At 35.6% G+C, this 72,089-nt stretch overlaps 1 protein-coding gene and 1 pseudogene across 2 annotated transcripts; one reads left to right on the top strand and one right to left on the bottom strand.

Moving 5' to 3' along the window:
- Positions 1-27,348: 27,348 nt before the first annotated feature.
- On the bottom strand, positions 27,349-28,367 carry LOC114260695 (uncharacterized; annotated as a pseudogene).
- Positions 28,368-29,533: 1,166 nt separating this feature from the next.
- LOC114310022 (terpene synthase 10) lies at positions 29,534-54,619 on the top strand. Of its 2 annotated transcripts, XM_082898768.1 has the most exons (7): positions 29,534-29,873; positions 29,973-30,228; positions 50,693-51,071; positions 52,136-52,354; positions 52,798-52,936; positions 53,421-53,669; positions 54,193-54,619. In XM_082898768.1, the coding sequence occupies exons 1-7, from the start codon at positions 29,628-29,630 to the stop codon at positions 54,490-54,492; spliced, it is 1,788 nt and encodes a 595-aa protein (XP_082754894.1). In that variant the 5' UTR covers positions 29,534-29,627; the 3' UTR covers positions 54,493-54,619. The 2 variants fall into 2 exon arrangements, with proteins under 2 accessions (XP_082754894.1, XP_082754895.1); XM_082898769.1 differs by lacking the exons at positions 50,693-51,071; positions 52,136-52,354; positions 52,798-52,936; positions 53,421-53,669; positions 54,193-54,619 and adding exons at positions 32,439-33,494; positions 33,647-33,988 and having other exon boundaries at positions 29,577-29,873.
- Positions 54,620-72,089: the final 17,470 nt, after the last annotated feature.

A 72,089-nucleotide genomic window follows, 5' to 3' on the forward strand; every position in this document is an offset into this window, starting at 1 on the left:
ACCAGGAGGTCACATCTTTTACAACCCCAAGAGGACTATACTGCTACAAGGTCATGCCCTTTGGCCTAAAGAACGCAGGGGCAACATTCCAACGGATGGTCACCAAGATGTTTGAACCATTGTTAGGCAGAACAATGGAGGCCTACATCGACGACATGGTGGTCAAAAGCAAGGATGAGAATGACCATCTCAAGGACTTAGGAGAGATGTTTGAAGTCTTGAAAAAACACAAGTTGCGCCTCAATGCATCCAAGTGCGCATTCGGTGTAGGATCTGACAAATTCTTGGGCTTCCTTGTGACCAACCGGGGTATAGAAGCAGACCCCTCCCAGATCAAAGCAATCCAGGAGTTGGAGAGACCAAACTCAGTCAGAGAAGTGCAGCATCTCACCGGCATGGCAGCTGCGCTCAACCGGTTCATAAGCAAATCGTCAGACAGACTACGACCATTCTTTCAGGCCCTAAAGGCCAAGTTTGAGTGGGATGAAGAATGCGACCAAGCTCTGGAAAGCTTAAAGGAATATATGTCTTCCCCACCACTGCTTGTTACCCCAGTACCTGGTGAAGAACTCTTCTTGTACCTGGTAGTCTCCCAACACGCAGTTAGCGCAGTATTGGTTCATGCAGAAGGAATCCGACACCTACCCATCTATTATGTCAGCAAGACATTACTGGGCGGCGAAACAAGGTACTTGCCACTGGAAAAACTGGCATTGGCCTTGATGATGGCCTCAAGGAAGCTCCCCCACTACTTTCACGCCCACACCATAGTCGTCCTCACAGCCTTTCCACTTAAAGCTTTGTTTGAAAGGGCAAACTTTTCTGGGCGAATCTTGAAATGGGCAGTAGAGTTGGGACAATTCGACATCAAATTCCAACCTAGAACCTCAATAAAGGCCCAGTCTTTGGCAGACTTTGTCGCAGAATTTACTCCTGGAAGTCATCATATCTGCCCAGTCGACCTAACTGACACAACCGAACTAGGGATGGAAGTTGACGCCGGAAAAGCGCAACCCCTAGTAGAAGGCACTCAGTCAGACTCCAAGGCAGACCAGACTAAAGACAGCAAGGTAGAAACTACACCAAACCAGGGCCCCCCTACAAATAAAGACTTGGCACAATCAGATGGCGAGGGGCAGACGGCAAGCATGGACCTTGAAGAAAACACTAGTAACACCCTTGACCCCACGACGTCATCTGACCCCTCCACTTGCTGGAAGCTGTTCGTTGGAGAGATGTGGAAGCTCTTTGTGGATGGAGCATCCAACCGGCATGGGGCAGGACTTGGCATAGTCCTCATCTCACCAGACGGCCTGGTTGTAGAGCAAGCAATCAACCTTGGCTTCCCAACATCAAACAACGAGGCGGAGTATGAGGTGCTTCTCGCAGGACTCAAATCAGCGTACTACATGAAGGCCACCGAACTAATGGTATACAACGACTCACAGTTGGTGGTAAACCAAATTTCTGGCGACTATGAAGCAAAGGATGATAAGATGGCTAAATACCAAGAGTTGGTCAGAACAGAGATCAAGAAGTTTGATGTAGTCAGAATAGAACAAATCGGCAGGGAGGAAAACAGCAGAGCAGACGAGCTAGCAGGCTTCGCCTCAATGGCAGATACATCCATCCCTCATCCATTGCTCATCGACTACTTACCAAGACCAAGCATAGAAGACCCCGAAGCAGAAGAGGTATGTTGCGTAGAACTAGGCCCCTCTTGGATGGATCCCATCATCCTGTTCTTAAAAGACGGCATCCTACCAGAAGAGAAGAAAGAAACCAACAGAATAAGAGCGAAGTCGCAACGATTTTGGCTATCTCCTTCCTTGGCATTATACAAGAAGTCATTCTCAGGGCCTTACCTAAAGTGTGTCCATCCCAGCAAAGTGGAAGCCTTCTTGTTCGAAATACACGAAGGAGTGTGCGGCAGCCATCAAGGAGGAAGATCACTAGCTTACAGGGCCATTTCGCAAGGATACTGGTGGCCATACATGCAGGCAGACTCCGAGAAGTATGTGAAGAAGTGTGAGAAATGCCAAAAATTCGCGCACCAAATACATCAACCAGCAAGAGAACTCCTACCATTAACTAGCCCATGGCCTTTCGCAATGTGGGGCTTGGACATAGTAGGACCACTTCCAACAGCACCTGGTGGCAGGAAGTTTTTTCTCGCAGCAACAGACTACTTCACAAAGTGGGTGGAAGCAGAAGCATTGGCATCAATCAAAGAAAAAGATGTGAAGAAATTCGTCTGGCAGAACATCATCACTCGGTTTGGCATACCAAAAGCCTTAATCTCAGACAATGGCACTCAATTCGATGGCAGAATCTTCAGAGGCTTTTGTGAAGAATACAAGATAGAGTTCTATAATTCTACACCGGCATATCCTCAAGCAAATGGCCAAGCAGAAGCATCAAATAAAGTCGTCTTGGATGGACTGAAGAAAAGGTTAGAAAAGGCAAAAGGCAAATGGGCGGACGAACTTCCTCATGTTTTATGGGCATACCGCACCACGCCTCGACGATCAACAGGAGAAACACCATTCTCCTTAGCCTACGGCATGGAAGCAGTAATCCCACTAGAAGTTGGCCTCCCCACAATTCGAAGCGAAAATTTTGATCCAGACTTGAATGGAGAAGCCATAGCTTTGGAACTCGACCTTGCAGAAGAAAGAAGAGAAAGAGCACTGGTTCACATTGCCACATACCAACGAGAGCTAATCAGAAAATACAGCAAAAAGGTGCATCCAAGACAATTCAAGATCGGAGATTGGGTACTGCGCAAAGTGATGGGAAACACCTCAATACCAGGAGATGGCAAGTTAGGGCCAAACTGGGAAGGTCCTTACAAAGTGGTTGGATTAGCAGGTAAAGGGGCGTACCACCTAGAAGACAAGGACGACAAAGCAATCCCCAGGCCATAGAACACGGCCAATCTCAAGTTATTTTATTTTTAGTTTTTCTTTTTCAAATATATGTAATTTTTTTTTTCTTCCCTCAATAAAACAAACAAATTCTTTTCAGCATGAGTTATTCTCTGTAAAAATTAGCTTTAGCGAAGATTAGGTACATTGCACACACATTATTCTAGGTTGGCTGGAAAAACTAACTTAGAGGTTGGCTGGAATAAACCAACACCCTTCCTAAGCCCAGGATAAGGATCCAGGCTGCAGGACGTTTGGTCGGAATAACCAAACATTTTTTCTAAGTTAGCTGGAAAAACTAACTTAGAGGTTGGCTGGAATAAACCAACACCCTTCCTAAGCCCAGGATAAGAATCCAGGCTGCAAGACGTTTGGTCGGAATAACCAAACATTTTTTCTAAGTTAGCTGGAAAAACTAACTTAGAGGTTGGCTGGAATAAACCAACACCCTTCTTAAGCTCAGGATAAGGATCCAGGCTGCAGGACGTTTGGCCGGAATAACCAAACATTTTTTTCTAAGTTAGCTGGAAAAACTAACTTAGAGGTTGGCTGGAATAAACCAACACCCTTTCTAAGCCCAGGATAAGGATCCAGGCTGCAGGACGTTTGGTCGGAATAACCAAAAATTTTTATTCTAAGTTAGCTGGAAAAACTAACTTAGGGGTTGGCTGGAATGAACCGACTCTTCATACTCTTCAGCCGAAGTAAGGATATGGCTGAAGTGGTTGGCTGGATTAAACCAACTTTTGTTACTCTTCAGCCGAAGTAAGGGTATGGCTGAAGCGTGGTTGGCTGGATTAAACCAACTCCCTATACTCTTCAGCCAAAGTAAGGGTATGGCTGAAGAGTGGTTGGCTGGATTAAACCAACTCCCTATACTCTTCAGCCAAAGTAAGGGTATGGCTGAAGAGTAAGTTGGGTGGATTAAACCAACTCCTTGTACTCTTCAGCCGAAGTAAGGGTATGACTGAAGAGTATGTCGGCTGGATTAAACCAGCTTTTTGTACACTTCAGCCGAAGTATGGGTAAGGCTGAACAATGGTTGGCTGGATTAAAACCAACCCTTTATGCTCTTCAGCCGAAGTAAATTATGTCGGCCAAAGAGTGGTTGGCTGGATTAAACCAACTCTGAGTACTCCTCAGCCGAAGTAGATTATGTCGGCCAAAGAGTGGTTGGCTGGATTAAACCAACTCTGAGTACTCCTCAGCCGAAGTAGATTATGTCGGTTAAGGAGTGGTTGGCTGGTAAGCATAGTTAGTTTAACCATTCTAAACCGGAATAGCAGTTGGAATAATAAAAGACATTACAAGTGCAAGCATACAAATCAAAATCGGAATAAGAGTTTAAGCAAAATTTTCATTCATTGAAAAGCCATTACAAAGAAGGGGCATAGCCCGATTACAAGAACAAAAAATAACGAAAGGAAAAAGTACAAAATCAAGAAAAGAGATCTTCAATTTCGGCGTCAAAGGCAGCATCGGCATCAACATGAAGACCGGCCTCAGGAGGGAGCTCATTTTCAATCACAAGAGTGGGTTCGGTCGGAACCACAGTTTCACCTGGTTGATCAATAGTTAGATCTTCCACTCTGGGCTCCAACCGAACTCCCTCATCTACATCAACGACCGGAGTATCCTCAGAGGCAGAGTCCTCATCAGACCGAGCTTCTCAACGGCTCCATTAGAGAGTTCGGTATAAAGTAGTCTGGAGGGTTGAAAACTTCGGTCTGTGGATCATGACCGAGCTTCTCAACGGCTCCCCTCCAGCCGCACTTGAAGAACAGTTCCTTGGCAGCCTCACACTGTTTGACATATACATCCTCTGCCTTCTTATAACCTTTCTTTTCGGCTCTTTTGGCGCTCTCTTTCAGCTGGTTTATCTCGGTGTCTTTCTTCTTTTCAAGCTTTACCAGCTCTCGCAGATACTTGTCCTTCAGAGCAATGGTAGCCTTCTGCTTTTCGGCTTCGGCCGAACTAACCAGTCCGGTTAGTCTGCCGATCTCACCTTGGAACTTGGCCATCTGCTTTCTGGCCTCCTCCAGCTCGGTCGCTTTTGCTTCGGCTTCCGCCACTGCTTGCCTTGTTGTCTTTCTAAGCTCCAGGACTTTCTTGTAAGTGATGTTGTTTTTCTGTAAGGCCTGACAAAACGAAGACTTCCCTTGAGCCGAAGTAAAAGTTGGAAAAATTAGACAGAAACGGACAGAACTACTTACCAAAATCATGGACTTCGATGAAGACCGGATGGACTTCAATTCGGTGTTTAATTGCTTTTTGTGGTGCTCCATATCCTTAGGGAGGCACACACCCTTGGCCAGGTTAAAGGCCAATTGGTGATCTTTGTCAGCAACGACCGAATCAGAATCTTGGATGTCTCGGTCGTTGAAGGTCAGCTTCGGAGCCCATGTGGAAGATCCTGCTTGGTCAGTTTGCTCCGGTTGAAGGGTAGGTTGAGGACTTCGAGTAATGGATTCAACCTCATCGACAAGTTGTTGTTCGGTCGACGTAGATCGGGCGCGTTTAGAAGGGCGAGATGAAGAAGGCTGTTGAGAAGGGAGGGCCACAACGGCAGGCTGTGTTTGGATTGACGGTGGTACTTCGGCCCTGGTTGTTGCGGTCAGAAGGGCCCTGACTCTGCTTTTCTTTGCCATCTCTTCTTCAGCGGTTAAGGGGACAAGTCTTATTTCGGGCAAGGTTGGGTCCGGTTCTGGTGCGTCTTCAAGAAGGAAATCGGTCACCCTGGCTTTTCGGCGACCGCTATATCTGTAGGTCGGCTCAAAGTTTAAAAGCTTAGCCCAACTCTTTTCTTTTAAACGTAATGCGGCACGGAGTGTGTTCAGATTTGGGTAACTATAATGGGAAGCGAGATGAGCTGAGTCTGCAAAAATGGATACAACTGTTAGATCGGTTATGACATCCGAAACCAAAGTAAAAATAAAAAAAAAATGCATAAAACCGAAGTAACTATACCAGGTTCTCCTTTGTTCCAGTTTATACTTCGGCCTGGGATTTGGGCTTGCTGATCTTCAAAATTGCCCGATACCCAGAAAAAGTCATCATCATTTACATCCTTATCCGGCGTATCTTTTATTATCTTTTCTCTACGGCGGCGTATCCTAAGGTAATAAACCCAGCCGTCGTCCTTAGAACCTATGGAGTACTGGTGGAAGATTTCGGCTAGACCGAGGTTCAGGCCTGCTTGGCGGTTTAGTTCGGCTATACCCATTATTATCCGGTATGTATTGGTGGATAGCTGGGTTGGGCATAGTCTTGTTTGCCTAAGAAACTCACAAATTAAAGGCTGGACTGGGAACCTTGGTCCGGTCTCTATAATTGAAAGCAGGGTAAAAGGTACAAAGCCTGCCTCGCCCCATGGTATGATATCCTGCTTGGCTAGGGTAAGGTGTACATCGTCTGGAATGCCATAATCCCTTCGGAATTCGGCCATGCCACCAGGGGTCTCTACCAAATACCTATACTTACCCATTTGTTGTATAATTTATGGATAAGTTATATTGGTACAAAACTTGTGCTCAGTAGCACGGTTGAGCGCAAGAAGAAGTGCCTGGGCAACCTAAGTCTGCAAAGTAGAAAACAAAGGGGTTAAGCACAGATCATTGGACCGTGCTACAAATTAAAAGCAAGGTATAAAAGCCCTACTTCGGCCTTGTGGACTGGTTCTACCTCGGTTCATCAAAAGGTTTGGAAGCTCGGTTTTGAGCAGGTTGCTTGTTAGACCGGTTCATCGTCTGGGGACAGCTTTTCTTAGTTCGGTCTAAAAAAACTAAGAAAGCTGGCTTAGCCCCAAGGCCTAAATCGGTTAGACTATGTGTTTTGTTACTTCGGTTGAGCCTTTAGGGGCAGCTTTCTGAGTTTGGTATAGAAACTAAGAAAGCTGGCTTAGCCCCAAAGGCTTGGCTCGGTTGAAGACTGAGGTTCCTAGTTTAATGTATTCAAACTTCGTTCGGTGATCTTATTTCGGCTTAGTTGAATCGGAAGGTTATTTTTTGAAGCTGCTGTCATCTCTACAAGTTCTAGCTCGGTTATTGTCTAAAGTGATCTACCTATAAAGGACAAACAGTGTCCTAGTTCGGTTGCTATAAGATTTTGGATCCAAGACTAGTTTTATACAGGATAATTCATACACGCATAAGTTCTGCTGGTTTTCTCATGAAAGTACAAACGCGAAGCAGGAATGGAAGAAAATGTTTTGCAAAAATACAGTAAACGAAAGGCGTAAAACAAATGCGAAAGCAAAAACAGGGAAAGGAAATGGATTTGCTTACCAGAGTGAAGAGAAGGGAGCTGGAGTTGGAGACAGTAGCAACAAATGGAGAGCACGAACTCAAGAGTGAAGAAATGGAGGCACAGAGAGAGAAGACGAAGAATAGTAGGGTAAATGATTCAACAATGAAGAGGTTTGTTTTGTGTAAAGGAAGGGGTGAAAGAAAAGCAAAAGGGCGGGACTGTTCAAAAATTTCGTGGTCTGAGGGCGGCGTGACAGCTGCCCCCAGCCTATCAGAACCCGCCACGTGTCATCGGAAAGGGAAGCGTTACAGTCGTGATTGAAGAGACGTTTTTGACCAGACAAAAACAGAGCCCGGAGTAAAATTAGCTCGGCTGGATAGGCTAATAGGTTTTTAGCTCGGCCGGAAAGGCTTGAAAAACTTCAGCTCGGCTGGAAGACTGTTAATCCCAATCATGCTATGCAGATGGAATTAAGGGGCAATTGAGAGGGTAATTTTTGATAAAAATTGGGCCGAGCTGCAAGATGAACTTTCTGGCCCAAAGTACGAAGGACTGGATAGAAAGGTCCAATTGAAATGTAAAAGTTACTCCGGCCCATGTGAGGTAAAGTTACTTCGGCCCATGATGATGTAAAGCTACTCCGGTCCGGGGACAACTTGGAGTTAGATCGGTCCCAGTGCTAGTCCGGTTGTGACGTATTGTGGTTAAAATTATCAAAACCCCTGCACTTAGTAGATTGGTCTTGGAATCATACCGGTTGCGATGTGTTAGTTCGGTCCAACCACACCATGGTTGAACAAGAGAAAACCGAGATAATGAGTAAAGGGAGAAAACCGAACTAAGGATAGTTCGGCCTACTCTGGCTCAGCATAGCCAATATTATTTTGGTCATTCGGTAGCTCGGTCATGGTGAAAACCATCCCACTTGGTTTAAGCAGTGGGGGGGTGTGTAAAAGGATAGGCATTATCCTGTAGGAGTATGAATCCTAGGAGAACTCTGCATGGAGGAATAAAAGTCCTACTAGGATTATGCTGCTTGAAACTTATAAAAGCTCACAAACATCACCTTGGGAGAGGTATCACATTATTTTGCTTTCTGAATATCCAGAGCTTTGTCTATTTGTCAAGTTTGCTGACTTAGGCATCGGAGAGGTTTCCGGCACACACCCGCCGGCCAGCTCACGTTTGTGTTTTCAGGTGATAAAGCGACGTCGTACGGAGGAGCGTAGACTTAGTCAACAGGATTATACGAGAAGGTATATTTCTTTCCCATACAATGATAAACAAATATGTTACCAAAATGATATAATTGTAATTGTAAATTATGACACTACAAGAAAACACATTTTTGCCGACCATTTTTGGCTACCAAAACAAATTTAGTCGCCAAAAGTGTGGGAATTGGCTACCAAAATTAATTTTAGTCAGCAAAAGTCAACCTTTTTAGCTACTAATTTTTTTTAGTATGGGAATGTTGATTATTGGCGACTAAAAAAAATTTAGTAGCTAAAAAAAATACAATTGGCCACTAAAAAAATTTTTAGTAGCTAAACATATCACAATTGGCGACTAAAAGAATTTTTAGTCGCCAAAGACTTACTTTTGGCTACTAAATAGTTTGGTAGCCGAATGAAAATAAAAAAATTATAAAATACCTTTGGCGACCAAAATTTTGGTCGCCAAAAAACAGGGGATTCACCGACTAAATTACTTTTTAGTCGCCAAAGACCTATTTTTGGCTACTAAATAGTTTGGTAGCCAATTGTTTAATAAAAAATCTTAATATTGGATGGGCATACGCTAGTTAAAATTTAATCCACAAATTATATCATCAAAATAAATTACCACTGTATTTTAATCTTAATATTATTTACATCGTGCCTTTAGGCACGGGCAATAAAAAATCTTAATATTGGATGGGCATACGCTAGTTAAAATTTAATCCACAAATTATATCATCAAAATAAATTACCACTGTATTTTAATCTTAATATTATTTACATCGTGCCTTTAGGCACGGGCATGCGCTAGTATATATATATATATTATCATTTTTAACTATACAAAACAAGAGGTGAGGTTGGGTTGGTGTCCATATTGCCAGTGAAGTCAAAAAGGAGACAAAACTACAAGCATGAGAGTTAGCTATCATTTACATCATTATCAGTCCCAATGTGACGTAAATCCAAATACACTTGGTTTCAATTACAAAATTTCTTGAAGCTTGTTCAATGCTTTTAATGTGATTCTGTCTTACCTTAGGAAGCAAACTGCAAATGCTAATTTGTTTGCCTTCTAAATAGAATATTTCTGGCCTTTACTATGTTCATCATTACCAGCTTGAATATTATGGGAGTGCAAATGTCGCTTGTTTCTCATATGTTAGTTATTTTTTTCCTCTTCACCCACCTGTATATAAATCTCCATTTTTATTTATGATTTTTGTGGGTTGTTGTTGTTGTAATGCTCTTCATTCATTAAACCCCTCAAACTGGGGTAAGTTGACTTTATCAGACTAATTTAGTGGATGTTGAACCTGTTTACTATTTTTATGCATAGAGATAGGCTAATTTAGTGGATGTCAAACTGGGGAGTGCAAATGTCCATTTTTATTTAGTGGAACTAGCTTCACTTGGTATTAATCTTATTAGTTTTTCATTTTATTTATATTATGTAGGATGTTTACATGTACTTCCGTGGCAGTGGCAAAGCAGCAGAGATGAAGCGTGAGGCTGCAAAACGGACAATGATGGCTGCGCTGCCATGATTCAGAAAGATTCTTTGGTTTGATAATGCTGAGAGAAATCGAAACATTCACTATTTTTTTGCACTTGTGCCTAGTCTAGTATTTATAAGCCTTCATAAAATCTGCTTAAAATATGTATGTAAAAGACAGATTCTGACAAACAAGTTTAAGTTAGGACATGTTGTGGTACATATGTCCTTTTTGGAAATTAATTTGGTTAGTCCTGTATTATGTATGAAATGAAATTATTGACGTTGGATTAGACTTGGTTCGTATGGAATTTGTATTATATATAGAATTGGACGTTTATTTTTAATGTTTTGGATGGTTGGAACTAGAATGTGTGCACGTTGTTGAATGCTTGATAATATATTTAGCGTTGATGGATTATATTGAATCCTGGGTTATGTACGTACATGTTGTATTAAACATGGATGTAGGTTGTTTAGAATTTTTTTGGAAAATAAAAAAAAAAACAGAAAATATTTGGCCACCAAATATTTTGGTAGCCAAATACATAGTTGGAATGTTTTGGCTACTAATAATTTAGTAGCAAAAACATTTGGCGACTAAAACATTTGGTAGCAAAAAGTAAGGAATAGTTGGTTAAAATTTTCATGTAGAACTTTTAGTAACTAAAAAATTAGTAGCCGAAATGTCACTATTGCCGACTAAGTATGGATTTGTAGCCAAATGTTAACTTTTAGTGACTAATTCTTTCGTAGCAAAAAAGTAACACATTCGCCGACCAAACGAATGTTAGTAGCCAAAAGTCACATTCGGCGACTAATACTTTAGTGGCGGAAACATACCTTTTGCCGACTAAACTAAGATTAGTAGCCAAATGTGTACACTTTCGGCGACCAAACAAATTTTAGTCGCCAATACTATCGCCGACAGGGTAAAGGCGACGAGCTTAGCGACAAAAAATTTTGGTCGCTAAATGGTTTCGGCGACCAAATTTTGAACTTTTGGCGACTAATATTTTGGTAGCCAAAAGCGACATTTCTTGTAGTGTGAAGACCTCCAAATTGGTATATGACAAAGTATAGGAAATGCTCCAAATGCTTGAAGAATAAATAATTAAAGGGCTAGATTTCCCTTCTACTATTTGGGAAAGGTATGAGATCAAGCGAGAGGCCGGAGTTCATTAAAATTCAATGAAAAAGATGGACATTTGTATCTCTGAAAAATAGGATAGGAATCTTGCAAGTTGAAGACATAACAATGTGATTTACATGATAACTAAAACCAAAGTGATTGGAATACCCACTAACAATTAATGGATCATACTTAGTAGAGATATCACTACATGTTTGTTTGTTGTATTTTAATTTCAATAATTCAAATTTATAAAAGATTTATTATCTTGTTGCAAGAACCTTAATTTATCTTTCATTTCTGTATATTTCAAATTCTAAGTTAAAATCTGCTATATGTCTATAAAAGAGTGTGAATTGCATTTGGTAAATGTAGTCTTATAGAGAGAAGAAATGAGCAAAAGTCGTCATCTTTATCTTTCTTGTAATCTTGCAAGTATTTTGTAATTTTTCAAGTATTCAATAAAGACGTGTGTGTGGGTTTTTTTTCTTTTAATTTTTTATTTTCGTAAACTTTTCTTTTTGTTGTTTTTAATATTCTAGAAGTTTGAGAGTAATGATAGAATTATTATTATTTGTTACCTATTTGCACGTTGAATTAGTGTATTGATAATTTGTTTATTGATAGATTTAGTGTGAGGGGTTATGTTTACTGTTTAGACTTTGAAAATTATTCGTGGAAGACAAAGAAGTTGGGTATGAAAAATAATTCGAATTTAAAGATGAGCTTCCTTATAAGTAAATTATAATTTTTGTAGTTTTATAAATATGCGATATTGGAAGTCCTTATTTGCAAATATAATACTTGTGGTCCAACAAGTAGATTGCCCAATAGTGTAATAATTATTTCAAGTAAACATTTACTTGCGTAAAATAGTAGAAAATGACGGTGATAATAATGGATCACTTTAGGTTGGTTTGCGATGCCTTAGTTTTTTGGATTTTTAATTTTTTGGTTATTTTAGTTTGGGGTTAAAAAATCTTATTAAGGATAGATTTTTTGATTTTTCTAATTTTTGTGAGAACAAAAATGAAATAATTATAATTTAGATGTAACATTTTGTCTTATTAATTTTTTAATTAATTTTATTTTTTGTAACTATTTTAGCCAAAAAACTTTGGTGGAGCTCTAGAAATGTGATTCCGTCATTGGTTTGAACATTGTGTTTAGTTTGAGCTCTAGAAATGTGATTCTAGTCATTGGTTTGAACATTGTGTTTAGTTTGAGCTCTGGAAACGTGGTTCTACACTCACTTTTGAAAGCACGTATACGCGGTCATCTTCCGGGATGTCCCCGGACGTCCGGTCGATTGACCGTAATAGTGTTGTTTTTATTTTTATTTTTATTTTTTTTGTAATTGGAACCCGTTATTTTTTTATATTGTAAATAAAAAATATTTTCGGAATTTCTTTTAAAAAAATTATGAGTTTTGAATAGAATTTTGAATTGTGTGTTTAGTTATAAGTTTGTAAGTTTTTGAATCAAATATCAAATGTCACATCAAAAATTTCAAACTCAATTCAAAACGTTTTTCAAAACTCATAACCAAACAAAATTTTCACAATCAAATCATAATTCCAAAACTCACAAACTCAAAATACAACTCTATTCTCAAATCATAATTTCAAAACTCTACCAAACGCTATTTAAATTTTTCCTTCTCAAGCGAGGGCTTAGTCTACTAATGGACCATTATAATAGTGGTTTATAGGGCGAATTACACTAATAATCCTTATAGTTTAAGGTTCATGTCACTTTGGTTCCTGATTTTTCAATTGTGATACATTTGACTCTGAATTTTAAATTTTGTTCCAAATAAGGACAATTGAAGATACTATTACTTAATTTCAAGGGCAAAATTGTCAATTTGATAAAATATACACTAATTTGACAAAATAAATGTCAAAAAAAATATTCTTAAATTTTTAAAAATTAGTTATACCCCCACCAAAGATAAAATTATGTAAAATTGATAAATCTTTTAGACTTTTTTTTTACTAAATTAATTTTTATTATGTATTTGGATGATGATCATGTAATGCGTGGTTGTTTTTATTTTCATTAAGTTAGTTTCTATTTTTTTAAAAGTCAAATATAGCGACAACTTTGATATCATTATTAGACCAATCCCTTAAATCAAAAAATCTAAAATTAAAAACATTTCATATATTAAATATATCGATCACACTTTAAAAGCTTAACAACTACTCATTATATGATTATCATTCAAACACATAATAAAAATTAATTTGGTAAAAAAATAAATAAATAAATGTCTAAAAGATTAATCAATTTTATATAATTTTATCTTTGGCAGATAGAAATAATTTTTAAAATTTTAAAAATAATTTTTTGACATTTTTTTTTTGTCAAATTAGTGTATATTTTATCAAATTGACTATTTTGCCATTGAAATTAAGCAATAGTATCTTCAATTGTCCTTATTTGGAATAAGATTCAAATTTTAAAGTCAAATATGTCACAATTGAAAAGTTAGGTATTAAAGTGACACGAATCTCAAACTATAGAAATTTTTTTGTTACAGTAAACTATAAGAATTGTTAGTATAATTTGTCTTAATTTATAAGTGAAAAGGTACTATTATTATGAAAATCCCAAAAAATCTAATAGTAGAAATGATGCTGATAATAATGGAATCACCTTAGTCTAATAACGGACCAGTGTAATATTAGTTTATAAGAGAAAAGGTTCCATTACAGTGTTAGTAGAAATAATAGTTTGTAAGTGAAAAGGTACTATTATTTTGAAAATCCCAAAAAATCTAATAGTAGAAATGATGGTGATAATAATAGAGAATCACTTTAGTCTAATAATGGACCAGTATAGTAATAGGTTATAAGAGAAAATTTACTATTACAATGTTGAGGGTCGGATGATTCGAAATTTTTTTTAATTTATTTATTGGATTGTATTGATTTTTTTTTTTTTTTTTTTTGGTGAGGTAGTTATGTGTAAAGATGTGCTAAAAAACAAGACATCTCGCATCCAGTTAGTTTACATGGTTTGATAAGGTGAGTAAGTTGGGTTGAACTAATTAGATTATAAAATGGATTGATCAATTAGAAATAAAAATATAACAGAGACTCGTACAAAATTATATGGAATTAATAAATTTTAATCAGCAACCTAATTGATCAGTCAATTTTATCACTCAATCAGTCCAACTCAGACTGAGTTGGTGCGAGATGTCCACTCTTCCAAAAAATAAAAAAATTTCAAGGCCCTAGCACTGCCGTATTATTTTTGATGGGAAGGAAAGATTTCAAATCCAAAAATGTTCTATTATAGTAGTTACAAAATAAAATAATGGAGCTCTATTATAAAAGGAAAGGATTTTTGATGGGAAGGAAACATTTCAAATCCAATAATGTTCTAATGTAGTATTTACAAAATAAAATAATGGAGCTTTATAATGGGTTATGAAAGGAAAGGTTGATGTTTGATACTCCCTTTGAAATTTCTTTTTAAAAATCAGGATTGGCTTAGTAGGTGTTTGGCATGTATTAAAAAATATATATATATTTTTTATATGTATGTATTTATTTGGATCATATCAATTAATATCTATCAACATTTATCAATATTTTCTCCATACTTTTCTATTCACGTTCTCTATTTTTCTACTTATTTTTTATTATAAAAAGTCAAAAAGTGTATTTATTTAAAATATCACAAATCGCTCCTTAATCAACTACATGTATATATTTTTTTGTATAGGAAAATATCAGTGGGTTTTAAAAAATAATTAAAAATTAGTGATTTGGATTTTTTATTGATAAATCATATTTAGAGGTGTTCTAACCCAATAAGTCTACCAAGAAAAATTATAACCTAATTAGTCTCATGTATTTATACTTTTATTTTATGAGGTCTTTTTTTTTTTTTCTTGATTTATATTGTTTGTTGGACTATTATATCCTTATGTCTATTGTTGATATGTATTACATAGAAAAAAGATATATACATTTCCTTTTTGTTACTATCTTTATTTTGGTAGTTACCATTATTCACATTTATGGTATTGTTTCATTGTGCTAGGGTTTCGAAACTCTCTATTTGGTAGGGTTTAGAAACTTTAGTTTACACATGGTGGTGAAATAATATTATGTTCCTCATTGTTGCGGTAAAACTTTGTGTTCCTTCATTGTCACTTTGTATTCAAAATTCTGTGGTCGTTCATTATTACTCTATGTTTGAAACTTTATGTTTCCATTGTTGTAAGTCGAAACTCTGTTCATGTCCAATCAATTTTGTTACAAACATATTCTTTCAAAGGTAAGTTTGATTTTGAAAAATCTAGTAATCCCCTAGACGTTGATTTGTGATAATGTATCAATTTTAAGCAGTAAATAATAATCTCAATCAAACAATCAAGATAAATCGACACAACGATTTTACGTGAAAAAATCACAATTGGAGCGCCTCCAATTGTGAAAACAAATCACGGGAAAAAGTCACAAAACAATCCACTAAAAAGACAAAAAAGAATTACACAAGTGTTTTCTCAATTACCTAGCAAATTCACGCCCGAATTGAACCGATCCCAATGTGTCTCTTCCACCACCATCTTCACTTCGAAATTATCTTGCCCAACATTGAATCCACAACGCCAATGTCGAATCACGACAATGAGCCACTCTAGAATCCACCAAAGTTTCAGGTTCGAATTCCCCGGAATCCACTGAAGAACAACACTCTTTTCGTATTGAATAAACAAACAATCCTTTGATGTATACTTCTTAAACCATGAGCAGAATACTCAATCAAATATCAAAGAAAACTAGCAAAATAGTCTCAGATATAAATCCTCATATCCAAGAAAAAGATCTGGAAACGTAATCCTAAAATCTGAATGAAACATATATTTATAGAAAACTATTCTGCGATCTCCGCTCGAGCGTAGGAATGGCTGCTCAAGCGGACCGACAGTCAAACATGGGAAATTCCGCTCGAGCGGGAAAAAATAACTTCCAGTATTTTTGCAGGCGATCAAACTTCTGGAACCAAGCATTCTCCACTCAAGCGCACAAACGACCACTAGAGCGGACAAGTAACTTCGAATGCATTTTTGCATTTTACTACGGGGACGCTGGCCCTCAATCCCGCCGTGGCACTACCCCAGACCCGCTAAGGGGCGCTACCCCCTAGACCCCCGTCATAGTCAGCGAAGTGACAAACATGAAAGAATTAACACCACAAACTTCTCTGCAAAACACAATTTGGGTTGAATTTGCATCTAAAACTTATAGCCTCACTGAAATAAAAAGATCGAATAATATTTTTAAAAATAAAAAGATCGAATAATATTTGATTTGAATTGGTAGAATGATGAAAATAATTTTTAAAAATAAAAACCTAACAGATTTGATTTGGCAATCCAAATAAAATAATATTTTTTTATTTTTAGAGTGGTCATTATCACTATCATTGACAATCTATGCAATTTCATCATTCTACCAATCCAAATCAAATCTATTAGGTTTTTATTCTTGGCAATCCCGTTTAACAAAATTCTTTTCAGTTGTAATTTTATTCAATCTTTTTATTTCAGTGAGGCTATGAGTTTTAGATGTGAATCCAACTCGAATTGTGCCTTGCAGAGAAGTTTGTGGTGTTAATTCTTTCATGTTTGCCACTTCGTTGACTATGACGGGGTCCCAGGGGGCAGCGCAACAGTGGAGTTGAGGGGCAGCGCCCCTATAGCAAAATGAAAAAATACATTCGAAGTTGCTTGTCCGCTCGAGTGGCTGTTTACGCGCTCGAGCGGAGAACACTTAGTTCCAGAAGTTTGATCGCCTGCAAAAATACTGGAAGTTGTTTTTTCCCGCTAGAGCAGAATTTCCCGCGCTCAAGCGTTGGTCCGCTCGAGCGGCCATCCCTGCGCTCGAGCGGAGATCGCAGAACAGTTTGCTATAAATATATGTTTCGGTCAGATTTTAGGGTTACGCTTCCAGATCTTCTTTTTGGATATTAGGGTTAATAGGAAAAGGCGGAACTTAGCTCAACACTAAGCAATCTAAGGAAAAGAAAGCTAACTACCATATACAAACTACCTAGGCCAGGAAGCTATCCTAGTTAGGTCTTCTTTCCTTTCAGTCTCTTAGTTATGAATATTCTTGTCCTATAGTAAGATCGATAAAGTCTTTACGTAGTTCCTTTTCTCACGCGCTTTTCCACGATTCGCCTGTGGTAAAGCAGCCCTCTAATATCCTTTCGAGTGAGGTTTCCACTTTATATCTGAGGCTATTTTTCTAGTTTTCTTTGATGTTTGATTGAGTATTCTACTCATGGTTTAAGAAGTATACATCAAAGGATTGTTTGTTTATTCAATACAAAAAGAGTGTTGTTCTTCGGTGGATTTCGGGGAATTCAAACCTGAAGCTTTAGTGGATTCTGGAGTGGCTCATCGTCGTGATTCGACATTGGCATTATGGATTCAACGTTGGGCAAGATAATTTCGAGGTGAAGACGGTGGTAGAAGAGACACATTGGGGTCGGTTCAATTCGAGCGCAGATTCGCTAGGTAATTGAGAGAACACTTGTGTAATTATTTTTTGTCTTTTTAGTGGATTGTTTTGTGACTTTTGTTCGTGGTTTTTTTTTTTCCTTCACAATAGGAGCGCGCTCCAATTGTGGTTTTTTCACGTAAAATTGTTGTGCCGATTTATCTTGATTGTTTGATTGAGATTGCTATTTACTGCTTAAAATTAATACATAATCACAAATCAACATCTAGGGAATTACTAGATTTTTCAAAATCAAACCTACCTTGAAGAATATGTTTGTAACAAAATTGATTGGACATGAACAGAGTTTCGACTTACAACAATAGAGAAATATAAAGTTTCAAACATAGAGTAATAATGAACGACCACAGAATTTTGAACACAAAGTGACAATGAAGGAACACAAAATTTCACCGCAACAATAAGGAACATAATATTATTTCACTACTATGTGCAAACTAGAGTTTCTAAGCCCTACCAAATAGAGAGTTTCAAAACCCTAGCACAATGAAACAATACCATAAATGTGAATGAAACTGATCAAAAAGAAAAACGTGAATAATGATAACTACCAAAATAAAGATAGTAACAAAAAGGAAATGTGTATATCTTTCTTCGGTGTAATACATATCAACAATAAACATAATGGTATAATAGTCCAACAAATAATATAAATCAGCAAAAAAAAAAAAAAGAAGACCACATGAAATAAAAGTATAAATATATGGGATTAATTAAGTTATAATTTTTCTTGGTAGACTTATTGGGCTAGAACACCTCTAAATATGATTTATCAATAAAAAATCCAAATCACTAATTTTTAATTATTTTTTAAAACCCACTAATTTGTTCCTATAAAAAAAAATATGTAGTTGACTAAGGAGTGATTTGCGATATTCTAAATAAATGTACTTTTTGATGTTTTATAAAAAAAAATAAGTAGAAAAATAGAGAAAGCGGGTAGAAACGTAAGGAGAAAATATTGATAAATGTTGATATATGTTAATTGATATGATCCAAATAAATACATGTATATAAAATATATATATATATATATATATATATGTTTTTAATACATGCCAAACACCTACTAAGCCAATCCTGATCTTTAAAAAGAAATTTCAAAGGAAGTATCAAACTTCAACCTTTCCTTTCATAACCTATTATAAAGCTCCATTATTTTACTTTGTAAATACTACAATAGAACATTATTGGATTTGAAATCTTTCCTTCCCATCAAAAATCCTTTCCTCTTATAATAAAACTCCATTATTTTATTTTGTAAATACTATAATAGAACATTTTTGGATTTGAAATCTTTCCTTCACATCAAAAATAATACCGCAGTGCTAGGGCCTCGGTTTTTTTTTTTTTTTTTTTTTTTGGAAGAGTGGACATCTCGTACCAACTCAGTTTAAGTTGGATTGATTGAGTGATAAAATTGACTGATCAGTTAGGCTGCTGATTAAAATTTATTAATTCCATATAATTTTGTATAAATCTTTGCTATATTTTTATTCCTAATTGATCAGTCAATTTTATAATCCAATTTGTTCAACCCAACTCACTCACCTTATCAAACCATATAGGCTAAATGGGTGCGAAATATCTAGTTTTTTTAACACATCTTTACACATAACTACCTTACCAAAAAAGAAAAAAACAACCAACACAGTCCAATAAATAAATTAAAAAAAAATATTCGAATCATTCGACCCTCAACATTATAATAGTACATTTTCTCTTATAACCTATTACTATACTGGTCCATTATTAGACTAAGTGATTCCATTATTATCATCATTATTATTTTATTTTTTTTGATTCAAATTATCACCGTCATTTCTACTAACACTATAATAGTTCCTTTTCTCTTATAAACTAATATTATACTGGTTCATTATTAGACTAGGAGTTATTTGGGGTATCTTAAATAAGTGTATTTTTTGTCTTTTTATATTAAAAAGTTGAGAAAAAAAAGATAGATGTTTGGGTTAACTTTTTATCTTTTTACGAAAAAATGTGTAATAAAAAATTATATAAATAAGTGTATAGGAGAAATAAGTGTAATAGGTTGTACAACACCTTTTCTAAGCGGAGGGTAGGAGATAAGGACATGATTGCCTCCTTCGCGGGCAATTATTTGTACTGTGTTGTTCGGCCTGAGGGGCCCACCATGAGTCCCATTTTGATAATCTGAACCGTTCAATATGTAGAACTCGTCGATTATTATATGCCAGTAAAAAATTACATTTATCGGATATCGAAATCACATTAATCGAATTAGTTTTTGTTCACCAATTAACTATAACACCATCCCTTTTTTTATTTTTATTTTATACAAAACTGATTTGATCATATAGTTAGCAATATCCGATCAATGTGATTTTTTATAAGCATATAGTACTCAACGAGTTCTACATATTGAACGGTTCAGATTATCAAAATGTGACCCGTGGTGGCCCCCACGAGCTGAACAACACAGTCTAAATGGTTGCCCATGAAGGAGGCAATCATTTATAGACCAGTATAGCAGACCAATCACGCGGACAACCCATCACTTCAGCAAAAAGTTGAGTTGTATTTTTTTGTGTAAATTTATTTTTTTTAATTTTTTTTATGAATAGTGATAACTTTTTAGGTTTTTAAATAACTTTTTGACTTTTTATCTTTTTCAAGTCATGCCAAACCAGGCCTAAAGTGACTCCATTATTATCACCATCATTTCTACTATTAGATTTTTTGGGATTTTCATAATAATAGTACCTTTTCACTTATAAACTAGGACAAATTACACTAACAATCCCTATAGTTTGAGATTCATGTCACTTTAGTTACTGACTTTTTAATTGTGACACATTTGACCTTAAAATTTGAATCTTGTTCTAAATAAGGATAATTGAAGATACCATTACTTAATTTCAAGGGCAAAATGGTCATTTTGATAAAATCTATACTAATTTGACTAAAAAAATATAAAAAAAATATTTTTAAATTTTTAAAAATTATTTCTATCTGCCAAAGATAAAATTATGTAAAATTAATAAATCTTTTACACTTATTTATTTATTTTTTTACCAAATTAATTTTTATTATGTGTTTGGATGATAATTATGTAATGAGTGGTTGTTAAGATTTTAAAGTGTAATTGATATATTTAATATATGAAATGTTTTTAATTTTAAATTTTTTGATTTAAGGGATTGGTTTAATAATGATATCAAAGTTGTCGCTATATTTGACTTTTGAAAAAATAAAAACTAATTTAATGAAAATAAAAACAACCACCCATTACATGATTATCATCCAAATACATAATAAAAATTAATTTGGTAAAAAAAAAATGTCTAAAAGATTTATCAATTTTACATAATTTTATCTTTGGTGGGTAGAAATAATTTTTAAAAATTTAAGAATACTTTTTTGACATTTATTTTGTCAAATTAGTGTATATTTTATCAAATTGACAATTTTTCCCTTAAAATTAAGTAATTGTATTTTCAATTGTCCTTATTTAGAACAAGATTCAAAATTCAGGATCAAATGTGTCACAATTGAAAAGTCAGGAACCAAAGTGACATGAACCTTAAACTATAAGGACTGTTAGTGTAATTCGCCCTATAAACTATTATTATAATGGTCCATTAGTAGACTAAGCCCTCGTTTGAGAAAGAAAAATTTAAGTAGCGTTTGGTAGAGTTTTGAAATTATGATTTGAGAATAGAGTTGTATTTTGAGTTTGTGTGTTTTGAAATTTATGATTTAATTGTGAAAAATTTATTTTGTTATGAGTTTGAATTGAGTTTGAAATTTTTGATGTGACATATGATATATGATTCAAAAACTTACAAATTCATAACTAAACACACAATTCAAAATTCTAATCAAAACTCGTAAAAAAAATTTAAAAAAATTCTGAAAATGTTTTTTATTTACAACATAAAAAACAACGGGTGCCAATTGCAAAAAAAAATTTAAAAAAAAATAAAAACAACACTGTTACGGTCAACCGATCGGACGTCCGGGGGACATCCCGAAAGATGACCGAATATACGTGTTTTCAAAAGTGGGTGTAGGATCACGTTTTCAGAGCTCAAACCAAACACAATGTTCAAACCAAGGACTGGAATCACATTTCTAGAGCTCCACCAAACACAACCTTAAAGTTTTTTGACTAAAATAGTTATAAAAAATAAAATTAATTAAAAAATTAATAAGACAAAATGTTACATCTAAATTATAATCATTTCATTTTTTCTCTCACAAAAGTTAAAAAAATAAAAAAATCTATCCTAAATAAGATTTTTTAACCCCAAACTAAAATAATCAAAAAAGTAAAAATCTAAAAAACCAACAGATCCCAAACCAACCTAAAGTGATTCCATTATTATCACCGTCATTTTCTACTATTTTACGCAAGTAAGTAAATGTTTACTTGAAATAATTATTAGGCAATCTACTTGTTGGACCACAAGTATTATATTTGCAAATAAGGACTTCCAATATCGCATCAACTTCTTTGTCTTCTACGAATAATTTTCGAAGTGTAAACAGTAAACATAACCCCTTACGCTAAATCTATCAACAAACAAATTATCAATACATTAATTCAACGTGCAAATAGTAAACAAATAATAATAATTCTATCATTACTCTCAATCTTCTAGAATATTAAAAACAACAAAAAGAAAAGTTTACGAAAATAAAAAATTAAAAAAACCCACACACACATTTTTATTGAATACTTGAAAATTACAAAATACTTGCAAGATTACAAGAAAGATAAAGATGACTACTTTTGCTCATTTCTTCTCTCTATAAGGCCATCTCCAATCGTTCACCAAATCCAACATCAAATTCAAATTTTATGAAAAAAAGATGCTTTTTGTGTTCCAACGGTTGCACCAAAACAGTATCAAATTGAGAAAATATCAAACGTTTCATCAAACTGAGGACGACTTGCCCCTTTCTCCAATTCACTGTACATAGCCGTTGAGTTGGACCCACCGGACGTCCGGCCGGATGTCTCACCGGATGACCTTTTTAAAGCAAAAATTTGTGAAAATTTTACACTAGGGGGTCGACCGGTCGACCACCTTAGCAAATTTTTTGAAGCAATAGAAATGAAGGCAAAAACTTCAAATTTGCTCTTACCGGTTGACCGGTCGGTCGACCCTCTAGACGACCCTCTCTGTTTGATGCACACTACAGTGAACGGTTGGAGCTGTTGGTATCAGAATGAAAAAATTGATTTTTTTTTACTCAAATTTGGTGAAAATTTTGTTCAATCGTTGAAGATGCTCTAAGACTACATTTACCAAACGCAATTCACACTCTTTTATAGACATATAGCAAATTTTAACTAAGAATTTGAAATATACAGAAATGAAAGATCAATTACGGTTCTTGCAACAAGATAATAAATCTTTTATAAATTTGAATTATTGAACTTAAAATACAACAAACAAACATATAGTGGTATCTCTACTAAGTATGATCCATTGTTAGTGGGTATTCCAATCACTTTGGTTTTAGTTATCATGTCAATCACATTGTTATGTCTTCAACTTGCAAGATTCCTATCCTATTTTTTACAGATACAAATGTCCATCTTTTTCATTGAATTTTAATGAATTCGGGCCCCTCGCTTGATCCCATACCGTTCCCAAATAGTAGAATAGAAATCTAGTACTTTAATTATTTATTCTTCAAGCATTTGGAGCATTTCCTATACTTTGTCATACACCAGTTTGGAGGTTTTCATAATTTACGATTACAATTATCTCATTTTGGTAGCATATTTTGTTTATCATGTTGAAGAATACTGTATAATATGTTATGAAAAATATGAGCCTATCAATTTTTTCAACGATTGGGTCATAAAATTTTCACTATTTTTCATTTTTCTTGGAGATTAAATTTGTACAAGATGAAGGATAGAGTAATTAAATTTGAGTAGGTTGACAAAATTAAATATAATATTTTCAGCTATAATAGACACAATTTGTGTCGTAATAATTCTTGGACTTACTCTCATAACTGCAGTAGCTTATTTGATTATTGCTAGAAATTTATTTAAGCTTCGAAAATCATCTTTGTCGATCTTCACAGTTTCAACAATTTCAAATTCAATCCATTGTATATTAATTTTATTCACTAATACCACAAGACTTGGCCATTGATGACCCCAATTTAGGGAATTGACTAAAAATGACATACAGACTTGGCAATCTTCATAAAATTTTCAATAAGATCTTTCGGTAAAAAAATATTTTTATTTATTTTTAATTATAAAAATTCTTTTTGAGAAAATTGTTGAAAAGTCAAATCTAACAATTGTCTAAGACATTAGGTTTAGTAGATATTTTTTGTTGGTGAGGGATTCACCCAGTTTGATGAGAAATCCATTTATTATTTTAGAAGACATTTTGTTTTCAATTTCACCCTTAATATATCTGTTGAATTTTTTAATTATCTGCTTAATTTTTTAATAGGGGATTTATTAGGAAATCTTTTTTCAAGCACTTATATTCCAATTAGTCTATAATATATTTTTGTATTCTAATAAGTCCTATTATTTGGACATTTGACCTACCAAATCCTAATTCGCATATTTAAGGTATATTATGGACAATTTTAACCTTACAAATATTTTTTGAATGCTTAGTAACTTGGTGATATAATCATTCATATTTGACAGTGTGAATGTTCACATCATGAAACATTTATACTGTCAATGTAAATATTATTAGGGATATTTTGGTAACTATGTCACCCATAGGACTTATTGGAACATAAGAAAATAATTTGGAGTAAGTGGAACATAAGTAGGTGAAGAGAGATTTATGAATAAATATCACTTTTAAATATTTGTTCAAATATTTTATCTGCTTAATTTTTTTGACTATCTGTCAAATTTGTATCATTATGTTGGAATGGTGAATCTGTTTTGTATTAATTATTCAGGGCGTGACATTTTTTTTTAAATAAAAAAAATTAGAAACTAGTTTGGAAAAAAAATTAACAAAATGTTTTTTTTTACAGAAGAGAGGGGATTGGAATTTGCGTTTGGATTTGAAATTTTGAGTTTTTGGTCCCAAAATTGGACATAAGATGGTTTAGGGAGTAAATTGAGAAAAATTACAAATGTTAAGAGGTAAAGTAAGAAAAAAAATACTTTAAGGGCCAAAGTTAAAAAAATATGAAACTTAAATGAGGGGTAAGTGTAATTTACCTATTTTTATGCCAATGTGGCATTTTTCATTTCAAATTAGACGGAAGTTAGTTTTGGAAGTAAAATATTAAAAAAAAAAAAATTACAAATGTTAGAGGCAAAAAGTGGGGAAAAAATATTTTATGAGTCAACAGAAAAATTATAAAATTTAAGGGAAACAAAGTGTAACTTATCTTATGATTTATAACCTGTTACTAATGTTATAATTGCATGATTTTCAGCTGGCGATGGTTACACATTGAATTATTACTATTTTATTAACACACGTTTGGAATGTGGGAAAAGATATAAGGTTTTCACTGGTTAATTTACGCTCTTATCTTATCTATAACCTGTTACAAATGTAACTATTACATGATTTTCAGCTGGTGATGTTTACACATTTTTTTAAAGGGAAAGTTTTCAATAAATCTTATATGTTGGAGTTATATTTCATTTAGTTTCATAATTTTTTTTTGGTAATCTATTTAGTTATTTTGAATGTATAATGACTCATTTATTATTATAATCTCCTTAATTGTTGTTGTTTGCTGGAGTGTTATGTTTGGAAAAAATAGACTAAGGAGTTTTTAGGCTGTTATATTGGATTGTTTGGAGTAACTGATTCACATAAAGCTGATTAATCAGTTACTCCAATTAATCACATAAATTTAAGAAGAACTGATTCATTTTTTTAATCACATTTTTTATGTGAATCAATTAATTGGAGTAACTGATTCACATAAATTTAAGAAGAACATATGTGAATCAGTTACTCCAATTAATCAGCTTTATGGCAGCTTTATGGTTAGTCTATTCAATTAATTGGAGTAACTTATTCACATATGTTCTTCTTAAATTTATTTTTAGATAGTGGTAATGTTTACTGATTGACTTATGGTTTTATTACCACGTGTTTGGTACATTGGAAAATATATAAGTTTTTTTTATTACATATATGTCATTTTACATCCGTTTTGTTCATGGATTTGTTTCATTCTTTAATGTTTAAGTACATCACACCCTTACTAATAAAATATATAAGTATTATATTGGATAGAGTATCAAAATTTTTAGAGAAGGTACCAAAAGAAGAAATAATGATTCATTCATGTTAATCACGTGTTAAAAAAAATATTATACCAATGACAGCACATAGAGTTCTTGTTAAGGTGTAGAAAATATCAAAGTAATAACAATTTTAATGTATTTTTCATTTTTTTATATATTTTATTTTTTATACACATTTTACATGTATGTTAAGACTAATGATTATCCATTATAGGTCATTAACATTTCCCATGACCCTTTAATGAGTTGTGTATTTAGCAAAAGATGATATTTGACAATCATTTAATGTAGGGAAAATTACAAAAAAATTAAAAAAATAAGGGTTTGACCTTTGTAATAAAATAAATTCTAAATTTTTAATTTTGTCAATTTAAATCCTGAACTTTTAATTTTTTTTTTTCAAACTAAACCATTTGTCTATTTTTGTTTAGTAAAAAAAAAAAGGTCATTCAACTCAATGAAAATGTGTATTTTAGATATTTTATGTATATTTACATTGAGTTTAATGACAAATACTATTTTTTTGGTCAATTTTAGTTAATGAAAATATGCAAATAGTTTATATTGAAAACAAATAAAAAAATCATGATTTAAATTAAAAAAAATTAAAAATTCAGAATTTATTTTGTTACAATGGTCCAACCATTATTTTATTTTTTTTTAATTTTCCCTCTAATATATGTATTGAATCAGGATGTGCGCAAATGCCATAATTGTTTGGCTCTTTGGGAAGGAGGATTAGATTAATAATATGTGAGACTCACCTAAAGTATGTTTAGTTGAGAATATAAATGAGAGGATTAACTGTCTCCTTGGACTTAATCACCACATATGGTAAGACTAACAAAGCTACGGGAGGGTTGAGATTAGAAATTGAGTAAGGGGATTAGTGAATTTTTAAATAATTTTTAAGCCAAAATTATATTTTTGTAAAACAAAAAAAAAAAAATAGGAGATTTTTTTTTAGTGTCCCTGGTATTAAGATTTTATATCATAAAGGACATCAAATATTTTCATAATGTCTAAAGTCTCTTAAATCAATCCAGAGAAATTTCAGTCCAAACTAGAGAATTTCTCTAGACCAACCCAGAGAAAATTCAATTCAAACCAGAGAATTTCTCTAGTCCAAACCAGAGAAATTCAATCCAATACACGAAGCAAACGCAATGATTGTTATGCACAAAAGTGCAAGACAATCCTACCAAGAAAACACAACATGTGCCTGGTCGAAGATGTGCATCTACAGAGTCCCATTAAAATAGTCATCTCATTAAAATTGTTCAATAACATTTCACAATAATTCACGCCACCCTACATGTTTATTATAACAACAAAAATGATCTAGTTGTGAACAAAAAAAAAACTAACTTGCATTTGATTATGTTGTGAACAAAAGTCATAATATTTTTCACTGGGCATCTGAAAGCACTACAATAGCTAAGCGAATTTCATTATCTGAAAATTCTTGATTTGGGCCAGTGAAAATTGCAAATTCCTTGCGTTGTGTTGCTCCGGTGCCTACAGTGCAAGTTCAGAGTTTTCCAATGTCATCGCCACAACTTTGCGTATGGGAATACTCTCATCTTTACTGAGAAGCTTCAACGATGGGTGGACCTCAATATCGTGCATGAATACCTTATCTTCAATATTTAGATTGCTTACGTCCACCTCAATTTTGAAGGGGATGTGTTCAACTGGGTATAGATATTTTAAAGTTGTCCTTATCCTATTTAAAGTACCTCCTTTCTTGAGACTAAGACAAACATCTTCTCCTTTGAAAACAACCAACACATCAATCTTCAACTCCGATCCTTCATCAGCCCAAACAAACAGCAAATTCAAAATCTTCCCACACTCTCCCCTTTCCTATGAATCTTGATGGGGAGAACAGTACTAGATTCGAGAAGAGTGAAGGAACTAGAACCAACGTGGATCTGGATAGGGAAAGTAGTGGAGTAGAAGAAGGGGAGTTGAACAGAGTTAAGGATGGCTTGAATCTGCTTCCTCTTGGTGGTAACGAGGTGTTTTCTGGAGGCCGACCTGGTGGTGGTGGTGGTGGTGATGGTGGTGGTGGTGGTGGTGTGGCCGCCTTTGCCTTGGGCTAACACAATGGTGGGGATTCGGCCTTAGAGTCTGTCTATTGCGGAGACTTTGCGGTCAATGTACTGGCTTGGATCATAACCATCTTCACTACCTCATCCTCTTTCGCAACTCCTTTACAGATTAATTTGATTTTTCTCTGTGATATATGGGTGTAGGATTGAGAGACTTTAGACATCATAAAATAATATTATGGATCTTTTCATTATTAAAAATGGGAGAGGGATTTTACACTAAATTTTTCAAAAAAATAATTATAATATTAAAAAATTACTAAAAATTAAAAAAAATTATTAATTTTATATATTAATACTATCTATAGTATTACTAATCCGGTGGTATATAAACAAACACTTTTTTTTCCTATATCTCCAACCTAATATCACCACACTAATAATTTTCCCACTCAATCTCACCAAATCCTTAATTCCCTCCATTTTATGGAGCCAAACAAATGTGATCAAATTATTTATATTGTGTAAATAGAAACTCCCAATAACTAACCGACCTAGTACACAATCTATCTTAAATATGTATCTGAAGACTACATATTTACATTAACTTATATATCTCTTTGTTTCGACGACATTTTTATTTAATGAAGCAGCATACGCGGTCACTCTCACTCATATATTTATAGGACAAGTAATACAAATAAATAAATAAATAAATACAATACAAGCACTCTTTTACCTCACATGTTACATTGCATTATTAATAATACATACACGGCAAACATTTCACTCTTTATTTTCTCTGTCTAAACCAATACATTCACACAATTAATATCAACCCAATTCATCCTATCATCATATGCGTTTGGCTGAAATTTAATTTAATAGACAAACTAATTTAAAAAAATTTATTTACCTCAAAAGAGAGAGAGAGAGAGAGAGAAATCATATGAAAATATTAATATTTAATCATATGAAAAATAGTTTTAACATTATTCTTTCAGTTTTTTATATTTTTAATCTCAAAAAAAAATAAAATAAATAAAATTATGACTTTAGTAGAGTTCTTTTGAGGAGTGTGTGTTGCTTTGGTTTGCATGGAGGAGGTGATGGAGAGAAATAATTTTTTATTTCTAAATGAGAAAATGGTGATACATAAAGGATAAAATGTAATTTACTTTTTCTTAAAAGAGTAATAATCTCATATTCAGTAGTAATGAAATCGGATAAACCCTTTCTGCATATGTATCATTTTCATTTTTTATTTTTTGAGTTAATTACACTTATCACATTTACACTTTCATCGTAATCTTATTTTTGGTCTATTTATTTTCAATTGTCATTGATAGTCAACCTTTTATATTTTAAATAAAGTTACTACAATGTTATCATTCTATCTATCTACGGTCAATAAAGTTGACGAAAATTAAAATTTTAATAAAAGTGTAAGGAATAAAATAATTTTGATAAAAATGTAAAAATGTTAATCAGAAAAAAAAAAATGCCACTTTTAACAAATATGACAGGTTCCATCAATCATATTAACTGTAAATGAATAAAAGTATAATATTGTAACTTGACTTAAAGTGTAAGGCATTAACTGACATAATCAAAAGTGAAAAGGCCAAAATGACATTACAATAAGTGTACTTAACCCATTTCCTTTCCTTTAAATAGAGGTTGTTACACAGCCAAACAATACAACAGCAGCATCAGCAGCAGCTTTGTTAGAAACTCATTGCAATGGCTCTTGCTCTTCTTAAACTTGTAGTTCCAACCTCTTCTCTTTACACTTCAACTAGGTTACCATCTCAAAGCTGTGCATCATCACAATCTGCTGCTTCCATTAATCATGACCGAGCTCTGCGCACCGTTCGATGCATCAGTTTGAGCCAAACTTGTGATCAGACGATTGTTAGGCGAACTGCCAACTATAAACCTCCCATTTGGGACTATGACTCTCTGCAGTCACTAAATAGTAAATATGTGGTATATAAATGATTTTTATTAATTTTATTTACTTTCTAAATTGTGTTTCATTAGAAGCAATGTTTTCCTTGCTAACATTAGTTAATACATTTTTTTTAGGGAGATATATATGTAAAGGGTGCTGAAAAGTTGAAGGAAGAAGTGAAGAGAATGCTTGCAGAAGTGGTGGATCCATTGGGTGGACTTGAGATGATTGATGACTTGCAAAGGCTTGGTGTGTTTTACCACTTTGAGGATGAAATAAAGAGAGGGTTGGACAATATTAGAAATGATGATAAGTGGAACAATGAGGATTTACATTCTACAGCTCTTCAATTTAGGCTTTTGAGACAACATGGTTATAATATACCCCAAGGTACTTCCATGATTTCCTCAAATTTATTTTTTATTAGGGTAAATTATAAACACAAATTTTAAAATTTATTTAAAATATGAATTGTCCCTTATAGTTTTAGAAATTACATCTTGTCTTCTAATGTTTATAATTTCATAACAAATAGTCATTTTTATTAATAAATTATTAAGTTAATTAATAATTTTTAATGATGTTGAAAATTTATTTCAATTAATAATCCAAATAATTTTATTATTTTATAGGAGAATAGTTAGAAATTTTAGTTTTTTTAATTAATTCTGTTAAATAATTTTTTTTGATAATGAGATATTTATAATTTTTTAAACTATAAAAAACAATTCGTATTTTAAGCGAATCTCAAAAAGTATATGTATAATTTACCTTTTTATTATTTATTATTATTATTATTTGGTTTTTGTGTTATGATGGTTTTACGTATAGACCAATGCTTGTTGATTTTTTTTCACATACGTATTGGCCTATTCGTGATAAATCACTTTATATTTAATGCACATATTATAATATATAAGAGTTTTAGAGATTAAATTTTTTTTACTGTTAAATTAAAAATTTTGTTACGAAAGATATTTAAGGACTATTTTCTATTGTCATGAGGATAGTCATTAAAAAGTCATCTCAAAAAGTCAAAAATAAGATTTTTAGCGACAAAATTTTGAAAATATCACTAATAAATATACTTTTATGGACAAAATAATTTGGTCTCAAAAAGTTTTTTTTTTTTTTTTAGACAAAATTAGTCCCAAAAAGATAATAATTTATCACTAATGTTCAATTTTCATTACTAAAAATATAATAATGACATTTGTCGTAACAAAAAATATTTGATACCTAAAAAATAATTTTATTACGAAATTTTGATTGCTAAAACCTTAATTTTCTATAGTCACGTTAACTCACAACCGATATACCCTGTTTGGCAGTGTTGGGTGGTGGGTTTTTCCAATAGGCGGTAATAAATTGTTGTGAAATAAACCACATACACAAATAATAACAAGAAGAATCAATCATGAATAAGAAAATATAATATAAATTTGTGCAGTTCAATAAAATTGCTAATGTTTATAGCTCATACTAGTTTCATTATGCTGAAAGAAAAGTACATGCCGTTGCTGTGAGTACAATAATATATATATATATATATATGTTTAGTCATTTTCTTTTTTTGGCTTTTTTTTTTTTTTTTTTTTACTTTGTCTCCTTATAGTTTAAGTTTTTCTCAGTTTACTTTTACAGTTAATTTTTGTTCAAAACTAGACAGAAAATGGCACGTCAACTGCCACATAATATAAAAAATATATTATTATCTATTAGGGTTTGAGTTTGGGTTTGGATTAGATGAGTGGATTATATATTGTTACCCAAAAGGCAACCCAAGAAATGGAGTAAATTGAGTTTCTAAATAAATTGTTAAATTAAAAATATTAACCCAATATATAAATAAATGAATTTGTGCAACAATATATAAAAGTAAAATGAGCAAAGGAATAAGAAAGCAAACAAATAATTTCTAGTGATTCGGTTCAAATAGAGCATACATCCACTTCTCAAGATTTTCCTTCAGATTTCTCCACTATTAATCAAATAGCATTACACCAATTAATTTTAAATCCGGTACTAGTCACATCTAACCAAGTGATCACCCTGACTACTCCGACGACTAGTTTAGAATCATGTACATAATCACACTTAACCTAAGTGATTTTATTATAAAAAATCACTCATAAAAATATCTCTCTTTACAAGAATAGAGGAAGGACTAGAAAATTAGAGCTGAGCAAGGAATCTGTGAAATCCGTAATCCGATCTAGTCCAGTCTGATAAGGAATCCCCTGATGATGGTGATGCACCAGAGCAGAGAGCTACACGTGTTCATTCACCAGAGCAGAGAGCTAAACGTGTTCATTCATCAAGTTGTAGTTAGTTAGAGTTAGTTAGTTAGAGTTAAGCTTGTAAACTCACTTCAGTTAGTTACACCATGGTATGGTTAACAGTTGTAACAGACTCTATTAAAGAGATTCATTGTATTCTTTAATGGTAAGTTGAGATGTATTGAAACTTTCTTTATGGTATCAGAGCTCTGTGCTCCAACGAGCTTACAGATCCTTCAATGGCTTCTACGCCATCTTCTTCCTTTCAACTTCCTTCAAATCTATCTTTTCTAATCGAGAATCTTAATTCTTTTGTTACAGTCAAATTAGATAGCAATAACTTCATCGTTTGGAAGAATCAGTGGCACAACATCTTACGAGCTACTAACTTGCTTTCATACATCGATGGATCAATTGCTTCACCATCAGATGTTATCAAAGATGTTGCTGGTATAGATGTTCTTAATCCAGATCTTCATCAATGGCATATTATAGATGCACATCTGTTAAGCTGTGTTACTGCAACTCTGTCTTCTTCAATCTTTACTTCTGTGTGTCAATTCAAGACCAGTCATGAAGTGTGGAGTACACTTGAGAAGAGATTTACTTCTCTCTCGCGATCTCATATTCATCAGCTTAAAAACAAGCTTCATAGTGTTGTCAAAGCTTCGAATTCAATGGAAGATTACTTGTCACAGATCAAAGTGATTGCTGATCAGTTGTCTCTTGCTGGTTCGGCAATAGATGATGAAGATCTTGTTCTCTTGACACTTAATGGCCTTCCGTCGGAATATAATGCTTTTAAGACGACAATTCGTGCTAGATCTGAATCAGTGTCCATGGAAGTTCTGTCATCACTCTTGTGTTCAGAGGCCATTCATGTTGAAAGTGCAGCCAAAGTTTCGGCTGATCTTCATGTTGCCTATGCTGCTCCATCTGGTTCCCAATCTCATATGAAGTTTTCTTCTCATAATTCCTCTGGATCTCGGGGTTATAATCGAGGATATAATCGAGGCTCTTATAGAGGTCGGTCTTCTTCTCAAAAAAGCACCAGAGGAGGTCGTTTTGGATCTGGTACTGTGACTTGCCAGATTTGTGGAAAGTTCAATCACACTGCTCTCAATTGTTGGTATCGCATGGATTCATCTTATCAATCTGCTAATTCTAAGCCTTTAATTGGTTCACCTGCTTCTTCTAAGTTTCAGAACAAGGCATATGTTGCATCTGCTGCAAATTCCTCTGATAATCGGTTTCTAGATTCAGCTGCTACCAGTCATGTTACTAATGATCTTCAGAATCTCAATCTTTATCAACCTTATTCAGGCAATGAGCAAGTGCTAGTTGGTGATGGAAATTCTTTTCCTATTCATCATAAGGGTAAAGGAATTCTCCCTACACCTTCTCATTCTTTTACTCTTAATAATCTTCTTCATGTTCCTCAAATCTCCTCGAATTTAGTTTCTGTTCATCAGCTTATTTATGATAACAATTGCACTGTGACATTTGATGCTGATACTTTTGTGATTCAGGACAAGACTAGTAAAGCTGTCTTGTACAAAGGATCTCACTCTGATGGCATGTATCAATTTCCTGGTTTACATCCTCTCATCTCACCTCATCAAGCTTGTGTTACAGCTCTTGGTTCTCCTGAGGATTGGCATTCTCGACTAGGCCATCCGTCCTTACATAAGCTTCAAATACTTTGTAATAAATTTCATTTGTCTAAATCTGTTAATAAGTCCTCTTCATTGTGTAAGCATTGCTCTGTTGCTAAGAGTCATAGACTTCCCTTCAGTCTTTCTACTACATCTGTAAATCAACCTCTTGCACTTATTCACAGTGATATATGGGGACCTTTCACTTCTGAATCATCTTCTACTAGTTACAAATATTATGTGTTGTTTGTTGATGATTTTAGTAGGTTCACTTGGTTGTTTCCTTTAAACTATAAAAGTGAAATGTTTTCCAAGTTTATTGCTTTCAAACAGTTTGTGGAAAACCAATTTGATGTACATCTCAAAATTTTACGAACTGATAATGGTTCTAAATTTCTTAGCAATGAGTTTCAGAAAATTTTTAAAGGCTCATGGTATAGATCATCAACTAAGTTGTCCATATACTCCACCTCAAAATGGTGTTGTCGAGCGCAAACACAGACATATCATAGAGACATCTATAGCTCTGTTGCAACACTCTCATGTGCCTTTATCATATTGGTTTGATGCAGTTGCTACTGCTGTCTTTCTGATCAATAGGTTGCCCAGTTCTAAGCTTCAAGATCTTACTCCTTTTGAGAAACTGTTTCATCACTCTCCTGACTTCTCTTTCCTTCGCACCTTTGGTTGCCTTTGTTTTCCTTGGCTCAAGCCTTATTCACCTCATAAATTTCATCCCAAGTCTATTCCTTGTGTCTTCTTAGGTTATATTTGTCACGACCCCATTCCGCCCCTAGTAGAATGGTGCCATGATGGCCAGTAATCCGAGATTTACCGAAGGCCAACTTTCTAAATTCACACAAAATCAGAGTATTACATATGGGGCTAACATGTGCGGAAGCAATACATACAAATTCAATTAGTCCATAAGAGCTATGCATAAGTTAAATGGAATGGCATACATTCGTACATAGCTTTAATAGAACAAAATGAAGTATAAAAATACATCTTGACCAAAAGGCTTCTGAGCTATCAAATACAAAATACAATAAAATACAACTAAGAAGCATAATTTTCAAGATGCGGCAAAAGTGCATAATCCAAAACAAGTAGCAAGTACATCTAGGCGTCACCGCCGTCCTGCTCGTCACCTACATATATATAGAGAGGGGTGAGCTTGGATACTCAGTGAATGGTATAAATAATAAAGGGGTTTGCATGAATGATATCCGAAATCTTTATCAAATCAAGGCACATCACAACTTGTACAAAATCCAAGGGCAAATCAAGTTTATCTAACAATCTTTCAAGTCTCAATAATTTAAGTCTTTCAAGGCTTTCAAGTTCCAAGGGGTGACATTAACAAAGGTTGTGCTACAAATGCTTATAGTCCCCTAGCACGTACGGACTTTTCAAGATTGTGCTACAAATGCTTATAGTCCCCTAGCACGTACAGACCTTTCCCGATTGTCATTCAAAACAAGGCTAATACTTGATATACAAAATAGGGATCATCATTCATGCTTCACAAAATACTTTTCCAAAACAAGCAAGGAAAAACTTTAACAAAACTTTATAACATAACTTTATTAAAAATACCACTCACATAGTTCTTCAGACGTCGGGGTCAAGTCAAGTCCAAGTCCTACAAACACATGGCAAAGTCTGTTGAATGCACTTTCAAACAAGTTCACATGCATACAGATGATCTCGGCATCCTTCAAAACCAAGCTAAGTCAAAACAAAACACTATTTTCTCATCTCGGGAAAACATGCTGGGCGACTACCAGGTCTAGGCCGAGGTCCCACACCTCCTTGCCGAGGTGTTGCCTCGATAGCTACATTCAAGGAAATGAGGCCGGGAAAATCTGGGTTTCCCTCTCTTGAAGAACATGTCGAACATGAAGAATATGAACATGAGGAAGATGAATGCAAGATCATAATTTGCTATTACAAAATTTGAGATTTCATGCCATGAATTCAAAACATGGACCTGGGTACCCATATTCAAGGATCTTGCGAGAACAAACACAAAACATGAATCTTAAGGCAAACTTTCGGATCAAACAAGACTTTTTCTTCAAAAACACATGAACACCATCTTCTCTTTCTAAAACAAACTTTAAACCAATGCAAAACAGGTTCGATCGTGCAATGCAGCTAGATAAACATAAGGAACAACAAAAGTAAATTAAGGATCTAACCTCAATACGCGAATCTAACGGTTTGATCTCTAGGAATCAAGCTCAAAAGCCCACTCTCTCACTCTAAAACTTCTTCTTCTTCTTCTAGAGTTTCTCTCTCCTCACAACAAAGACATATAGCAAATGATACATTTCGAGGTCTCCTGGCTGACTTAACACTCAGCTGGGACACGTGGCACTACCGGGTTGGTTCTCCTCAAAAAGGTGGCTGAGTGAAAAGACAAGACTATAACAAAGTGTGTTCAACAAGCAAGATGGCATGGGCACTCTGGCGGGTAATGATCTCGGCTAAGAACAAGACATCGGCAAGTAGGGGAACAATGATCTCGGCTAGGAAGGACAACAATTGACTAAGCTGTGCCACACCTTGGCCTAGATGTGCCACACCTCAGTCTAGGTCATACCACTCCAAGACAAGATCACTTAGGTGCAAAGGTAACATCTCGGCCTAGATAATACACATCTCGGCCTTGGTGATAAACACCTCGGCCTAGATAATGACATCTCGGCCAGTATGTCAGGGCGAAGGTGGAGGTCAAACAAAGTGGTTCCAAGGAAGTTCTAGACTAAAGATGACCTCGGCTAAACTCACACCAAGCAGGGTACAAAACATGCAAGAAACTCTTAAGCAAAGCAAATCAAGGTTTGCAAAAACAACATATCAAGACAAGATCATATAATATATGCAAGCATGACTAGAGTAGAGTGAAGGTTGTTACATCCTACCCTCCTTAAAGAAGTTTGGTCCCCAAACTTAAATTACCGTGCTCTACAAATAACCCCGGATGACGGATTTTCATTTCTTCTTCCATTTCCCACGTAGCATCCTTGCCGTAATGCTCTTTCCATTCAATTTTCACTATTGGTATAGATTTGTTCCTCAACTGTTTCACTTGTCTATCAATAATCTCCTCGTAGCCTAAATCGTCACTAACCGCAATCCCGGTATAATCAATGACATGCAGTGGATCCTGAATATATTTCCTCAACATCGAAATATGGAACACATTGTGAACTTGACTTAGTTCTGGTGGCAAAGCTAGTCTATAGGCAGCTGGGTTAACTTTCTCAAGAACTTCAAAAGGCCCGACGTAACGGGGTGCCAATTTACCCTTATTCCCAAACCTTGAAACTCCTTTCTTCGGCGAGATCTTCAGGAATACATGATCCCCAACTTCAAACTCTAACTCTTTTTTTCTCTGGTCGGCGTAACTCTTTTGTCGACTCTGAGCGGTTCTAATTCTCTGTTGGATAAGCTTGATCTTTTCGGTTGTCCTTTGAACTAGATCAGGGCCGACCAAAGCTTTATCTCCTACCTCGGTCCAGCATATTGGCGATCTGCACTTTCTTCCATACAGTGCTTTATACGGCGCCATGCCAATGCTAGCTTGATAACTGTTGTTGTAAGCGAATTCTACTAATGGCAAATGCTCTTCCCAGCTTCCCTTGAAATCCAATACACATAGTCTAAGCATATCTTCAAGTGTTTGAATTGTTCTCTCTGTTTGGCCATCGGTCTGGGGATGAAAAGCTGTACTAAACCTCAATTCGGTCCCCAAAGCCCTTTGTAAACTCTGCCAAAATCTAGAAACAAACTTTGAATCCCGGTCTGACACAATGGACATCGGCACACCATGAAGTCTAACAATCTCATTCATATACAACACAGCAAGTCAATCAGTATTAAACGAAGTTTTAACAGGCAAGAAGTGTGCTGACTTAGTTAATCTGTCGATTATAACCCAGATCGAATCCATTCCTTTCTGTGTCTTCGACAAACCAATCACAAAGTCCATGGAGATGTGTTCCCATTTCCACTCAGGAATCGGCAAAGGTTGGAGAAGTCCTGCTGGTCTCTGATGTTCTGCTTTCACTTGTTGACAATACAAACACTGGGACACGAACTCGGCTATCTCTTTTTTCATATTCGGCCACCAAAAAGTCTATTTTACATCTTGATACATCTTGGTGTTCTCTGGGTGAACTGCAAATCTGGATCCATGAGAGTCTTGCAAAATCTTTCCTTTCAACTCTGGGACGTCGGCCACGCACAATCTTCCTTCAAACTTAAGCACTCCATTCTCAAGGGTGTAACCTGACCTCGGCCTGGTGATAATCTCGTCGGCTACCTTCTTCAGGAATTCATCCTCCATTTGCCTTGCCTTTACTTCCCCAATAGTAATCGACTCCACTGACATCATGGCTAGGCATGTCAAACTTCCCACTGACTTTCTACTCAATGCGTCGGCTACCGAGTTTGCCTTACCTGGGTGATACCGAATCTGCATGTCGTAGTCCTTCAATAATTCAAGCCACCTTCTCTGCCTCAAATTCAGTTCCTTTTGAGTGAACAAGTACTTCAAGCTCTTGTATCTGTAAAAACTTGGCAAGAGGCTCCATACAAGTAGTGATGCCAAATCTTCAAAGCAAACACCACTGCTGCTAGCTCTAGATCATGGGTTGGATAGTTCTTTTCATGAAGTTTCAACTGACGAGATGCATATGCTATGACTTTGCCCCCTTGCATTAATACACAACCCAAACCCTTATGTGAAGCGTCACTGAAAATCTGAAATTCTTCATTACTTGATGGGAGTACAAGGACGGGTGCCGTAACTAACCTCGTCTTCTACTCTTGGAAGGCTGATTCTCTATCATCGGTCCATTCATATGATGTTCCCTTCTTGGTTAGTTGTGTCAATGGTACTGCAATCCTTGAGAAGTCCTTCACAAACTTTCTGTAATAATCTGCTAAGCCCAGAAAACTACGAACCTCGGACACGTTGGTTGGCGTCGGCCAATTCACAATGGCTTCAATCTTACTGGGATCAACTGATATACCCTCTTCATTAATCACATGCCCTAAAAATGAAATGCTGAAAAGCCAGAACTCGCACTTGCTCAGCTTGGCGTACAACTTCTTGTCTCTCAAGATTTGCAGGGCAAGTCTCAGATGATTCTCGTGTTCAATTGTACTCTTGGAATAGATCAGTATGTCGTCAATAAAAACAACTACGAACTCATCTAGATATGGCTTAAAGACTCGATTCATCAAGTCCATGAACGCTGCAGGAGCATTGGTCACTCCGAAAGGCATTACCAAAAATTCGTAGTGGCCATACCTTGTCCGAAAAGCAGTCTTCTCAATATCCTCGGCTTTAACCTTTAGCTAATGGTAGCCCGACCTAAGGTCAATCTTAGAAAAGACTCGTGCTCCTTGTAGTTGATCAAGCAAATCGTCAATCCTAGGCAATGGGTACTTGTTCTTGATGGTTACCTTATTAAGTTCTCTGTAATCAATGCAAAGGCGAAGTGTGCCATCATTTTTCTTAACAAATAGAACCGGGGCTCCCCATGGTGAAGTGCTCAGCCTAATGAAACCCTTACCCAACAATTCTTGTAATTGCAGTTTTAGTTCCTTAAGTTCAGCTGGGGCCATTCTATAGGGTGTTTTGGAGATAGGTTGCGTTCCCGACATGATGTCCATTGTAAACTCTACCTCTCTATCGATCAAGTGGCCAGGCAACTCATTTGGAAAGACGTCGGGAAATTCCTTAACAACCGGTATGTCGGCTAACTCAACACTTCCATTCGAATCACTTAGTATATTGCACAAATAACCCTGACACCCTTTTTGGATCAACTTATAGGGTTTCATGGATGAGGTTAAGTAAGGTGGGGGCACTACTCCCTTACCCTGGAAAATAACCTCGGCTTGGTTTGGGGATTTCAGTGTGACATTCTTCGAAACACAATTAATGGATGCATGATTCGCTACTAACCAATACATTCCCAATATGACATCGAAGTGAGCCATGGTTAACGACATTAAATCGACTAACAATTCTACACCCCCAATCACGACCACACACGCCCTATAAATAGATGCAACAATCATAGTTTTCCTAGATGGAGTAGACACATGTAACACATAGTCAAGGGGTTCTTGTTCTATATTTAACTTCTCAGCAAACTTAGCAGATACAAATGAATGCGTAGAACCCGAATCAATTAATATGTATGCATCTTGAGAGAAAATTGGGAGTATACCTGACACTACTGTCTTAGCATTCTGAGTGTCTCCTGGTACCAATGCAAAAACTCTGCCCTGTCTCGTCTGTGCCCTTCCGATGTTATTTCTCTGTGCATAGCCCGAGGTACTCCCATTCTTCTTACCATCATCAGTCCTTGCCTTCGGGCAGTCTTTCACACGATGACCCATTTCACCACATTCAAAACAGGCTCCCGATGCCCAACGGCAAACTCCGAAATGCGGCTTCCCACAGCTTGCACATGTCGGCCTAGTATTACCTTCCTGGTTCGAGTTGCTGGAGCTGTCCACATTCGCTTTCTTCTTGGCGTTAAATGGAGCTCAGCGATTATCATAGTTCTGCCTCTTCTTCTAATTTTCTCCTGAGTTTTGATATCGGTTCAAGTTAGCCTCTGCTAAGATGGCCTTGTCCAACACTCCGGCGTAGGTCGGCATATTGAGCATGTTCACTCGATCCTGAATTGGCCCACGCAGTCCACTTTCGAACTTCCTGGCCTTTCTGTATTCATCATCGACTATGTGTGGTGCATATCTCGCCAACTCGGTAAAAGCACGGTCATATTCTGCCACTGTCTTGTTGCCTTGTGTCAAAGTCTGAAACTCTGTGGTCTTACGGTCTCGAACACTAAGGGGGAAATGCTTGTTGTAAAACAATTCCAAAAATTTGGCCTAAGTCAGACCTGGGTTGCTTTCTTGGGTCATCATCCACCATCTCCGTGCATCATCGTCTAGTGTGAATGTTGCCAGTGACACCTTCTGGGCATCGGTACTGGGAAAGATCTCTAACAGCTTCTCCATTTCCAAGACCCACGCTTCGGCCTTCATCGGTTCAATACCCCCAGAGAACCTCGGTGGTTTCATCTTTTTGAACTCCCTGATCAAGGCTATGGTGCCATCCCCATATAAAGCTTGTTGTGGAGGCACTTGCGGCACTGGAGGAGGCGGAGGTGGAACTGCATGTCGGCCATTTGTCTGCTCGGCCTGGGTAGAAGTAGTACTAGTGTCTTGTGGCCGAGTTTGCCTCAACTCACGGACCAAACCTTCGACCAGTCTCTCTAATCTGTCCAATCTATCTTCGGGATGGTCTCGGCCAACTGGTGGTCTACCCCTTCTCATGATGCTAAGAGTATGCAAAATGTGACTTTAAAACAAAATGATCAAATGGACATGTACGCAAGTAACAAACAGTCAAGCCGAGATAATGCACACCATGTCAAATAGCAAGCATTAGGATGCAATCCTAACATTTTTCTAAGGAAAATCCTATGCTCTTTAGGACTCAAGTGTGTGAATAACGTACTATAAGAAATTTGTGCTCTGATACCAATCTGTCATGACCCCATTCCGCCCCTAGTAGAATAGTGCCATGATGGCCAGTAATCCGAGATTTACCGAAGGCCAACTTTCTAAATTCACACACAATAAGAGTATTACATATGGGGCTAACATGTGCGGAAGCAATATATACAAATTCAATTAGTCCATAAGAGCTATGCATAAGTTAAATGGAATGGCATACATTCGTTCATAGCTTTAATAGAACAAAATGAAGTACAAAAATACATCTTGACCAAAAGGCTTCTCAGCTATCAAATACAAAATACAATAAAATACAACTAAGAAGCATAATCTTCAAGATGCAGCAAAAGTGCATAATCCAAAACAAGTAGCAAGTACATCTAGGCGTCACCGCCATCTTGCTCGTCACCTACATATATATAGAGAGGGGTGAGCTTGGATACTCAGTGAATGGTATAAATAATAAAGGGGTTTGCATGAATGATATCCAAAATCTTTATCAAATCAAGGCACATCACAACTTGTACAAAATCCAAGGGCAAATCAAGTTTATCTAACAATCTTTCAAGTCTCAATAATTTAAGTCTTTCAAGGCTTTCAAGTTCCAAGGGGTGACATTAACAAAGGTTGTGCTACAAATGCTTATAGTCCCCTAGCACGTACGGACTTTTCAAGATTGTGCTACAAATGCTTATAGTCCCCTAGCACGTATGGACTTTTCAAGATTGTCATTCAAAACAAGGCTAATACTTGATATACAAAATAGGGATCATCATTCATGCTTCACAAAATACTTTTCCAAAACAAGCAAGGCAAAACTTTAACAAAACTTTATAACATAACTTTATTAAAAATACCACTCACATAGTTCTTCAGATGTCGGGGTCAAGGCAAGTCCAAGTCCTACAAACACATGGCAAAGTTTGTTGAATGCACTTTCAAACAAGTTCACATGCATACAGATGATCTCGGCATCCTTCAAAACCAAGCTAAGTCAAAACAAAACATTGTTTTCTCATCTCGGGAAAACATGCTGGGAAACTACCAGGTCTAGGCCGAGGTCCCACACCTTCTTGCCGAGGTGTTGCCTCGATGGCCACATTCAAGGAAATGAGGTCGGGAAAATCTGAGTTTCCCTCTCTTGAAGAACATGTCGAACATGAAGAATATGAACATGAGGAAGATGAATGCAAGATCATAACTTGCTATTACAAAATCTGAGATTTCATGCCATGAATTCAAAACATGGACCTGCGTACCCATATTCAACGATCTTGCGAGAACAAACACAAAACATGAATCTTAAGGCAAACTTTCGGATCAAACAAGACTTTTTCTTCAAAAACACATGAACACCATCTTCTCTTTCTAAAACAAACTTTAAACCAATGCAAAACATGCAAAACAGGTTCGATCGTGCAATGCAGCTAGATAAACATATGGAACAACAAAAGTAAATTAAGGATCTAACCTCAATACGCGAATCTAACGGTTTGATCTCTAGGAATCAAGCTCAAAAGCCCACTCTCTCACTCTAAAACTTCTTCTTCTTCTTCTAGAGCTTCTCTCTCCTCACAACAAAGACATATAGCAAATGATACATTTCCAGGTCTGCTGGCTGACTTAACACTCAGCTGGGACACGTGGCACTACCGGGTTGGTTCTCCTCAAAAAGGTGGCTGAGTGAAAAGACAAGACTATGACAAAGTGTGTTCAACAAGCAAGATGACATGGGCACTCTGGCGGGTAATGATCTCGGCTAAGAACAAGACATCGGCAAGTTGGGGAACAATGATCTCGGCTAGGAAGGACAACACTTGACTAAGCTGTGCCACACCTTGGCCTAGATGTGCCACACCTCGGTCTAGGTCATACCACTCCAGGACAAGATCACTTAGGTGCAAAGGTAACATCTCGGCCTAGATAATACACATCTCGGCCTTGGTGATGAACACCTCAGCCTAGATAATGACATCTCGGCCAGTATGTCAGGGCGAAGGTGGAGGTCAAACAAAGTGGTTCCAAGGAAGTTCTAGACTAAAGATGACCTCGGCTAAACTCACACCAAGCAGGGTACAAAACATGCAAGAAACTCTTAAGCAAAACAAATCAAGGTTTGCAAAAACAACATATCAAGACAAGATCATGTAATATATGCAAGCATGACTAGAGTAGAGTGAGGGTTGTTACAATATTCCCTCTACTAAAGGCTATCGCTGTCTTGATCCTCTCATAGGTAAGATATACATTTCTCGTCATGTTATTTTCCATGAGGCCACCTTCCCTTTTTCTACCATCTCTTCTTCTCCACAGTCCTCTTCTGACCAATTGAGGTCTTTCGTTTGGTCTTCAGGTCTACCTCCTACTGTTGGCTCTTCATCATGTTCTGCTCTTACTGGTCTTACATATCCTGCATCTTCTGTCCCTACTCCTGCACCTCCAAATTCTGTCCCTCCTGCACCTACTGCTATACCCACTACTGCACCTACTGCTCTACCCACTGCTGCATCTAGTGCTAAACTTCCTTTTCCTACTGTTGCACCCACTGTTGCACCTACTGCTGAACTTTCTTCTCCTACTGCTGCACCCACTGCTGCTCCTTCTGATGTTCTTCCTTCCTTCTCTTTATCTTTTGGTTCTTTGGTTGTTGATCTTCACCCTTACTCTCTTCCTCTAGCACCTTCCAATACCCATCCTATGACCACCAGGTCCAAGTCTGTTTCTTCTCACTCCCAGTCTCAGTCTCATTTGTTATCTGCTGTTATTACCTCTGATCATATTGAGCCTTCTTCCTACCAAGCTGCTGCTCTTTCTAAGGCATGGTCTCAAGCTATGCTTGAGGAGTATCAAGCTCTTCACAGGCAATCTACTTGGACTCTAGTTCCTTTGCCACCTGGTAAACAGGCTATTGGTTCTAAATGGGTTTTTCGCCTTAAAAAGAACTCTGATGGTTCTATAGCTCGCCACAAAGCTCGCCTTGTTGCTAAGGGGTATCTTCAAGAAGAAGGTTTGGATTACCATGAGACTTTCAGTCCTGTTGCCAAGCAGCCTACAATTCGCATTCTTATATGCTTAGCATTGCATTTCAACTGGCCTATTAAGTAATTGGATATCTCCAATGCTTTTCTTCATGGGGTTTTGGAAGAAGAGGTCTATATGACTCAACCTCAAGGATTTATTGATTCTCAACACCCTCATCATGTTTGCAAACTTGAAAAGGCTTTACATGGGCTTAAACAAGATCCACAGGCTTGGTATTCAACCTTCTCCAAATTTCTTCTCTCCATTGGCTTTGTCATTAGCTCTTCTGACTCTTCCCTCTTTGTTCAGAAGACTGCTACTACTCTTACTGTTCTGCACATCTATGTTGATGACATTCTCATTACTGGTACTAATTCTTCCCACATTACTTCTCTTATTGCTCATATGCATTCAGTGTTCTCTATGAAGGAATTGGGTGATATCAATTATTTCTTGGGCATTTCTGTTGATCAATCATCTTCAGGTTATTTTTTATCTCAGTCCAAGTATGCACTTGAGATTCTTGGCAAGGCTGGTATGACGAAATGTAAACCTTGTGCTTCTCCCATGTCAGTTAAGCCCTCTTCTACAGCTTCATCTTCTGTTGCCTTTTCCCAACCTTCTCTTTATCGCAGTGTCGTTGGTGCTTTGCAATATCTCACCATTACCCGGCCTGATATTGCCTTTGTTGTGAATTCTGCTTGCCAGTCCATGCAAACTCCTTCTGAAGCTGATTTTGTTGCTGTTAAACATCTCTTGCGATATCTCAATGGTACTTTGCATCATGGTCTTCATTTTACTCCAGGTCCTTGACTTATATGCCTTTTCTGACTTTGATTGGATTGGTTCTGTTGTTAATCGTCGCTCTACTATAGGTTATTGTGTATTCCTTGGTCCAAATCTTATCTCCTGGTCAGCTAAAAAGCAGCCTACCGTCTCTTGTTCTTCTACCGAAGCAGAGTATCGTGCGCTCGTCCAAGCTGCTGCTGAACTTTGTTGGATCCAAATGCTTTTAACTGATCTTCATGTTTCTATTTCCTATCCTGTATTATGGTGTGATAATCTCTCTGCCATCTCCTTATCCTCTAACTCTGTTTTTCATGCCCGTTCTAAGCATATTGCTGTGGATTATCATTTTATTCGTGAACGGGTCGCTTCCAAGCAGGTTCTTGTCAAGCATATTGCTTCTTCTGATCAACTGGCTGATGTGTTTACAAAACCCTTGTCTGTTTCTCGCTTTCAGTTTCTTCACAGCAAGCTCATGGTTCTTTCTCCTCCCCTGAGCTTGAGGGGGCCTGATAAGGAATTCCCTGATGATGGTGATGCACTAGAGCAGAGAGCTACACGTGTTCATTCATCAAATTGTAGTTAGTTAGAGTTAGTTAGTTAGAGTTGAGCTTGTAAACTCACTTTAGTTAGTTACACCATGGTATGGTTAACAGTTGTAACAGACTCTATTAAAGAGATTCATTGTATTCTTTAATGGTAAGTTGAGATGTATTGAAACTTTCTTTACAGTCCAATCCGATAGGTTTGGATTGCTTTTTTGAATCCGCAGTTCAGTTCCGGATTGAAGAATTAAAATCCGTAGTCCATGGATTGGTTCCGGATTGAACCCCACGGTTCTGGATTAGAACCGATTCGAACCGTATACAAATAGTCTATATTTTTATTATCCATCCTCCCCCATAGTATCTTTTCTTATTCTATATAAAATCTAAACTCAAACATAAAATCGTATAATATCTTCTTTTATTACTTTTGTTTGTTAGGTTTTAGTTTTAATTTGTAATGGTCAAAATACTTATGGTGAAACCAGTTTTCTTATGGTTATTTAAATTCTAGAACAGTATGTCGCTATTATAAAAAAACATGTTGCTATTGTGGAACTAATATAGCGCTATGTTTATATTTTTATGAAATTAAAGTGTTATATATATATTTTTGTTATTTAATTATGTGAATCCGTGGTCCTAAACCGATCCAATCCGTATTTAAATGGATTGGTTTGGATTGGTTCCATGATTTAAATGGATTGGATTGGTTCCAATTTTTCAGAAACCGTAGATAACGGATTGGTCTTGATTTTACCCCAATCCAATCCAATCCGGACCATACTCACCCCTATAGAAAATCCTTTTACAATTACATTTCAACACTCAACAAATTTCTTTTAAAAAATATTGCACAATGAAACACAATAATATTTTTTTAGAACAAATAAATATCACAAATTTTTTTCTCTGCAATTCTTTTTCATATCAAAAGATATAGCCGTTGAACCTCTTGATGGGAGGGGGAAGGAATAGTAAGATGAAAATGAATTTGAAATGATGTACAACCCACCAGGTGAAACCCCTCCTTCCATTCTTGAAAAAGAAGAGGAAAGGAATAGTAAGATGGAAATGCCCTCCTTCCATTTTTGAAAATAGAAAGGATACATCTCTCTAATTTAGGAGTTCTAAAAAAAATATTAACGATATAAAAAATCAAAAAAATAAAATAAAAACCTAAGGTCAAAATATCACATTATATGAGACCTACACACTAATTAAAACTATTAAAACTTTAATTTAAAGCTCTCAACATTTTTTCTCTTGAAAAAGAAAAGGGAAGGAATAGTAAGATAGAAATACCCCTCCTTTCATTCTTGAAAACAGAAATGATACATCTTTTTAATTTGAAAATTCTAACAAAGTATTAATAATGTGAAAATTAAAAAAAAACAAAAAACAAAAAACAAAGGTCAAAATATCACATTACATGAGACCCACATATCAATTAGAATTATTAAAACTCTTACTTTAAAGTTCTTAATTTTTTTTCTCTTAAAAAAGAAAAAAGAAAAAAAAGAAAGGCATAGTAAGATGGAAATAAATTTGAAATGATGTACAGCCCACACGTGGAACCCCCCTTCCATTCTTGGAAAAGAAGAGAAAAGGAATAGTTCCATTCTTGAAAATAGAAATGATATATCTTTTTAATTTAGAAGTTTTAAAAAAATATTAATAATATAAAAAATTAAAAAAAGAAAAAGAAAAAACTAAGGTCAAAATTTTAATTACATAAAACTCACGCACTAATTAGTATTATTAAAACTTTTAACTTAAAACTCTCAATATTTTTTCTCTTGAAAAAAAAGAGGGATGGAATAATAAGATGGAAAAGAATTTGACATGATGTACAACCCACTACGTGGAACCCCCTTCCATTTGAATCTTTTAAATTTGAAATGATGTACAACCCACCACGTGGTTTTGTCCAAAAAAGGAAAGTACTGCAAAAAGGGAAAAGAAAAAATAATAATCAATATTTCGCTTCAGTTTTTTAAATTTAATTTTTAAAAAAATTTTAAGAAATTTTTATATTTTTTAAAATATACCTTACTTAGATATATCTAAATAATAAAATATTTGTAAAAAAATATTTTAAAAATTTAATAAATACATAAAAATGCGAAAAATATATTGAATTTTTATATATTTTTTAAATATTTTTGTTATTTAGTGAATTTTTTATAAATTTTTTCACAAATATATATTTTTTAAGTGTATTTATCTTAAGTATGTCTAAAATATTAAAAAAATTACTTAAAATATTAAAAAAAATTATGGAAAAAAAAATACGAAAAATAAAAAAAAAATTGAAAAGTATTTTTTAAAAATTAAAACCAAACAAAATAATAAGATGGAAGTAAATTTGAAATGATATTCAACCCACAACGTGGTTTTGTCCCCAAAAAGGAAAGTACTGCTAAAAGGGAAAGGAAAAATAGTAAGATGGAAATAGATTTGAAATATAATTCTAATATTAGAGTTTTAAATGAAACTCTAGTAAGGTCAAAAAGAAAAAGAGTATATAGAGATAGAGAGAATTGTGGGCCTTACCTTCACATCATTAAAGTTGTATTAAAACTCTCAAATTAAAATTGTCAAACATTATTCATTAAATTTTAAAACCTTGGTTTTCCCCATCTTTTCCTTTTATTATTATATTATATATAATATATATATATATATATAATTAATATATATATACACGAGATGTATAGTGGACTTAAATATTTTTCAATTGGTGCAAGTTGTATTAATCTGATAAAATTCATTTTCATATTTTGTGTTAAATTGTAGTAAATTATGTATATTAAAAAATTACAATTTATCTTATAATATTTTAGATATCATGAAAATCAAACTATTAGATTACTATATATAATAAAAAAAATTATGCACATGATTATTAATGTGTCATTTTTTGTCTAATTTTATGAATAAATTAACTTTTGGAGTAAGTTGAAAAAAAATTTGAAACATGAAGGAAAAAAAAAACACACACACAAATTTTAAAGGCTAATAAATTATTAGGTTGACGTCAATAAATTATTGTAATAGTTTTAGTTGGATCCGTGAATGTTTGTGTGGTAAAGTATACAATACAATACTAATAAATTATATATATGTGTGTGTCAGGTTTATGTCAATAAATTATTACACTACAAGAAAAAACACTTTTGGCGATCACCTTTTTTTTTTTGGTCGCAAATAGTCCACTTTCTACGACCAAAATTTAACTTTTGGCGACCACAATTTTTTGGTCGCGGAAAATCACTTTTTGGCGACCAAAAAAAAAGTTGGTAGCGAAAAGTATACCCATTGGGGACCAAAGGCTTTTTTGGTCGCGGAAAATCACCTTTTGGCGACCAAAAAAAAAAGTTGGTCACAGAAAGTATACCCTTTGGCGACCAAAAAAAGAGTTGGTCACGGAAAGTATACTATTGGCGACCAAAGGCTTTTTTTGGTCGCGGAAGATTACCCTTTGGTGACCAAAAAAAAAAGTTGGTCGCGGAAAGTATACTATTGGCGACCAAAGGCTTTTTTGGTCGCAGAAGATCACCTTTTGGCGACCAAAAAAAAAAGTTGGTCGCGGAAAGTATACTATTGGTGACCAAAGGCTTTTTTGGTCGCGGAAGATTACCCTTTGGCGACAAAAAAAAAAGTTGGTCGCGGAAAGTTATGGCGGGATAAATTTTTTAAAAAAATGATACTACTATAATTACATGCTATTTTTCTGTTTAGGCATTAAAAGTTTTATAAAATAATATATGACCGAATTTTTATGGGTTATATATATTTTTTGCGGAATATGAGCAAGAAGCATGGTGATGGCAGAGGGGATTGGGTGCATGGTGACTCTTTGGTCACGAGTTCTAGTCTCAGGTAGCACAAAAGAATTATTTTTTTTGGGTCAAGGCGTTGACTTTTGGCGACCAACTTATCTTTGGTCGCTAAAAGTTTACTTTTGGCTAATATGAATTGGACTTTCCGAGGCCAAAAAAGTTGGTCGCGAATGGTCACTTTTAGCGACCAAAGGCTTTTTTGGTCGCAGAAAACTATCTGTGACGAGGCTTTAGCGACCAACTCGCGACCAACTCGCGACCAACATATTTTGGTCGCGAAAAGGTTTTAGCGACCAAATATGGTACTTTTTGCGACCAAAATGTTGGTCACGGAAAGTGTTTTTTCTTGTAGTGTTATAATAGCTTTAGTTAGATTTATGTAGTAGTGTAAAAATGGCCCGCAGTCAATGAGCAGTCCAAAGTCTGCCTGCGGCCTGGGATGGGCCCGGCTCATTTGGGCTCAGGCCCAAGCCCCTGGACTAGGGCCTGGGCCATCATTTTGAAGTCCGGCCTAGCACGTGGGCCTAACCTGCCTAACTCGGCCCATGGCCGAGCCTATCAGCCCATTTAAGGACCACTCAAGGCCTAGCTCGAAGCCCGGCCCGCCGGGCTCGCCCGAGGCCCAGTGTCTTTTTTAGTAGAAGATTTGGTAGAAAAAATTTTAAAAAACAAAAAAAATAATCAAGCCCGCCCAAGCCCAGGCCCATTGGGTCGGCCCGTCCAAGGCCCGAATATCCCTGAGCTTGGAACTGGGACTTTTTTTTGGGCCTGTGGACTGGCCTGACTCGGCCTGAATTTTGACAGAAGCTCGTGAGACCCAACATGAGCCGGGTCGGGTTGAGTCAGATTTACACCCCTAGATCCATGAATGGTTGTGGTAAAGTATACAATCCTAATCAAGCTCTACAATCTCAATGTAAATATGTTTCATGGTTAATGATTTTTAAAAACTTACAACCGCATTGTCCAATTTCTAATACTTATCATTGGATATATACTCTGCATACAACTACATGACATATACCAATTTTTTCCCAATATTACTATTTAAAATGTTGCTGCTTATATCAGTGCAATTACAAATTAAAAAAAATAAGAAAAATTCTAGGTTCTATGATCAATTTCTGTACAAATTGTAAAACTAATTACAAACACTTCCTTGCTTGCAGAGGTTTTTAATATTTTCAGGGACAAGTTTGGGAACTTCAAGAAGTCTTTATGTGAGGATACCAAGGGACTTCTTTCATTGTATGAAGCTTCATATCTCTTAATGGAGGATGAAAGTATATTGGAAGAAGCTAGAGATTTCACAGCTAAACATCTCAAAGAATGGCTCAGGAAGGAGAGCATAGATCCAAATCTTGGCATGCTTGTGAGTCATGCCTTGGAGCTCCCATTACATTGGGCAATGCCAAGAATGGAGGCAAGGTGGTTCATTGATGCATATGAGAGGAGATTGGACATGAATGCCAAGTTGCTTGAGTTTGCCAAATTGGATTTCAACATGTTACAAGCAATTCACCAAGAAGACCTAAAACATGCATCAAGGTAAAAGATCACTTCATGAAATAGAATTAAACCATAGGAAAATGCTATTCCACTAGAATATTTATATAGAATTTTACACCAGAATGATGTGGTAGTTTCATTTGTATTATTACCAAATTGGAACAACTTATTACTCAATTTAATGTATTTTATTTTATCCAAAAAAACTCTATTTTTTTAATTGTTATATACAATTAGGAAACCAAATGAGTCGAGTAATAGGTTGTTTCAATTTGGTTTGAAAATTTGACTTAAAATGTGTTTAAATTTGACTTGTTTATCCTATCTCAAAGCAAGTTTTAATTGAGCCGACAACAAACTGAGCTCCAGTAATTTGATTTCATTTTATTTATGGTGCATATAAATTTTGGTTATTACACTTTCCCCCTTTTATATTTGGACATTTTCCCACTTTGGCCCTTAAAGCTTGTTTTTCTTATTTTGGCCTTTCATGTTTCAAACTTTTCTCACTTTACTTCTATAGCTAACTTCTATTCAAAATTAGATTAAAAAAAGGTCACAATAACTATCACATAATATAAAAATATATATTATTATATTAAAGTTTAAATTTATGTAAGAGGTGTTAGTCATATATGATAAAATATTTTTATACCACGTAATTATTAATGTGTCATTTTCTGTCTAAGTTTTAATAGGCCAAAGTGGAAAAAAATAATTGTACGGGCCAAAGTGGGAAAGTGGTCAAACATAAAAGGAGCAAAGTGTAATTTACCATTTAAATTTATCGAGTTGAGCAATAGGTTGTTTATTCTTGGTTTAAAAACTTAACGGGTTTCAAAATGTATTCAAGTTTTGTTTGTTTACGTAATAAGCTAATTTTAAATGAGTTTTTAATGAATTGAACACAAGTTGAGTTTGAGTTTAGATAACTTGATTCGTTTAATAGCTCTATACACAATTCTCAACCAAAATATGTGATAATGACATTTTAAAAATAATACTAGTCACGACCAAAATTTGTTACATTATTATTTTTTATTAAATTACTTATTTATATATTATTACTGATTTTATCTTTCTACATACTTAATAATTAATAGGTGGTGGGAAAGCACAGGTTGGGGGAAAAAGTTGCCCTTTGTTAGGGACAGGGTGGTGGAGAATTATTTATGGTCTCTGGGAGAGGCTTTTGAGCCTAAGTTCCAAAATTTTAGGAGCATGGAAACAAGGATCAATATATTGGCCACATGTGTTGATGATGTTTATGATGCTTATGGTACCTTGGATGAGCTCCAACTTTTCACCAATGCCATTGACAGGTTGGTACAAGTAGGGGATGCCATTCCTTCTTAATATTTGCTCTTAGGTGACTCTGATTCTAAGTCTGAAAAAGTCTAATGGTATAAAAATCGATCATAAAATCAGACATAATTTTCTCACTCATAATAGATTTAGGTTATGTTTCATTTTGTGATTAGTTTATACATACGTTGAAGAATTATTTAAGTTTCTATGCGTCTTAGATGAGATGTTAATGCAAGGGAACAATTTCTGGACTTTTTAAGTTTTAAAAAGTCTAAACAGACATTCATTGATTACAAAATCAAACATAATCTTCTCTCATATAAGGTAGATTTCACTTTTTTGTCAGCTTCCACACTTACATGAGAGAATTTATTTGATTCTATAATTATTTTTTGTACAAGTAAAAAAATTATTTAAGTTTTTAACACACAATTTTAAAAATACTTTTGCATCTCAGATGGGATGTCAATGCAGTTGAACAACTTCCAGACTATATGAAGATATGCTTCCTTGGTTTATTCAATACCATTAATGAAATGGCCTATGTCACTCTTAAGGAACATGGTGTCCATATCCTCCGATACCTTAAAAATAAGGTACCCACGTCCTTTTTTATATCTTATTTAAGCAAACTAACATATAATTATTTGATCACATTCAAGCAAATGTTGTATATTAGCTTACTAAATCCATGCTCATTTACTTCTTGTGTCAATTTGATTCTTATAGTTCTCATGATATCAATTTTATCTTGAAAATTTTCAAATAGTGTCAATTAAATCTAATTGATAATGTCCATTTGAAAAATAGAATGAAAAGGGACAAAATATTTCATTCATTCTCTTCAAAGTGATTGAAGGGTTGTCATCTAATTTAAAATGATCTATTTCTTTTCGAATGGGTCATTTCGTCCTTTTTTTTCTATTCAATTTCTTAATGGATGTTATTAATAAGACTAAATCGACACAATATAAAAAAAAAAAAAATTGAAGAACAAAATCAATACAATTTAAATTACAGACCAAATTGACATGAGGAAAAATATAAAGAATATAATTTGCCTTTTTTGAAATGTTGTAGTGGCGAGATTTATGTCAATGTTACATGAAGGAAGCAAGATGGTCTCACAGTGGATACATGCCAACACTTGAAGAGTACCTTGACCATGCATGGACTTCATCCTCTGTTCCTACATTACTAACACATGCTTATTTTCTAAGTACAAATGCCATAACCAACGAGAAGTTGGAATGCATAGAAAAGTGCGATGACATAATTAAGTGGTCATCAATGGTTGCAAGACTTGCAGATGATTTGGGAACATCATGGGTGTGTAAGCTAATTGGATTGGGCTTCTTTCAAGTTCTCTAATTAGACTAGAGGGTTTAATATTGAGCAATTTTGGCCCGTTTTGAGTCTATTTTGATAATCTAAACTGTTTAATTTTTAGTGTCTTTTGAGTAGATTATTAATACAAAAAATTCAATTGATCAGATATTGCTAGTCACATGGTTGGATCACGTTTTCCTTTATAAAAAATAAATGACAGGTATAATCTTGAGAATAGACAATCTATTTTTTTAATAGACAAATGTGATCCAAATATGTTACTGCCGATATCCGTTCGACGTGTTTTTTTCATGGATGATCTACTTGGAAGGTATAAAAAATAAGGGGTTCAGATCACCGAGATGAACCCGAGATGGGTCCAAATTGCCCTAAATTGGATCCTCTAGTCCAATTAGAGCAATATATATCTCTTATATCAACCTAAGTACTTCATAAAGTTACTTGCAATTCCTTTATCTTTACTAACACCTATTGATCTGCAATTTCTTCTTGATTTGTTTAGGAAGAGGTAAAACGAGGTGACATTCCTAAATCAATCCAAATTTACATGCACGAAACTGGTGTTTCTGTAGAAGATGCCAAAGAACACATAAACTACTTGATTAGTGAGGCATGGAAGAAGATCAATGAAGCTCGTGCTGTGGACTCTTCCATCAATGGCACTTTTGTTGAGATTGTGACAAACATGGCTAGGGTTTCCCAATTCATGTACCAACATGGAGATGGCCATGGACATGATATTGGAGGGAAGAACAAAGAACGTGTTACTTTGTTGCTCATTGAGCCCATTCCCCTTAAATAGATAAATTTTGCTTTAAGTTAAAGAATAAATTATAGAGGTACTTTTTCATTAATCTCTCTTCACCTACTTATGTTTCACTTAATCCAAATTGTGTTCTTATGTTCCAATAAATCCCATTGATGAGTAATTCTATTTCCACACACTAAATCCCCTCAGGACACACACTTAATGAATTTCTTCAAAATCACATTTTTATCCTTTAATTAAATTATCATTTAGGACAAATCTTTATTGTTTTCTATTTTCCCAATACACATCCGAACATATAGGGTTTGGTTGGATATCAACCTTCGAACGGATCTAGGATTTGCAAATGTTGGGTTCACGGTAATAAAAAGATTTGTAGAGGCTGGGATCATGGTGGAGAAGGTTGTAGAGGTTAGGGTTTTGAATAAATGGTATGTAGCAAGGGTATATTACGGTGGTTTAGGCTAAAGTGAGGACAGGCTAAGAGTAACGATGGCAATGGAGGGCCAAGAGTGGTGGTGGTAGCGGCAACGACAACGGTAGCAGTGTCATTCCAAGTTTTTTGGAAGAAGAAGAATAGGTGGATAAAAAAAAATTAGGATTTTGAAAATAAAAGATAAGAGCATTGTTGGAATGAAGAGATGTGTACTGAGAATATTTTTATTTTTGATGTGTGCTCTGAGAAAGTATTCATTAAGTGTGTGCTCTAAGAGAATTAAGTATGTGGAAATATAATTACCCCCCATTGATGTTATAGTTACTAAAACACCCTTGGAGGTTATTATGTTATTCAAACAATATCACCAACTTCACATTAGAAAAAATTGCTTCATATACTCTTCAAATTTCTTTGAAATTTGACAATGACTTTGCCGATTTGCCTTCTATCATCTACGATCGGCGTCACATCATTCGGTTTCTAAGTTGAAAGTGTTTTGTCACTGGCATCACATTATTATTAATTTACTTTTAATACTTAAATTTAGCAAATTTAGAATTATGGTGTTCAAAATTTGTAGGGGGTTTTGTTTTTAGCTCCTCCATTATAAGTCTTTACAAATGCAAGGACACAAAAATAGTATTACTAATATAAGTTTTCCAAGAGTACGTTTTATTTGAATGAAAATACCCTTATTGAATCTAAAGGCTTAAAAGAACATAATGTATACAACAGTCATGTTAACATATAAAATTAATACCACATCTATCAACTAATAATATACAGGAGTTGGCAACATTTGGCAACATTTGAAATACACCATTCCTCCTTGCAAGGTAATTTTCGTGCAATTGCAATCTCAAACGTACGCACTTAAATTTTATTACGACAGCAATGCCTTTAGTTGGATCCATGAACGTGTGTGGTAAAGTATACAATATACTAATCAAGATCCACAATCGCCAACATAAATATTTTTTTTCATAGATAATGATTTTTTAAAATTCATGACTGCATCACCTGATTCTTGATATACAACTACACTGCAACATATTCTGGTCAATACTACTAATTAGGTGCTTATATCAATGCAATTAGTAATTAAAAATAATAATAAAATTCTAGGTTCTATGATCAGTTTCTACACGAATAGAAAAACTAATTAAAAACACTTTCTTAGTTGTAGATGTAGTGTCCAAGGTCTTAATCCCGACTTGTTTATATTAAGTGGTAACCGTTACTCTATACTTACATTTTTTTTTGTTGGGGACTTTTGAAAAGTTATGGGTTGCATTGACCTTTTAGTTATTATAATTAGAACCTCCTCCTCATTGTTTGGAGCCTTGATTGATGAGTTAACTTGTTGGTTAGACAAGATTAGACCAAGAATGCCAGATTCGAATATTTGTTTTGAGTAGTATTCACTCTTTTGCCTTTTTATTTCTCCACATTTTGAACCTTGATGTGACGTTAGAACCGTTGGAAAGCTTATTTCTGGGGCTTTAATTTAGACAAAAGATTGACAATATTCTGTTTCTGAAAGAGGGAGATACGCTTGTTTGAATTCACCTAGCAAAAGCTGTCTGGTCAAATCTGCATGAGCGGAAATTTGAATTCTCGCGAGAAAGCCACTTTTCCCTAAGTTGATCAGTACAAGTGGTTTTGAAATTCGCATGAGCAGATTTTGCACGTCTAGGAAACGATTTTTGTTCTCTTTTCATTCAAATCAGATCAATCTCACTCTCTTTTTGACCATTTCTCATCACACACACACACACACTCTCTCTCTCTCTCTCTCTCTAACTTCTCTTTTCTCTCTCTTCTCTCTAAACTCTTACCAAATTTCACATTTTCTTCGATCTACAAAGATCAAGCGAGATTTTGATACTAGTTCCTTATACAAAAATAACGAATGTCTCGAGGGCTATGTTTTGATCGATGGAGATCAAATTCCGACGAAGTTGATTTTTAGAGTTTTTTCCTCTTTTCTCTTTGAGGTAGGGATTTCTTTGCTCATTTTCAATATCGCGTTATAGATAAACATGTGGTAGTTTTTATTGCATTAAAAACTTAATTTGTTGGGTATTTTTGAAAAGCATATGATGTGGGTTAGGATTTTATGATCTAGAGTTAAATCTTGTGTTTTGTTGTGAATATATGAGATTGTAATGTTTGAGGAACATATTTAAAAGGATCAGAGTAAAAAACCCTAATTAATTATTTATGGGTTATGAGAAAGAGGAAAAAAATGGTGATTTGATTTTATTTGAATCATATGGGATATTGTGTATTAAAAAAATATGAAAATGGGTATGTAAGACAATAAAGAAAGTCATCATGAATTTAATTTGTGTTAATTGTTATTTATGGTTTTATAATTGTTAACTTGTAATAATTGTCGAAAAATCAGAATTTCAGAAAAATAAAAAGGGTATTGGTAAATGTTATTTGTATTGAAAGATTTGTGGATTGGTTAATCTCATTTATGGGGGTTATGATGAAATGCCCAAAATCCTTTGGTTATTTATTTGTTTAGGATTAATTTGTGTTACATATGTGTTGGATTATAAAAATAAATTAGTAGTTGAGTTTTGATAATTAATGAGAAAGATGTGACAATTTGTTATGGGTATTGGGAGTTTGGAGAGAAGGAAAAATAAATTTTGAAAATTAATAAAACATTTATATACTTTTGTGAAATGAGAAGTACGAGGTACTGGCGATTTTTCCTTGCAACAAGTGAATAATTGTATTCGTGACAAATTACTACTTGTTGAACCAAATTTGAATATTTTGAATTGAATCATAAAGATGTGATAGTAGTGATGGAAGAGACTTTAATTATGAGTTTTGAAAACAACGAGAATTAGAAGTTGAATTAATTGGAGTTGAAAAATGAAAGTTATTGTGTGTGTGTCAATTTCCGACCACACTGCCAACTTGGTATTCAGCTGGAGAGCACTGGCAGAATAGATGACACCTGTCTAACCTGCAACAGAAAGAGAGGCTTCCGGCGGTGGTTCGTCCACCCGGGGGCACTCCGACGATCAAGTCAGTACTCAATATCTCTCAAAGATAACAAAAGTGCTTAACTCACTAGACAGAATCTCAAAAGCATACCTTAGACCCATGGGGGTGACTCCCTTTTATAGCCAACATAATCTTAGTCCCAATAAAAGCCTAGCTCTAATGGACTTAGGATTACTGCTAATCTTGGACTCCCAATAGGATTAAGATAAACTCTCTAAGAGTCTCTTCTTTACCCAAACTGAAGTCTTCTCCCATTCTAGGACTCTTGTCCCTTATCCGCTTATCTCGGATTTCGGTATTCTGGTAGATAACCTCAGCCTAGTCGAGATTACCTCGGCGTCATGACCAGGACACGTGGCACCTTGGCTGGTACTTCGGTGACACCTCGGCCACGTGTTGTCATTCAAAAATTATGTCCCCACAACTGCCCCCTAGGTTCTATTACCTTAGTATCTTGAGGTGATGGAACCTATACATGTACTCCTCCGGCCGAGTTCATGGCTTGTCGGCGCCAAGAATTTAGGACTCATATGTCCACTCGTCAAGAATTAAGAATCAAGAATCATCATGTTCTTTTTCATCTAGGTTCAACATCTCAACAGAGATCACACTATCATCAGAGATCATCATCAGATTTGGAACATACTAATCATGCCCCCATTGTGTCGCATCAGTTCTGCCCCCCGCCGTCTGACGTCAACACGGGCACGTCAGGATTTCTAATTCCAACGAAACCATTTCATTTCCATTTGTGTCCCTAGACTCTCTTTCTTTTTATTCTCCCAAATCTGCCATGTTTCAAGCTCTCAAGCTCTACAACCACTTCCATTCTTCTTCTCCGGTGAAGCTTTTGCTGATCCTTTCCGATTGTTGCCATTATCTGACTTCGACATACTAAACACCGGCTTCATTTTCTTCAGTGAGTTATTCCTTTTTTTCCCTCTTTAGTTTCATACCTTGTTGTCTCTGCTTGTTTGCCATGTTTGAACATATCCGTTTGCTCCTGTCCCTAAGGATTTTCCTCTCAAGAATGTTAGCAACCTCGTCCTGTCATTCCCTTCATCTGCAAGCCAGTCTGAAGACGAAGCTGAGTCTGAGGATCAGACTAAGGCCGAGAAGAGATGAAGAAGCTGCTGGGCCCAAGTCTTCAATTCTGAATGAGCAAGTCTCCGACTTGACTCAGGATGAAGGGAATGAGGTCTCAAAGATGCTATCCCTGAGAAGACCACATCTGACGCTTCTATCACCAAGAAGAGCATCGACTAGACTCTATAAGAGACCGACGTCGAGCTCGAGGCCGAGAAGGTTGCCGGGAAGTCTCCCCAGCTGTCTTTTGGGGGTGAGACATAGTCCGTTGCCAACGTCGAGTAGTTTTGTTTATGATCTTTTTTTTCCTTTGTACTTAGTACTTTTTTCTTACTTTTGAAACAATGTAAGCTTTAATTTGGCCGACGTGCCACTTTTGTAATCTGAACAATTACTCTTCAATGTCAGGAAAAAGTGCATTCTTTCCTTTTCTGAATGCACCCTAAAATTTCTTTTTTCAATGTGTTTGCATGATTCTATACTTAGAATAATTTGCATGTCTTCAAGGTACACCTTAACTGTGTAATCTCTTCGGGGTAAAATACCTCGGACACAACTTCTAGTCTTGTTTATCTTGGCCTTGGCTTAACACTTGAAAACATTGTAACAAATGTTTTCATAAGTGTTTGCTCAAAACTCGCTACTTTTCTTTTACTTCTTAAGACTTCTGTCTTCCATTATCTTCCAAGTCTTGGCAACATGGAAATTTCGGCACGTGCATAGATACTTATTTCACTCATAACCTTGGCTAAACCTCAACTTGTAAATTTTCTCAAAATTTCAACAAGTGTTTAAGCCAATCTTGACTCAACATGACCTCGACTTTAACTTCAACTTGTAAATTTTCTCAAAATTTCAACAAGTGTTAAACCAGTCTTTTTATGACATGACCTCAGCTTTAACTTCAACTTGTAAATTTTCTCAAAATTTCAACTAGTGTTAAACCAGTCTTGTCCTCGGCTTAACTTCAATTTGTAAATTTCAATTTCAACAAGTGTTAAACACGTCCTCGGTTTAACTTCAACTTGTAAATTTCCAATTCAACAAGTGTTAAACACGTTCTCGGTTTAACTTCAACTTGTAAATTTCAAGTTTAACAAGTGTTAAACACGTCCTCGGTTTAACTTCAACTTGTAAATTTCAATTTCAACAAGTGTTAAACACATTCTCGGTTTAACTTCAACTTGTAAATTTCAATTTCAACAAGTGTTAAACACGTCCTCGGTTTAACTTCAACTTGTAAATTTTTCTTAAATTTCAACAAGTGTTAAATCGATCTGGGCTTGAAAATTCCAACTCCCAAGCATCATTCTCCAGCCCTCTACATGGCTTCCATCTACTCCTTTGTGGACCTTATATAAAAAGTCATTAACTTAGGTTGTGCTTTTCTCTTCTCAGACTTAATCATCTGGGCCGAGATCTTGCCTTCTCGAATCTGGGATTTGCTCACTTTAGACTAAGCTCTTCTTTTCTCGGACCTAATCATCTAGGTCGAGATCGTGTCTTCTGGGATTCTCCATGGCTGACCTCCCGCAAAGGCCGGTGAGAATGTCCATTGGTCTCGCCATGCTGAGGGACTGCAGGAACCGTTTTCTGCCCCATTTTCTGGGCGTCTTTCTTGGTCGCTAGAATCAGCATATCTTATAGCTAGAACAGTGGCTGCACGACGTTGTTCTGCATCAGGAATTTGATGACCGTTTGTAGGTCTGCCAATTTGTCCGCCATTCTCGTTATCTCGTCGTCCCTCCGTAGGCATCTATCCTTCCATACCTGGAGGTCTCCCTCATTGTAATACTCGCCTCAATCGGCCTTCTTTGGGGCGTCTCCCTCTCGGTCGACGTTCTTTCCTCCGTGATTCTTATCACGAGTCTCTTCATTGCAGTCGTCTTCTTCGACGTCAAGGTTAATATGTTTCCCACTCTTAGTAGGGGTGTCATCCCCAACCTTCTCTTTCTGTCCGTCGTTGGCCATCTATTCTCCTTTCGTTCCCACAGTCGACGCCAAATTGTGTGTGTCAATTTCCGACTACACTGCCAACTTGGTATTCAGCTGGAGAGCATTGGCAGAATAGATGACACCTGTCTGACCTCCAACAGAAAGAGAGGCTTCCGGCGGTGGTTCGTCCACCCGGGGGCACTCCGACAATCAAGTCAGTACTCAATATCTCTCAAAGATAACAAAAGTGCTTAACTCACTAGACAGAATCTCAAAAGCATACCTTAGACCCATGGGGGTACATCCCTTTTATAGCCAACACAATCCTAGTCCCAATAAAAGCCTAGCTCTAATGGACTTAGGATTACTGCTAATCTTGGACTCCCAATAGGATTAGGATAAACTCTCTAAGAGTCTCATCTTTACCCAAACTGAAGTCTTCTCCCATTCTAGGACTCTTGTCCGTTATCCGCTTATCTCGGATTCTGGTATTCTGGCAGATAACCTCGGCCTAGCCGAGATTACCTCGGCGTCATGACCAGGACACGTGGCACCTCCGCTGGTACTTCGGTGACACCTCGGCCACGTGTTGTCATTCAAAAATTATGTCCCCATAGTTCTGCAACATACAAATGTTGATAAAATCTAAATCAAGAGGATGAAATTGAATTCATGGACTTGGTACTTGTTGTTTATGAGGTTGTGTCATTGGTCATCAGTAGAGGATAGTATTGACGTTGTTGAATAATTTGTGAAACTTGGAATAATGTGCCAATTGTTGAGTTGAATGAAAGTGCACATTGATATCGGTTCCTCTCCCTTCCAAATTTGTGCTCGGTAAAGTTTGGCACTTTGACATGGGTTCCTCTCCCCCCTGGTTCACACCCAATAAAGTATGAATGAGTTCATCTCCCCTCCGGCTTGAGGACCGGTAAAGTTTGGTGCTTTGAAATGGGTTCCTCTCCCCTCCGGCTCACTCCCAGTAAAGTGGGTTGTGGTGGTTATGGCTTGATGAAGTCGGGGTCCATTATATGTTAATTACGCGTAGTATATCTTTATATTTGTGTTGTCATAAGAAGGGATGCATTATTGGCTTTCGTGCTTGTGATCGGTAAAATATGGTAATGCGTGTTGACACGTCTATTGTTGCTTATATATACATGTATTTGTGAACGTTCATTTTACACTTGTGCTTAAGGCCATAATATATAGTAATTGTCCTTGTAGCCGTAATGAGTTAGAATGCAGGACGAGTATATTGTTTAGATCGATCTTAGGAGATCGTGGTAATGTGATGAATGGTTGTGATTTCTTTAAATGCAAATGGTGATGTCCCGACTCCTTTAAAGCAATTGAATGCATTTTTGGTAATCTCTGTCCCTTTGTGTGTCTTCTTCATTGTTAAACCTTTTGAAACTTGTGTTGTTATCCATTTCCCCTTGTGGTTGTTCCGTTAGGTACATCCTTGTGTATTATGAGATGTTATCTTCCTCTTTTTAGTGTTGGAGAGGAACTGAGAAGGTTGGCCAATGTTTTGGCAGTTTTTAGTTTCACTTTCAGGTTGAGACCGCTCGAGTGGTCTTTTGGTCGCTCGAGCGATGAAATCGACCTTCTAGTACTTTGGTTTGCAGTTTGAACTTATGGGAGCATGCGTTATTCGCTTGAGTGGTCTTTTGCAGAGGGAATGGAGTTTCTAGGAGTGGGTGTTTTTTGCTCAAGCACAAGTTTCATCGCTTGAGCCGTCTTTCAAATTGAACTGTTCGCTCAAGTGCAAGATTGGTCGCTCGAGCGATTTATCGACTACTAGCTCCGAAAATTGAGTCAAATCACTTCAAAAGTTAAGCCTTACTCACTTTTCCATCACTTTTCACTTCACACTCTCTGTCTACATTAACTCTCACTCTCTTTTCTCTCATCTCTTTCTAGAAACCCTCTAAACCAATTCATTTACTCTTTGATCTCTCATTATCCATTAAGATTTTAACCTTGGTGCCTTCTTTAAATTAGGAGAGCTCGTCGAGGGCTATGAGGTGTGCGGTGGAGATTGGATTTCAACACTGTTGGTTTCGGAACTTTTCATCATCTCTTCTCAATGCCTTAAAGTAGGGATGTTCTTTGAGTTATATGTATGGTTTTTAGCATATCTTGTCCTTTTCACGATGTTTTCTAGTCTAGATTGATTTTTGGATGTTATATATATATATATATATAAGAGAAATGTATTTTTTCTCATGACTTGGTCCAAGATAAATTATTTTGAATATACTATGAACTATTTGGGGATGTTTGTTTTTAGTGTTTTGAAAATAAAGGAAAAATCCTATTTTGATAAAATCCTAGATTTTGTAAATTTTGGAAAAAAAGTGAAATTGATGTCATATTTATGAAATTGATGATAAATCTCTTGAGTAATTGAAGAAAACTTTCTAGGTTGTTATATTGTTGAGGCATTCATGAAAGGAGACGAAAATTTTTGATGAACAATTATGGAAACATGGGATGTGCATGTTGGCACTTTGGAAAAATTGAATGATGAATGTTGATTGTGAATATGTGGGAATCTCATATGTCACAAGGATTTGTACCTTGTTATGATTTTGAGAATTATTAAATCATGGAAGTTATACTTGAGCAAATGTGAGAAATGTTGGTGATATTGTATAAAGAATATATTTATATATTGTCAATTCTTATTGATTCATTTGCATTATCTTGAATTTTGTTCACCTGCGATCTTAACTTTGAAATAAATTCTTGGCTCAAGAAAGACAATTGTTGTTAATGAAAATATTTCGAGATAAATACGTTTGGTAAGTCAGGTTAAAGAGTGTAGATTGGAAATTAAGTTGGCATGAGTGTCTTTGGTGTAAGACCAAAAACACACACGTGTAGGTGCCTAAGCCCTCCAGTTAGTAGCCAGTAAGGTAAGATTTTGGTAGTGCTTGATACGTCTACTTACAGACACTAGCCCTAGGGAATTGCTTGAGTCGTATTTACTACCCCATTGTTTAAATCTTGATTTTTATGAAGAAAATGAACCTTGAATGAACTATTGCATGTATTTCAAAAGAAATGTAAAACTTTGACATTTGAACATGGAATAGCACTGCATTCGTATAACTATATGAGATTGCTCTTAAATGTATATACTTTGTGAAGATATTTCTACTAGGCTTTGTGCTCATTCCTAGTGGAATTGTGCAGGAAAGAATGCAATGATTCTGCCTAGTTGAAAGCGTGGAATGTGTTGAGACCAAGAGACTCTTCGTTTTTGTATGATGTTAATGCAAGCCATGGGCTTTATTTGTTGAGTTGATAACATTTTTGTGTAATCGGGCTTAAGCCTCAAAACTTGTAGCCTTAGGGCATTTACTTTATTGATCATTTTTTTTTCTTCCTTATAGTTGCACATGCTATGGATTCATCTTTTAAGAGGGTGAATATGTATTGCATGCGGACATTTCTTTTGTAAACTCTTTCCCTGAAATGAAATGCTAATTGAAGGAGCTAGTCCATCAAAGTAGGATTGCATGTTAGGTTTGTCTATTTCATCTAATTTTATTGTTAATATTTTGAGGGCGTTACGCAAATGAAAAGTTTTGAAAGGTAAGAACTGATCTTTGTTTTTTGTTATGTTAAAGGGGATCTTTTGAAAAATTGTATTTATATAAGTATATTTTGAAATGTCACATTTCATATATATATATATATATATAGAGTATTCATGATCATAGCTATCTATATTTGCTATTGTTTAGGATTATTGGGATTCCTGCTGGACCTTTGTGTTCATTCCACGTTACTAATCATTTTTTAGGTATGGAGTGAATAGTTGCTCGAGACTTGACGTCTGTTAATTGTTGACCATGGCCCTTTCAAATGCAGGCGGAATGCCAATGTGTTGTAAAAAGGGTTAATCCCTTTTATATATTTCGTTATTTTGTAATTGATGACGTAACGCCTATGGGCATGTATTGTATTTCATTACATGTACACAATAGAGGACATTGTAATTTATTCCTTCCTAAATACCTTTTGTGAGACCCAGAAAATCCTCTCACATGGATTGTTGAGGAGATTCAATGAAGAGATGAGCTTGGATACTATAATCTATAAGGATAAACATAGTCAGTGCCACCCAACCGGGGTTATCGACCGGAGACACTCCGATGATAAAGTTAGAATCTATGAAAAAAAAGATAGTCAAGAGTGTTATGTGTGGAGTGTAAAAAAAAAAGACATACCTCTTGTGCATGGAATCCCCTCCTTTCATAGGGGATGGATAATAGTTATTTAGGATATTTTACTTCTATAGTTGGGATATTTTTCTAGCTCCCATAATAGCCCCAAAACTTTCGCTTTCTTTGACACTAGAAGTGGAAGTTTTTTGTTCTGAGTTTGTGGCATAAACAGTGCATAGTTGATGTAGGTCTTACTTCTGGACTGCATTGCTGAGCGATGTTGCTTGAATAAATATTAAATCCCCTAGAAAAAGCATTGTGGATACATATATACGGGAACAAAATAAATGAACAAATGCCCGAATGAATGCATGTATGACTGTATGTGTATGTGAATGTATGATTGTATGTATGTGTGAATGTATGATTGCTTTGAAACTTTCATTGTCTACGATAGAAGAAATGAGAGTTTTTGTTGGCAAACTACACTATGCTAATGGATGTTAGGTTACTTGAGAAAGAAAACGTTGGACATTTTACCCTTATAGTTTGGCTACGGTACTAAAACCCCCAGGTGAGGGTGTAAGCCATGATATTATAACCCTCGGGTGAGGGTGTAAGTCGTGGTATTATGACCCCTGGGCGAGGGTGTAGTGTATTGCCGAGTGCAAAAATGATATTGCTATGTATCGAGTACGAAGAGCTCCAAATTATGGAGGCCTTTGTTTATGTCAGGCGGCGATCAACGACAGACATTACAAGAATAATAATCCGTGTCAATGATTGCTTGTACCAAATTATACAAAAATATCAACCACAAAAAAGTGAAAAGCTATAAAGGCTATAACGGTGACGGCACGTAAAAATATGCAAAGAACTACCGAGTGTGTAGTATGAGTCACAAAAAAAGAGAAAAGTTGTACTATAAAAGCTATAACAATGACGGCACACAAAAATATGCAAAGATCTCTGCTGAATGTGTAGTATGAGTGTATTGCCCAAAAACTGTCACGAGCTTGGAGTTATGTGAAAAGGAGCAGGAGTTTGTAACGCAAGCAAATTTCTACCAAGTCGGGCGAATATAGCAGAGGTGCCGAGATCTTGATTGACTGATATGCCCCAATTGGAAAGCGAAAAAGTGACTAAAATGTCTCAGTGGGTAATAAATGGTCAAGGTAACAAAATGACTGATCAGGGAAGACGGAGGATTATTTCCTAGTCCCAAGATCCTATTGCTAAAATTTCATGCCAATCGGATATGATTTGATCGTTGATTTTGCATTTAATGTTCTCGATTGGCAGAGATATTGATCACAATATGAGACTTAGAATTTGCAAAATTAGACCATACGAATGTGTTCAGAAGGCTCCAAATAGTTGGAAATGACCATTGGATCACTATAATCGGACTCTTGATGGCGTAGTTGTAGCCAAAATCGAGCTGATGGCTCAGAATGATTGAGAATTGTGCGCCGCGAAGCACTGGACAACTTCTCTTGCGTGGCTTGCTGGTTCGTCGTCCACAGCAAATTCATTAACTCCAGGAAAACTTTAATCGGCCTGTACGGCATCATTTTAGCTTCAATTTTGACGCGATTTGTTGCGTTGGACTTGTCTCAATAAGTACTTCACACCGGTATGGTCAAAGCTTGAGTTTGACAGGTTTGAAATTTCAATTTTTGGCACGTGTGATCCATTTCACAACTTTTGATGAACTTGGGTTATTTCTTGGTTCCTCGAGTTGGTGGGTTTGGACTCTTTAAGTCGATACGAATCCTGTGGTATGTTCAGATGTGGATTTTGACAAGCCGAGATGCTAGTTCTATGCTGAGATATTAGTGCCAAATAAGTTGCAACATTGCCGAATAATGTTTCGGAATAATATTGTAAACTGTAGTTGCCAAAGAATGTGCCGAGTAACATGTCCATGCCGAGCACCAAATAATGTGTCGAATAAGAATTGTTGCGATGTAATTTTTGCAGAATAAGTTGCCAAAGCCGAATAAGCCGAGTAGATAAGATGCATGCAGCGTTCATAATGTTAATATGAATACTGTTGCCGAATAAGTTGACATAATGTTGTTAGCCGAAAAATTTTGCCATATAAAGTTAACAAATAATGTTGTTAGCCGAATAACGTAGATAATGGGGCAGGAATGTTTGATGTGGTGATTCCCGCGCTGCAGTCCCGCCGAGGAGAGGATGGTGTGGCAAGTAAATTTGATGCTGCCATTATTGTCGAGGAAGATAGATGAGTATCAGCGACCAATGGTGATGCTGAGTTTAGCCACCGTGTAGTTGAGAGGGCCACCTTTGAGTTCAAGTAGAATTAGTTGAGTTCGAGTTAGTGGGGGCTATGTTTGTGCAAAATATTATTCTCGGCGACGGAATTGTGGTTGCTCGGCAGATTTGCTCTTGGTTGGAGGCAATGACTTACTGTTAACGGATAGCCCACAACAAATATTTTGGCTGGAATAGGTAGATTGACCTTTTGTGTTGCCAAAACTTCTTCTCGAGAGAATGTCAAGTCTCTTGAAGCAAAAACATATATGCACATATATTTATAAACTCCACAAAGGGTGGACATAACCTATGAGTATGAATGTATATATATAACCTTAAGATAAGTTTTGAGAAACAAAAAATAAATAAATAAATAGACACTCATGTATGACTTTGGCTGAGCACCTTCATGGAATTGCCGAGATGACGTTCTTACCAAGATAAGTGTAGACCCAACTTCTAGAAAGAGAAAATGGAGACGCAATAAAATTGCAACGCATACATGTACATATTTATTAAACTTTTAATATATCTTTGTTGTTGGAAAGAATGATTCTTGCCATTCGTGATTTTATACTAATGGTGAACAATATACTGCCATCATTAATCAGAGCATAAGCAACTCATAAATCATACCTACCAATTCAAGTTAGATGTTAATCTCTTTGTTGAACTCCTTCGCTCCCCACAGACAGTGCTAATTATGAGACCTAGAAAATCCTCTCACATGGATTGTTGAGGAGATCCAACGAAAAAGATGAGCTTGGATGCTGTAATCTGTAAGGATAAACATAGTCGGTGCCACTTAACCGAGGTTGCCGGCCGGAGACACTCTGATGATAAAGTTAGAATCCATGAATGAAGAGATAGTCAAGAGTGTTGTGTGTGGAGTGTAGAAAAGAAAGGCATACCTCTTGTGTATGGGATCCCTTCCTTTTATAGGGGATGGATAATAGTTATTTAGGATATTTTACTCCTATAGCTGGGATATTTTTTTGGCTTCCATACCTTTGAAGTTTATTATTATTGAAATGGACTGATTTAAGAAAGAAGGTAACATTATTCGAGTAATAAAAGTTGGGGTATTACAACAGAGGTTTTTAGTAGTTTCAGGGAGAAGTCTAGAAATTTCAAGAAGTCTTTATGTAAGGATACTAAGGGGCTTCTTTCATTGCATGAAGCTTCATATCTTTTAATGGAGAGTGAAAGTATATTGGAAGAAACTAGAGATTTCATAGCTAAACATCTTAAAGAATGGCTCAAGAAAAATAGCATAGATCCTATAGAATTCTGGTTCAGACCCGACCTATTTATTGTTTTGAATCCGGGATTCTTTGTCTTGATGGTTGTTCATGTCCTTGTTTATCTTATTCATTGTTGAATTGGGTTGTGTAAGCATTGTGGTTGCATTTCAAACAGGTTGGAAGTTCATTTTTCAAAGGAGTCATTGCCCAGAATTTTCCTTGTTCGCTCGAGCGAAGTTTATTACGCTCGAGCGATTTTTTTACAGTATGCAAAACTACTGAAGCATCGCTCAAGCGAACTTTTAGAAGCCTGAACTATTGGGAGGGGTGCGTTGTATGCTCGAGCAACCATTCTTGCGATCGAGCGGTGTCTTCGTTTGTGTCTGTGCGCTCGAGTGATAACTTTGTTCGCTTGAGCGGTCTCATTTGTTGTTTTTGGTCGCTTCAGCGATGTTTTGGTCACTAGAGTGGTTTGCGCGTATATCAGTCCGAAAAGCTCACTTTTTGAGTCATTTTCTCATCTCACACTCTCTTTTTACATTCCAAGAACCTAGATTTACACACTCTCTCTCTAGAACTCATCTCCTACCTTCAAATATACTATCATCCATTGATCTCTACACCCTAGTCCCTTTGATAAAAAGGTAGAGCTCACCTAGAGCTTCCATTTGATCAGAACAAAGTTGATTTTCGACTTTGTTGGGATTTCTTCACTATCTCTCTCTTGCCTTCTAGCTTCGAGGTAGGGATTTCTCCACACTTTTGTATAGTTTTTAACTGAGTTATTTGCTTTTCTAAACAATATTGTGATTTGGAGACTTTTGGATAAACCTAGTGTTTTGGCTTTGAAATCAAAAGAGGAATTTTCGAAATGGTTTTTTGAAAATGATTGTGGATTTGTAAATGTGGTTGAGTTGTGGTAAAATGGTAGATATTCATCATTGGAATTGATTTATAAAGAAAGAGAATTTTACCCTAAAATGTGACTTATTTGATTTTGTAAAGATGAAATGGAAATGATGTTAGGTTTTATGAAATTGGAATAATGATAATGATAGTGGAGTTGGATATGCATTATCACTCCTATCTTGGAATTTTGGAAAGTTTATCTTTATTGAAAATTATCTATCTGTTTTGGGCTATCGGTGGAGGATAGCTATGATTGTTGTAAAAATTACATGAGAATTAGGAGAAATTAAACTAATTTCTCATCCATTTGCATTAAGCATCATTGCATACCTAACACATTGAAAATGTATATTTTTTAAGAAAAATGGGAGAATACCTTGGTGAATCTAAGTAGGGGTGTGGTTGTGGTACTATGTTGGCCTGTTTGTCATTGGTGAAAGTGCAGAAACCTACATGGCTAGGTGTTAAGCCTTCCGGTTGGCACCGGCAAAAATGGCAATTGGTAGTGCTTGTATAGCCTACTTGCAGACACGTACCTAGAAATTCCCAGTATTGTATCCACTGCTCTGTTTTCTATTGTAAAAGAAATGATTTCATAAATTGTGATATAAACCTGCATTACATGGTTTTGGAAAGGGATATAAAAATGTTTTGGTACGATCATTGCATATACATTTACCTTATAGCTTTGTTAAGATTCATACACTGTGTTAGAGTATCTCTATTGGGTTTTGACTCACCCTATGTGGAAAACCATTTTTAGGTGCTAATGATATGCCTCCGCTAAGGTCATTGCTTGGGAGGACTTAGAGCCAAGAGCTTCATTTTTCTATTTGTTGTACTTATTTTTGTACAAGCCTAGGACTTAAACTATATTGAGTTAAAACTCACTTTTGTTGTAACCAAGCATCGCCTTGGAAAGTTGTATCCATTAGAGCATTTAATCATCCGTTTAACTTTTCTTTCACATCATTAATTTGTGGCACATGCTATAGATTCAGGGTTAGAACTTATGAATGTATAATTGTATGTGTTATCCTTTTGTAAAATAGAATCATATGAATGGAATGACAATTATTCCGGTACATGTTGTTATTTAATTAATATCGTGGGATGCATTGTGGTTATTATTTTCGGGATGTTACAGATCCAAATCTTGGTATGTTTGTGTATAACGCCCCAAAAATAATGACAACGAATACCCTCATAACTCTCAATAAATATGCAGAAGCTTAATAGTCTTAATCATTTAATATCGAAAGCATTTCAAGAACTATCATTCATTCATTGATTTCCCTGAAATATTACAAAAGATGTCACATGCATTAATACATTCAGCAATCCTAAATTATGAATCTATAGCATGTGACCAATATATATAGAACAAAAGGAAATAAATATGAGTTCATGACCTAATCGCTACGAAGTTTCAAGACATTGCTTGGTTACAACAAAAGTGGGTCAAACCCAATACAATTAAAGCCCTAAGCTTACACAAAACAAATATACAAAACAGAAATGAGTGTCTCGCACCAATGTCCTCCCAAGCTATCTCCTTGGTGGAGGTAAAAGTTATTTTCCATATGGGATGAGCAAAACCCAATAGAGATGAATTTAATAATCTGTGTGATACTTAACAAAGCCATATGATAAATGCACATGAATGCCAATGCCAAAACATATGTTTTTCCCTTTTTAAACAATGTAGTGCCATAGTTAAATTCACAATTTATAAAGGAAAAAACACCAATAAATCCCAAGTTTAGATAGTTTGAACCATATAGTCCTGCAATTTATTTTACAAACTGAAAGGTCCCAATTCAATGTTATTTACACTTAAACCCACGAATGTAACGCACGGGTTAGCTGTTTGAAGGGGTAAATTGGGTGTTTAGGTGATGTTGTAGTTATCAAAATGTCCAAAAGCATACTATAGCAAGTTTTTCCTTTTCCCTCTATTACAAACAAAACGGAAGCTCAAAAATTGGAACTTCAGCATTTCCTTGTAGATATTGCAGTGTTGATCCTTATTTTGTGTGAGTTGGATGCTAGATTTGGCAACGTTGCACCTAGCATTATTTATTCCCCAAATAACATTACAGAACCCTTTCAAAACCCTAGAAAATCCAAAAAGCCCTTCTAGCAAATTTACAGAGGTGAAGCGGCGTGGGCATTGGGACATCTAAGAGTGCGATTAATGTTGTCAACATAACATCAGTGATTTCACATCAATTCGTCGATTGCAACGTTGATCGTGTATTGGTACAATGACAACAGGTATGGGTGTCTTCGATGTTATTTTGGTTGTTTGTGGAACAATACGATATCAAGATCGATGCTTGAAATGGGATGTTGTTGAAATGGTACATAATGTGGGGTTTTAGGTGATGTTGTTAACATCATGGTTTTGGGGGTTACCAGTGACACCAAATGTGATGTTGTGCATGTACGTAATGTGGCAGACGCATGGTGTTTTAGTTAATGTTTGTATGATTGGTTGGGTCTCATGTAATGTTATTATTT

The sequence above is a fragment of the Camellia sinensis genome, chromosome 12, assembly GCF_055761805.1.
Source record: "Camellia sinensis isolate YWXY chromosome 12, ASM5576180v1, whole genome shotgun sequence".
Classification (NCBI taxonomy): Eukaryota; Viridiplantae; Streptophyta; class Magnoliopsida; order Ericales; family Theaceae; genus Camellia; species Camellia sinensis.

What these genes read in the sequence shown, in the direction of transcription:
- LOC114310022 (XM_082898768.1), top strand. Translation starts at nt 29,628, where the DNA reads ATGGCTCTTGCTCTTCTTAAACTTGTAGTTCCAACCTCTTCTCTTTAC. An exon ending in CACTAAATAGTAAATATGTG is followed by an intron (nt 29,874 to 29,972) that starts GTATATAAATGA and finishes CATTTTTTTTAG; the next exon opens with GGAGATATATATGTAAAGGG. An exon ending in TGGTTATAATATACCCCAAG is followed by an intron (nt 30,229 to 50,692) that starts GTACTTCCATGA and finishes CCTTGCTTGCAG; the next exon opens with AGGTTTTTAATATTTTCAGG.